The sequence below is a fragment of the Festucalex cinctus genome, chromosome 11 (genome assembly GCF_051991245.1).
Source record: "Festucalex cinctus isolate MCC-2025b chromosome 11, RoL_Fcin_1.0, whole genome shotgun sequence".
NCBI classification, from domain to species: Eukaryota; Metazoa; Chordata; class Actinopteri; order Syngnathiformes; family Syngnathidae; genus Festucalex; species Festucalex cinctus.
This window is the reverse complement of record NC_135421.1, coordinates 17,604,740-17,676,235: the sequence shown is the minus strand read 5'-3', so window position 1 is coordinate 17,676,235 and position 71,496 is coordinate 17,604,740. Positions and strand designations below refer to the sequence as shown.

Below are 71,496 nucleotides of genomic sequence, written 5' to 3'. Positions count from 1 at the left end.
AGAAAATACTAATCAGTAAATTTGTATAATTTGTATACACTGTAAGATTTGTCTGAAAATGTATTATTTGTTTATCTGAAATTTACTATTTTATTTCAACGGCACTGAAATAAAATATTAAGTCTTAAAGGGATACATGACTCATTGAGGCATTTTCAGCAGTAAAAAAATAATATTTTGTCTATAATTAATGTGGTAACTTCATTATTTGTCATGTACAACTAATACCTTTAAAAAGTAATTTTTCTACTTGCTGTCGACTGATGATGACATCACCGGTGCTGAGGAAGTAGGTAACGACCAATCATGGCTCAGTTTACTGACCAAACCCAGAAAACAGGTGAGCCACGATTGGCCATCACCTACTTGCTCAGCACAGGTGATGTTATCATTAGTGGATAACGAGTAGAAAAATGACTTTTCAAAGGTACTAATTATACATGGAAAATAATGATGATCACATTAATTATAGACAAAACATTCACTTTTTACTGCTGACAATGGCTCAATGAGTCAAGTATCCTTTTAAATAAATTGTATATTTAAAAAAAAAAAAAAAAAGCAAAAATGTTCATTATTTTTGTCTTTGCCAATTAATTTCAAGCATGAGCAATTATATCATTGAAAGCATTCTCGAAAAAGAAAAAAAAAGTAGTACAAACTAACAAAGCCATTCTAAAAACTAATCCAAACTAAATTGAAAAATTAAAACAAACCAAAAAACTAACGACAGGGGAATGAAACTCTCACACCATTGTGAACTAAGTCCGAGGGCCCGATTGTTGTTGGGTCCAAATGCGCTGATGTCGGCAAAAATTGGCGTCCATACAGTTCATATGCCAGCGATCCGTTGTGAAGTAATGAAAGAGATAAAATGGGAATCTGGCTGGGTCCGAGAGTTCACAATGGCCGTGGTTAAGCGTGCCCCGGCACAGCATGGCCCTTTTCACAACAAGCAAGAAGGCGCCATTAATAGAATCCATTAGTAACCATTAGCGTGACATCCACAACATGTCCACAAACAAGGATTGCCTTTCCAAAGCGCCAACCCTTCCAACACTTGGCTAAATGAGTTTTGGAATCGGGTTCAAAGTCAGGACAAGCGGAGCCCAGAAAGAGGGGCCTTATTGTTGGAGCGCCGGCCGCGGCGGACTATAGGAAGCCCCCCGAGTGCGGGAGAATGCTTCGCGGCTGGCGGCGAGCTCATCGGATCAGCGCGAGGATTCATCAAGCCTCAAATCGCATCAGTCGAGGCTGAGAGATTCTGTACAGTTGCCCATTAAATGCTGGATGTCCATTTTACGGCACTTCAATCTTCCTCTTGTCTGCTTTTTAGAGCTCCGCACCCGCCACCCCCCCGGCCAATATCTTTCATCTCCTCAACTTCATATTTAATGATGGGAGATGTAACTGAGTGATGAGGGATGGTTTGTTTTACTCCAAATTGTCTTATGATGGACATAAATCCAAAGAATGCGTAGATGTCTGAAACTTAACATCTAAAATGTATGACATTGAATGACTTAAGATCACTTTTTGAAATAGCAGCTGAAAGGGTAAACATAGCAATCAAATGACTAAATTGTTTAGCAACAGTGTTGTGAGTGGAAGCAGTGCACTTCAAAACAGACAAATATCGACGAATCCCAGGTCTAATTGACAACAACAACAACTCTTAAGTCATTTATGAAATCAAGATATTTATATATCAAAATATACCAGTTGAAAGATGGTGAAAGAAAAAAAACTACTAAGAAGCTCACCTCTCCAGCGGTTTGGCCCGTGCAAGGCCGCAAGCTGTTGTCTCCTCGGAGAGGGGAAAAACAGCCCGTTTGTGTTCTTGGGGTTGTCCTGCACCGTCCACGAGGCCACCAGCTGCTCTCCAGAGCTCAAAGGCTGATGAAGAGGGAATTCTTTTGCTCCTGTGACGTCATGAGGGAGCAGAGCTGCACAGTTGGAACTCTGCTGCAGCAGTCCTCTGGGGGGGAGAAGACACAAAAGTTGGCCTCCAACACATAAACAGGGAAGCTTAAGCCTAGAAAACAAGAACGCCCTGTACTTAAAAGTAAAAGTGCAAGATTTGGACAATTTGATCAAAGTTACAACGCTTTTTACGCTTTTAAAAGTTTTACTTAAGTAAAAATACATTCAACAGTTTTTACATGGTGTTGTGAAGATGGTAAAAGGAGTAACAAAAATAATTGAATGACAATTAACAAAATACAAAAATACACCTTACTTGAGTTTTTCCATGTTTCCCAGAGATCGCGGTCGACTTTACCACGTTTTGTTTACATTTTTGACGTCACGTGGCCATTATCGACGGGCGCTGTCAACACGACAATCCTATATTAACAAAGTAAAAAGTACAAAGTACAAATCATGTTTCCAAATGTAAGAAATAGGTGAAAAGTCTTCAAAGAAATAAATGCACAAGTCGATAACTGTTGAACTATTTATGTACAGAAAGTGTTTGTACCTCGTTACTTCACACTAAACAAATTTCTGTCATCAAAACAATGACTACTTCTTGTATTTCGCTTCCCGAACGCCTGACCCAAAGAAGCTGAGCACACTTTTCCACCCCAAGGATAAAGATCGACACATTACCTCAGTTTCCGGTTTCGGCGAGCATCCCTCCGCGTTACAAGACAATCCCGAATTGGCTGTGAAGTCAGTGAGTGGAGTCGATCAGCTGGCAGGTTTGCGACTTCATCTTCCACTCACTCAGCTGTCAGTCAAACACGCAGAGCGCATTTCCGCGGTGGGCGGGGCCTGGCTTTAAGGTCACTTTGATTGGCAGCTGGCACGTTACGTCGGCGGGGGGTGGACGGACAAACCATTCGGTACACGTCAAGTTGTTTATGTTGTGTATGTCTATATTCTTTATTTGTTTATTTGATTTTATTTATTTATTTTTTTGCATATTTTGTATATTGTTTGTTGTTTAAATAAAGTTAATTGTTAAAAAAAAAATTGGGTACACTTGCACAATGTAGATAAGTTCAATACAGAAAGTGTATCTCATAACTTCAATTATACACACACTGATTTCATTGACAGTGGAAAAAGTGTGGGTGAATGATCACTTTCACTAGGAAAAGTGTGGATGTTGAAACATTCATTGGCAACAGTGACTAAAACACACTGGGAGGGAAATGGTACTATATTTTCTGTTATTTTATTTAGGTCATGATTAAAATGTGGTAAAGTGACATAATTTCCCCCCTTGAAATCGTTGTTTACATTTTAATCATGAGCTTTGAGAACTTCACAGTATTAAGGGGTAAGTCAAATAATAACATTCTTTACAATACTAGTCTAAACACAGCATTCTGATTAATATTGTGTTTATGAAATATGAAATATGCAGCAAAATCCACCTGTTTTGATCCACTTCAGGGGGAAGCCATTTGCCAGTTGCTGTCGACTGAAAATGACATCACAGTGTGCCTAAGGGCTCAGGCAATGACGAATCACGGCTCACCTGTTTTCTGTATTTGGTCACGTGACATTCGCAAGATGAGCCCATAGTCACTGTGATGCACATTGTCAGACGACAGCAAATCACAAAATGGCCACCCCCTTGAGATGGATAAAACTGGGTGGATTTTGATTACATAACCGATGTTACTGTATTGGAAAGAAAATTTTTGACATGGCTTCCCCTTTAAACAAGGATAGAATATTGTCATAATATGTGTAATTGTAATGTTTGCCTTGGGCCCTTTTCTGTAAAGGCAGGGCTGGGTGCCAGTGGGTGGATGTGAGCTATTTAGTTGAGAAATAATTGTAACAGGGTGCAACTCGACAGCATTTACTGCGTCAATTTCCTAAATGTCATCTAAATCCAATTTTGTTGATCACGGACTCCTACTTTTCAAGCAATTGCTCGTTACAGCCTCTATAATGAATTCTTGTTATTTGTCCAAGAACAGCCCTTCAAAGAAATCCATCCTTCCATTTTCGAATAGTGCTTGTCCTCATTAAGGTCACGGCTGAGCTGGAGCCTATCCCTGCTGACTTTGGGTGAGAAAAGCAGGATACACGGATTGAAGGTTGGACAGATGGATGGATGGATGGATGGATGGATGGATGGATGGATGGATGGATGGATGGATGGATGGATGGGAGGTGGTTAGATGGGTGGATGGATGGGTGGATGGTTGGTGGATGGATGGATGGATGGATGGATGGATGGATGGATGGATGGATGGATGGATGGATGGATGGATGGATGGATGGATGGATGGATGGGAGGTGGTTAGATGGGTGGATGGATGGGTGGATGGATGGGTGGATGGTTGGTGGATGGATGGATGGATGGATGGATGGATGGATGGATGGATGGATGGATGGGGTTGGATGGATGGATGGATGGATGGATGGATGGGTGGATGGATGGATGGATGGATGGATGGATGGATGGATGGATGGATGGATGGATGGATGGATGGATGGATGGATGGATGGATGGGAGGTGGTTAGATGGATGGATGGATGGATGGATGATGGATGGATGGATGGATGGATGGATGGGAGGTGGTTAGATGGGTGGATGGATGGGTGGATGGATGGATGGATGGATGGATGGATGGATGGATGGATGGGAGGTGGTTAGATGGGTGGATGGATGGGTGGATGGATGGGTGGATGGTTGGTGGTTGGATGGATGGATGGATGGATGGGGTTGGATGGATGGATGGATGGATGGATGGATGGATGGATGGATGGATGGATGGATGGATGGATGAATGGATGGATGGATGGGAGGTGGTTAGATGGTGGATGGATGGGTGGATGGTTGGGTGGATGGATGGATGGATGGATGGATGGATGGATGGATGGATGGATGGGAGGTGGTTAGATGGGTGGATGGATGGGTGGATGGATGGGTGGATGGTTGGTGGATGGATGGATGGATGGATGGATGGATGGATGGATGGATGGATGGATGGATGGATGGATGATGGATGGATGGGAGGTGGTTAGATGGATGGATGGATGGATGGATGGGAGGTGGTTAGATGGATGGATGGATGGATGGATGGATGGATTGATGGATGGGAGGTGGTTAGATGGACGGATGGATGGGTGGATGGATGGATGGATGGATGGATGGATGGATGGGAGGTGGTTAGATGGGTGGATGGATGGGTGGATGGATGGGTGGATGGTTGGTGGATGGATGGATGGATGGGGTTGGATGGATGGATGGATGGATGGATGGATGGATGGATGGGTGGATGGGTGGATGGGTGGATGGATGGATGGATGGATGGATGGATGTATGGATGGATGGATGGATGGATGGATGGGAGGTGGTTAGATGGGTGGATGGATGGGTGGATGGTTTGGTGGATTGATGGGTGGATGGATGGATGGATGGATGGATGGATGGATGGATGGATGGATGGATGGATGGGCAGTTGGGCACATGTGGGTTGACAGATGACTCGGTAGGCAGGTGACGGACGGATGGGTTATGGGCGGACAGACCTACGGACGGATGGACTTTGCATCCCACTCCTAGTGTATTTTGGTGCAAAGCCAAGCGGTAATCTGATCTCTGGCCTGCCCCAAGACGTCCCGTACAGGAAAGTCTGCAAGCGCGCCCTCATTGTAATATTGCTTTGACAGCAGCCTCTCGATTTCCTGTCCCCGATGACAGGAAGATCAATGATTCCGAGCGCACGATAGCCAAACGTTTTCTCTCGGGAGGGCGGCATCATCGGTCCCAAGAGCGACTCGGCGCAATCACACTCTGGATGTGACAAACGGGATCACTGGCAAGGTGCAACTGACATTAGGTCATGTGAGAGAAGTTAGAGAAAGAAATCAAATCAAACTCATAATAACCATTCTGTTATTTCATTTCAAAGCCTCAGCCACCCGGAAACCGGAAAAATGGCTAACAGGGCTCGTGTTTGTTCATCTGGCTAATACAATTATGACCGCACGATGGAGGCTTACTTCAATGATTTAAAGGTCACGCCAAGACACAACTATATCTTAAAGTCAAACTACTTTCAGCTAGCATGCCCTTTTCTGCTTTTAAATAGATTATTAACGTAAAAGGGGAAGTCAAATCACAATTTTTCTTTACAGTATGTTCTATGCAACCCCACTAGTCTAAACTGGGCATTCTGATTAATGTTGTGTTTGAGGAATATGAAGTCAAACAGCAAAATCCAAACGTTTTTATCCATCTCAGGGGGGCAGCCATTTTGCCTTGTACTGCTACTTGCTGTCGACTGAAAATGACATCACAGTGCCAAAGTGCTCAGCTTGTGATGTCACATGACCAAACCCAGAACATAGTGTGAGCCGTGATTGGACATAATCTGTGATGTCACTGTGATGTCATTGTCAGTCAACAGTAAGCGGCAAAATGGCCGCCATGTCCTTTTTTTTCTTTCTTTCTTTCTGAACATTAGTGTAATATACATTTCAAGGTGATACATGTGTTCATAATTTGAGGCCATGTACCCCAAAGGCACAATTAATATGAGGAATGTTTTGTTTTGTTTTTTTAGCCCATCTTTGGAATCCAAATTTAGGTTGATGGCGGTAGCTCAGACGTCTTCCCACTCTGAGGATGTCAGCACTCAGCTGTCTGTTGTCAAGCCCCTCCCACAAATATAGTTAGTATGCTCCTCAGTACATTACTGTATTTTTTTTTTTTTTTTAATGGACTCTTCCTGGGGCGGCACGGTAGTCGAGTGGTTAGCACGTCCGCTTCCCAGTTCTGAGGTCTCCGGTTCGAGTCCAGGCTCGGACCTTCCTGGGTGGAGTTTGCATGTTCTCCCCGTGCCTGCGTGGGTCTTCTCCGGGTACTCCGGTCTCCTCCCACATTCCAAAGACATGCATGGCAGGTTAATTGGGCGCTCTGATTTGTCCCTAGGTGAGCGTGTGAGTGTGGATGGTTGTTCGTCTCTGTGTGCCCTACGATTGGTTGGCAACCAGTCCAGGGTGTCCCCTGCCTACTGCCCAGAGCCAGCTGAGATAGGCGCCAGCAGCCCCCGCGACCCTTGTGAGGAATAAGCGGTCAAGAAAATGGATGGATGGATGGACTCTTCCTGTATGTCAGCTCAGCTTCCTGTGAAATATGATGTGAAATGGGAACTGATTGCTGCAACTATGACAACAGTATCAACATGGGGTAGTATTATAGTGGATTAGCAGCAATTACGTAATTCGGACACAAGGTGGCGCTTCCTTGTTTTATCGGCCACCGTGTTACAAAACTCACATTCATACCTATGCACAATTTCATTTCAAATCGTTAATGAACCTAACGTGAAGGTTTTTAATGCAAACCTGCGAGGCAGGCGTGCCAACCACTAGCACGCCGTTCATCACTTTTAACGACAAATGAAATGAAGACAGCTAATTGTCTTAATGGTGACAATCGAGTGTTAGAATTCACAGCGAATCTGCTGCCGTAATCTGCTTTGGCACAAGCCAAACATTGAAAAGCAGCCGTGGCAGCGAGCTGGATGCCAGCTGTTGTGTGCGGTGCTGCCAAGTGTGTTTTTTGGGAGGGCTCCTGCAGTCAGTCAGTCAGCAGAGATGCATGGAGAGAGAACGAGCCCAGGCAGAAGTGCATGCAGGTACCGCATCCAGACTCCTGTAACATTTGCTGTAGGGCTGCACAATATATCGAAAAAAATTGCGATATTGCCATATTGGCTCATAGAATATGCAGCCCTAATTTGTTGTATTAATTACAATTGCTAAATAATTGGCTAATTATAGTTAAATCATAACATGAAAGAATGAGCATATTTTACAAAATGTAGAATATATTGGTACGATATAATATATATTGGTAGGATCTAGTTAAATAATTACTTATTAAAAATAATTGTAAATAACCTTTAAGATCAACACATTAATTTTTACTGAAATATTTTACAAATATATATACTGTATATACTGTGTGTGTGTGTGTATATATATATATATATATATATATATATATATATATATATATATATATATATATATATATATATATATATATATATATATATATATACATATATATATATATATATATATATATATATATATATATATATATATAAAAATATGTTATATTTTAAAAAAAATTTTAAATAACAAATTTTTATCTTACTATTGGTTACCGGTAATTACAATTCAATCAAAAATCCCACAAAAATGAGCACAAGTAACTTTAATTAAAATAAACTAGTTAAAAATACAATATTAGTCAAATAAACTTTATTAAATGACTGCATGGTTAATTATTATAACTGGTTGATTTCTGAATGATAAAATAAATAATAATTTTATTTTTTTAAAAGCACTTCCTGTATTTTACAAAAAAAAATAGTTGATTTTAACTTTTATTAAAATAGTTACAAATAGAGTATTAGTTAAATAAACTTTATTAAATGAATGATTTATGAATGATAAAAAAATGTATGTTAATTTTATTTTTTTAAAAGTACTTCCTGTATTTTACAAAAATTTAAATAATTGATAATACAAATAAAGAATATTTTAAAAAATGAACTATTATACAAAAATAGATTTACGAAATAATTTTGAATTCTGCACAATAATTCAAATGATGGGCATTAAGTATTTAAACAAAGAACCTAACTTTAGAATTACCTTTGCAACCTGTCAGATGCTTTCAGACATTTAAGCAGGGATTAGCAGCACGCACATGTACGTACGCACATCTGGCAAGGCTGGCATGCCGACAGGAAATGGCAGTAGCTTGCCCGCTCACCAGGAGCCCATTTGGCAATTTCCTGCTCCACTTTCCACTCATGGAGGACCCGTAAAGTGCCGCTGCAAATGAAGAATGCGGCCTTTTAGTTGCTACGACTCCACCGAGCTGAAAACAAAACATAACCAGGACATTTCAAAGGAAAGATTTGGGATAATGATGTCAATAAAAAGCACAGCACATGTTTTTTTTGTTTTTTTTTTCTAACAGGGTTTGATTTCCTTGTAGAGTTTTCTCCAGCTTTGAACAAGCGCAGTAAAAATTCAACGTGTGCAGGCTCTATTTTTTTTGCTGAAGTTAGCCTGTTTTGACGGGCATGGTCTTGTGTCATGCAAGTGACCCCATCCACTAATCGTTTGGCCGCAACGGTGACTATGAATTTGATGACCATGTTGCCCAAAGTGCAAACTGCAATCCCCCCAAAAAGATGGTGGATTGATGGATTGTATTTTCCTTCTTATAGGCAGCACTTCATGAACTCATTCATTTCCAACCATTTTCCAATGAAGCAACCCCCTTCGCTCCTGGCTGTTTTACTGGGTCTTGACTGATTTTGCAAGGCCCACAGAATATTGTGTTCTATTGCTATAAAAACACGGAACCTGCCAAAAGAAAGATTAGTGTCTCTTCTTTCATCAGGAAAAAAAAAGTATATTTCTATCTGTTTCATTTTGGCAGCAATTAGCATTAGAATATAGCTAAGTTTCATCATTATTCACAAATCTGTTTAAAACAGTGTGGAAAAGAGCCTGTTGCAACATGGACCTGGTTGATCTCTTATACTCTGCTGCCGCCTGCTGGCCGTTTTTGTAATAACTACCATTGCTTTAAGCGACCTCTTCAGTTCAGAGGCTGCATCGAAGCCTTCTGTATGCTCTAGCATATATATATATATATATATATATATATATATATATATATATATATATATATATATATATATATATATATATATATATATATATATATATATATATATATATACATAAATTCTTTGGGACATGGTATTTAAAATAGAACGTATTTATTAGTTTTGGGGAGCAAATGAGTTAAAATGCTGAAGTACACTTGTCAGTGTAGCAGATCTGTGTATGTGGTGCATGCAGCAACGCTCAACAACTACATGCAGCTCTGCTTACCTTTTTTGTTTTTTTTAGACCTTTGTAGTCCACATCTTCACAACCCTTGATGAACACTTTGAGCTTGGTAAAGAGGGGAAAAAACTGCCCTTCCATTGACTGGGGATGAGCCAAGCCCATGGGTGTCATCATCCAGTCCTTGCAGCAGACGCTAGGCCGGGATGGGCTCCAGCTCCCCCCTGCAATCCTAATGAAAAGCCCAATTCTGAAGCTGGCTGGCTGTTCAACACAATATTAAGAGAGGCACTTTTGGTGTCGCACTTGAATTGAGTTCCGACAGTGCAGAAGATGGCAGACAGCAGTCCGCAATCCTCATCACTTTGCCTCCATGAGGCCGAGGGGAGCATTCCACGCTCGCCGATTTGCTTCGAGCGACAGTAGTGCGGCGAGTTGGATCTGGCATTAACGACAAACAAAAGGAGACAAGTGGTGGTGGTGGGCTTGTGTCTTGTGTGCACGTTTTGTGTGTTAAATTTCTTGAGGCACGGCAGTGTAAAACAACGAAAAAACATACTTAAAATTTAAAAAAAACAAACAAACAATTTTGTCAAAAAAATAAAATAAGAATGAAAATGTTTTTGTTTTTTTTAATAATTAATTATTAAACTACAACTAAACTTTATATTTACAAAATTAACTATTATAGCAAAAATGTCCTTCGTTTTAGTCTGGTAATTAATTTCATGCATGAGCCTTTGGGGATGATTTTAAATATGATTTTAAGTATATTTATTTTTTATATTAACCGGAATAAGGACGTTTGAAATTGTGTCACACCGAAGCGACGTCATCTAGCAGCAGCCAATAGAAAAGCACCTTCAGATGATGTCATTTATTAACATTAAATTTGTTACTTTTTTCATTTTACCATAGTGTTTATTAAATATTGTGCACAAGTAATAGACTTATTTTAAACGAAAACTAATACTGAAACTAAAATTAAAACGAAGCATTTTTTAAATAGCTAAAACTAATAACAGAACCACCGTGGAAACTAATTAAAACTAAATTTAAAAAACTAAATTCAAAACAATTTAAAAACGCCAAAATTAAACTATAATAACCCTGAACACATGACTATGTGCCGCAACCACAAAATTGTATTTTTTAGGCTTATTTTAGATCTCAACAGTAGTGCGAGAGCAAAAAAAAAAAAAATCAGCTGATTTAGATTTTACATTTGGGCATAACCTTTTACAGAGGACATAAAAACAAAAGGGAAAAATACAAACTGAAACATGGTTGCAACTGTAAAATTGGAACTGTTCAGAATTTGTGTGTTACGTGTTAGCCTGCCGTGTTTTTGTTTTTATTTTTTCTCAATCATTAACTCATTCATTCGCAGCCATTTTCACAGAAGCAATCCCCTTCATGCACGGCTGTTTTAGTGGATTTTGACTGATTTTGCAAGGCCCACAGAATATTGTGTTCTATTGCTACAAAAACACGTCACCTACCAAAAGAAAGACTAAAGTCTCTTCTTTCATCAGGAAAAAAATGTAAATTTCTAGCTGTTTCCGTTTTGCAGCAATTAGCATTAGATTATAGCTAAGTTTCATAATTATTCACAAATCTAATTAGAATTGTAATTGAGATTATTTGCAACATGGCCCTGGTTGATCTCTTATACTCTGCTGCCAACTGCTGGCCATGTGTGTAATAACTACCATTTCTTCAACCGTTCTTTGCAGTTGAGCGGCTGCATCTTCTGTATGCTCGGGCATAAAAAAAATTAAAAATTAAAAAAAATACGTATAAATACATATTTGGGACACTTAAAACATTTAAAATAGAACATATTTATCAGTTTTTGGGAGCAAATGCGTTAACTATTGTTTGTCAAATCTCGCAGACCTTCTTACCTGAATGTCCAACATAAAAATAATAATAATAAATAAATAAAAACGGTGTGTAATTGGACCCACAGAAGAAGTTGAGTATGTCTAAAGATCCTAAACAGAAAGCTAAATTTGATGGTGTTTGATGGTCTCTCTAATAAAAAAAAATGGTGTCCCCTGGTGGTCATTACTGGGTCCCCTTATCATGTACATAAATGTTTTGTCAAAATGCAACTTGACCATACGTTTCACTTTGTGCAGACGACCTCCTTTTAAATGCCATTTAACATCTACAATCTGCCTTTGCTGTTTAGAAAAATCTTCATTTAGTCGCACCTCATACACAGGTCGAATGACACCAAAAAAAAAAAAAAAAAAAAAAACGTTTTCCAGAATTGTTACATGAATGTTTCTTTTTTTTTTTTACACTGAATGATAGAATGAATGTTCTTAGAGTAAGAAACCACAGGTAAAACTGGATCCTGTGTTCCAAATACAGTTCAACTTCACAGTCGTACGGTTGGAATAGGCCGCCACCCAGTGGTCAGTCCTTGTCACTGACAGGCAAGCATATGCCACATTCAAAAGATTTTTCTGCAATTTGTATACTATAAAATATTTTACCTTCTGTGAAACCCAGGTGCAAGGTGGCAATAAAGTGCTGGCATCACTTTTGTCTTTCTTAATGGTGGACCACAAAAAAAAGGCAAAGCCTGACTTTTTTGTTTTGTTTTGTTCGCATTTATTACTCATCAGTTTCAAGTTCTTTCAGAGACCGTGCTAGTGGGTTTTTAAAGGGTACCAACAATTTTGTCCATTCTGTTTTGTTCTGCTTTTTTACACAACGTCAAACCATGTTGTCAAAAAACACAATAGCACAAAAACATTGTGTTGCGCTACAATGCAATGGGTCCGGACTTCATGCAGTACATACATACAGCGTTGAGTACTTCCTAGTTTTCCACAACTGATTCACACTGCATGGTTCATAAACACAATTTCCACTTTTTATGTTCAAGTGGAAGAATTGGCATTTAAAAAAAAATACAAAAAAAATGAAAAGATTCAGATATCGTCTGATCCGAATCAGGCCTCTTCTGGATACGATTAATATATACTGTACAATAAAAACACGTCCACATATACACCAATACCAAAAACACAAAGTTGGCACAACATCACACTGATTATTATCATTATTACAGTTTACATTTTTTCTTCAACAAAATCCAGCAAATGAGTCCCACCTTGCTGCCTTTCCAAAGGACGACACGGGTTGTTATTTTTCCAAAGAGGCACTTGAAATTAAATTAAACGATGATTTCACACACCCGGCTCATGTAGTGTAAGGTTAGCGCGTTATGCTAAGCCCTCTTGTTACGTCCTTTTTTTTTTTTTTGATCGCTATGAAACATCTGCTTGGCTTGAAACGTGTTTCTCAACGTATACAATGTTTCATTTCACATATTTGCACGTTTAGCCATTTAAAACACGCCGAACGATTTGTGCTGTTCCTGAGAAACGAACGTAACAGGAGGGTCAAAGCCAAGCAAAGAGGCACACAAGTGTCAGATAAGCTGAACGTCAAATAAAGATACAGCAACTAGCTCCATTTTCAGCGTCAGTCTTTCGGTCGAGTTGTGCATCGGAATTAAAACTAACAATTATGGATTAGCTTCATGAATGATTAATAAAACAACAATACATTAAAACAAAACAAGTACAGTGTAGACAGACAAACGGGCAACTTGTTTTTTCCTCTTAAGTTCTCAAATTTCTTTCTCAGGAACAACGACAGCAATGTTTCTGGGTCAACTTGACTATGGGCATGACTAATTAAACAAAAGTGCCAGAAACAAAACAATCCCAAACATTTTGCTCACCTTAACCATTATTTATAGTTGTTAAATGCAGGATAAAAACTTTGTTTTTTTCAGTTACCTTTGATTAAGGTCTTTTAAACATTTTCAAATCCTTTTTATTTTCTTTTTCTTTTTTTAAATAAAATTCCTTACTCTAAATGTTTTTATAGTTTGCTTTGTAAATTTTGTAACCTACTTTTGTTTTCTCTTCCTTGCTTCTGAATGTTGCTAACTGCTAAAACGATAAAGGTTAGAGAACAAATAGACTTCTTCAGTATGAAATTGTCTGACTGGCCGAATAGTAATAATAATAATAATAATAATAGTAATAATAATAATAATAATATACAACCCCTAGCAAAAAGTATGGAATCAGCAGTCTTGGACGAGCACTCACTCAGACGTTTTATTCTGTAGATCAAACTCGGATAAAAAGCATGAAACAGTCATAAGGTCATTCCGAAGTGCAACATCTTGGCTTTCAGAAACACTAAAACAGATGAAGGAAAAAAAACATTGTGTTACTTTTATAGAGCAAGTGCAGGGAAATAAATATGGAATCACTCCATTCTGAGGAAACAAATATGGAAATCACTCAGTTTTGAGCAGAAAATAAGGACACACCCAGTCAATTTCCTTTCCTTAATTGGGCATCTTCCTCAAATGACATCTGCTCGTTAGTCAGCAGTTAAAAACAGTGCAGTTATCACACCTTGGAGGGCTGCTGGACCAAGTGGATTGGCAAGAATCATGGCTCCAACAACGGAGATGTCTCTTGAGACCAAAGACAGGATTATCAAACTTGTTGAAGAAGGTAACTCTTACAGGTATGGTTGCCAAAGATGTGGGCTGTTCACAGTCAGCTGTATCGAAGATCTGTACCAAGTACTTGTACAAAGAGCATGTGAAGGTTGTTCAAGTCAAGCGTACTGGTAGACCAAGGAAGACATCAAAGCGTCAAGACAAACAAGTAAAGGCCATATGTCTTGATAACAGAAAATGCACAAGACAAATGAAGAAGAAATGGGAGGAAGCTGAAGTCAATGTATGTGACGGAACTCTGCAAAATCGCTTCAAGGAAATGGGATTTACATACAGGAAAACTAAAAGGAAACCATCATTGATGCTTCAAAAAAAGAACAAGACTGCAATGGGCTAAGGAGAGCCAATCATGGACTGTGGATGACTGGATGAAGGTTATCTTCAGTGATGGGTCAAAAATCTGCATTGGACAAGGTGATGACACTGGAACTTTTGTTTGGTGCCGTTCCAGTGAGATTTACAAAGAGGACTGCCTAAATAAAACATCCAAATTCCCACAGACCTTGATGATATGGGGCTGCATGTCAGGCAAAGGCACTGGGGAGATGGCTGTGGTTAAGTCTTCAATAAATGCACACGTTGACATTGACATTTTGGACAGCTTTCTTGAAATCCTTTTCCAAGGTGACAATGCATCATGCCACAGAGCAAAAACTGTGAAAGCATTCCTTGGAGAAAGACGCATCCAGTGAATGTCATGGCCTGCAAATAGCCTATATCTCAACCCAACTGAAAACCTGTGGTGGAAATTGAAAAAAAATGGTCCACAGCAAGCCTCCGACCTGCAAAGATGATCTGGCAACTGCAATCAAAAAGAGTTGGCACCAGATTGATGAAGAATACTGTTTGTCACTCATCAAGTCCATGCCTCAGAGACTGCAAGCTGTCATAAAAGCCAGAGGTGGTGCAATTAAATATTAGTGATGTGTTTTGATTGTTTTTTCTTTGTCTGTTTTTTATGATTCCATATTTGTTTCCTCAGAATGGAGTGATTCCATATTTATTTCCCTGAACTTGCTCTATAAAAGTAACATTTACTGAGCAGCACAATGTTTTTTTCTTCCTTTCTTTATCTGAGTTTGATCTACAGAATAAAACGTCTGAGTGAGTGCTCGTCTAAGACTGCTGATTCCATACTTTTTGCTAGGGGTTGTAATAATAATTGTTCAATTCCAATGTTTCCAATGAAATGGCAATGGAGTGATTGGGTAATACCATGTACACAATGATGATTGGGATTTTTTCATTTCTGCCAATTATGGATAATAAAACAGCCATATATTATCGCTGCTCCTGAGAAATCAACATAAGAGGGTAAAGAAATGTTGACGATCTACATTTCGTTTGTATTTAACTCATTGACTCGCAGCCATTTTCACGGAAGCAACCCCCTTCGCTCCCAGCTGTTTGACTGGATTTTGACTAATTTTGCAAGGCCCACAGAATATTGTGTTCTATTGCTATAAAAACATGGAACCTACCAAAAGAAAGATAACTCTTCTTTCACCAGGAAAAAAGTATATTTGTATATTTTTCCATTTTGCAGCAATCAGCATTAGAATGTATCCAAGTTTCACCATTATTCACAAACCTGTTTGAAGCAGTGGGGAAAAAAGCTTGTTGCAACATGGCCCTGCTTAATCGCTTAGACTCTGCCACCTGCTGGCCATTATCTTGTAATAATTACTATTGCTTTAAGCGACCTCTTCAGGTCAGAGGCTGCATCAAAGCCTTCTTTCTGTATGCTCTGGCATAAAGAAACATAAAAAAAAACGTATACATACATTTTTGGGACCATGGCAGTAATAAAAATAGAACATTTTTATATGTTTTTGGGAGCAAATGAGTTAAACATAACCTAAAAAAAATAGTTTAAAGCACTTGCATGTCGTCATGCTAAAAAGAAGTCACTGTAATTATTTGTGATCATACGAGTAGAAATGTAGTGCTAACAGTCACTGTCAATGAAAAAAAAAAAATATTAATAGAAGGCCGGTAGTCGTTCTTGCTTGGCATGGACGACAAACTTCTGTTTGAGCAGCTATCGAGTGTCTGTAGCATGAATGAGGCTGCGAAAGTGAGCGCTAAGGTTTGACAAATGGCTGAAGATCTATCTACGCTCCATTCAGGGTCTGAAGGCATCTGGTGTCCACACAGACAGAGGTCAAGTGAATGATGTTCAACTGAAAGTGGCCATTTCTCCACAAATTAAAGCTGACATATGATGGGAAACAGTTTGTAATTGCATAGTTGGATCTCTCTTTTACCAAAAGGTTGGTTGTGTTATTCCGCTATTGACGGGTGGGGCAGGCACTCCAGTGATCCAACTATTTTCATACAAGTCACATTTTCCTTCATATGTCCTTTTTCATTCAGTATCTTATGATAAGTACCACTGGCGTTCAGAAAAGGAGGAAAATGAGAAGCAGAAGAATCCAGAGGACAAAAAAGGGAGAGACTAAGTAGGATGGAGAGGCAGATGATGACAGAGGAGCGAGACAACGAGTCATCAGTATCAGGACATGGAAAAAGATGAGGGCATGAAGGCTTCCATGTTGCAAATGTCATTTTGCTGTCATGATTACCAGTTGTGTTCTTCAAACGTGCACTACCGTACTGCGTTTTGTGTGTAAACTTTGGCTTCTCTTCAGGAATGCATGACGACGACAGGCAACAGATGAGGCTGAGCTTCAACAGTCCGTCGGTAAAGGCAGTGTAGGACTTTCGACAGTGAGCAGTATCACGACAAAAAGAAAAACAAAAAAAATCAACCCGCTAACACCCTGTCGAGAAGCGTACCTATCAGCAGCGTTAAGACGGTCGCGGCGCACTCCTCGACGGCAGACAGGCGGGCAGAGCTATAGATATACAAGCGGAAGGCAAACTTGGTTCACCAGATTGGTCCTAATTGGCAGCAAAGAATCCGCATGCTTTAAGAGTGGAGCGCTTCCTGCAGAATACAGTGGTGCCTTGACTTGTGAGCTTAATTGGCTACTTGAGAATGCTCTTAACTCGAAACACTTCTCAAATCCTTTCCACATTTAACTGAAGGAAAATGTCATTCATCTATCTGCTCCTGATCCCCATGAATCCAATGAATGAATGAATTCCACTGCTCGTCTCCTTACTGGTGCCCGGAAGAGGGAACACATAACCCCTATCCTGGCCTCTCTTCACTGGCTGCCCGTGAAATTTAGAATCCATTTTAAGATTCTTCTATTTGTTTTCAAATCTCTCAATGGTCTTACCCCACCTTATCTCGCCGAGCTCTTGCACCCCGACACACCTGCCCGGTGCCTCAGGTCAGCAGACCAGACACAATTGGAGGTACCGAGGGCTAAGCGGAGGCTTAGAGGAGATCGGGCCTTTGCTGTTGCCGGTCCCTCCCTTTGGAACGACCTACCACTAAATATTAGGCAGTCCCCCCCGTTATCCTCTTTTAAAACACGTCTTAAAACACATCTATATTATTTGGCTTTTGGCGCACCATGAGACTTGTTCTTGGTGTACGAGTATGTGTCACTTTTGCACCCGATTTACCTCCTTACGAGCGTTCCTTTCCTGCGTGTCAATCGTGCTCTCTCCCACTTCCTGTCTATTCTTCAACCGTCCTGTCCATTAAAAAGCAAAATGCCAAAAACAAACAAAAAATACATGGGAAAAAAATCTCTAATCGCAGTAAAAATATATAAATAAACAGTAATAAAAACATTTTTGGCACAAAAGAAAAAGATACAGTGGACCCCCACTCTGCGCAGGGTTTAGGAAACCAAGTGCCACCAAATGATAGGCTAAAAAAAAGCAGTTGATCTGAAAAAATCAGCACATAGAACTTCTAGATTTCAACAAATAACGGGGGGTTCCCAAAACATTGTTTTTGTTTAAATGTGTTGCCAAGAGGGTTACATCTACCGACCGATGGTAATTTCATTAGCCTATCTTTAGCATTGTGCATTTTGTGTTAGCATTAATCCAGCCCAGTTTTTAAAAAACAAGTATGTGCATTAGTCGAGGCACCACTGTATATCTAGTAGGCGGTTCACCGAGTAATGTATGTCTAAGGCTCTGCTTCAAGGCAAACAAAAAGTTAAGACAGTATTACCAAGTGTTCACAAAAAAAAAGAAAAAAAAAAAGCGCAGCAAGGCTGGTAAAAAATAAAGAAATAACGCGACCCGGTACCGTCAGAGGAGACAACATAACGCCAACGGGACGAGAGCTCCCAACAGGAAGTACATCACTCTGTACAGGTGCAGTGGGCAGAAGATCACCATAGCGATGGAGACGGGTAGCGGCAGAAATGACGTCATGTGTAGCAGTTTGCTAGCGGGAGGGAAGAAAAAAAAAGTGAAGCCAATGTTGCGATCGTGTGGCTATTTTTCCCCAGGTGGGTTTGCAACTACCTGTTGGTAAGAATCTCAGTGTTGCAGTTGATGAGCTGCAGGTACACGATGCACAGAGGTACAAAGAACGGCCAATAGGGGTCAGGATTGAGCTGGGTGGTATAGCTGCAAAAGAACAGAACAGCGAAGAGCGCTTTTAAGAAGATAATAATCAGGCATTCACTGACTCCCACTGAAAGAAAAAAAATGCTCCTAATTAGATTAATAATTAGCGACTTTTTAAAAAACATTTTAAACCTTTTTTTTAATCATGCTTTCCAAAACTAATAGACTTTTATTGCATTTTACTATATCTTATTGTATTTTACAATTTTTTTTGGCCTCACACTGCTCTTATATTTATACTGTATATGTATTTTTATACGTGTGTCAATATATAAAATATTCATATGTTTTTTTTATGCCATTTTATATTGCTTTGAATGAGGTTACCCCTTTTTGTGAAGCGCTTTGTGACTTCTGTCTGTTACTAGACCCAATTAATGGTACGAATATGCCTTGAGATAAGAGTGATACGTTTTACATGCTTTTTAAGAAATGCATATTTTTGCTTTGATTTCAGCAAGGCAGCAGTTTGACAGATAGTAAACATTTTTTCAAGAAAGGATTTAAGCTGATAATTGCCACGCCCAGTTCAAGTTTACTTATCAAACTCGGGAAAATTACATCACATAGCTTTACCTTCTGACTGCTTAGCTTAATGCTAACAAACAATGCTAACCGTGAAAGATGTGTTTGGTCAAGGTCAATTGAATTGAATCATTCCCCAGTTTTCAACCACTAAAACTCTACTCGTTGACAGTATTACTCCTTCCTGCGGCCACGTCATAATTGTCACGTCCTACCCCAGGTTGCGGCACCAGTACACGAGCGAGGGTGAGCTGAGGACCAGAGGCACGGCAAAGAGCGCCGACAGACACAGGTGGAGCTGCACGTCATCTTTAACCTCCCGTAGAGCCAAATCTGACAGCAGCGGCGAACCGTTACATTCTCTGGCCTCGATGACCGAAAGTTGTTGGTGCCTGGGCGCCTGGAAACAGTTGCCGGAACGCTGAATACTTACTTGCTCTTAATATCTTAGTTATGTCTTTCAGTTTTGCCTTACCAGATTGAGAATGTGATGCAAGGACCTTTCTGCCATTTGTAGTCTCAGTACCTGGACACACAATTGCAAATCTGCAGTCAGTCAGTTTCACAGGAATAGCGATTATGTACCAGGGACAATTTGCCACATATAAAACAAAAATATATTAAAAAAAAAAAAAAAAAAAAAAGCTAGAATAAAATAAGTATCCTAAAAAATGCATGTAGGACCTCATTCACTCACCCTGTACAGGTGAAGCACAAAGGCAACTATGATTGCCAGCGCTCCACAGGTATTCCAGCCCAAGATGGTCAGAAATATCATGACGAAGATCTGGGTGCGCAGGTGGAGCGTGCCGCAATCTCGTGAGATGGACGATCTACGACAAAAACAATCATTATCAACAAGCAAAGTTGTGTGTTGGATACAACAAAAATGTTTATGTGCATGTTAAACCACAAACATAATGGATATGAAAATCATATTTGTATCATTAATATCCCACCCTCACCCACGGAGTTACGTTCCAGATCAGGCCAGCAAAAAGTGAAGTCTGCCATACCTTATTAAATTACTCCTTAATAAGCACTTTTTCAGGTCTTGAAACACACTTTTAATACACATTTGAACACATTTATTGAAAGAGTGTAAGAGCAATGGATAACATGAAAATACTGCACTAGGTGTTTACAGTAATTAAATCCCATTCCCCCCCTCCGAATAAATCTAATTTATCTCACAATAATACATTAATAATTATGCTCAACGATGTACGACATTTTTAAATGAACCAGCAGCCGTTGCTACCTGTAGGTGTAATAAAAAGCAGGATCAAAGAGGATATGTTCATGACTTTCAACAAAAACTAGGGTGTTGTAAAATACTCTCAAATGCAACCCTTGTGAGGAGGAAGCGGTTAAGAAAATGGATGGATGGATGGATGCACAGTCTCAAACGAAATTCTGTACTGTAGTGTGCCTCCATATAGTGGTTAACAGTGTAATTAAACCCAAAATATACTCAGCAAAAATAGAAAAGCAACACTTGTTTTTGATCCAATTTTTTTAGATGAACTTCAAGATCCAAAACGTCTTCAACATACACATTATCACAATTTCTCACAAATATTGTTCACAAACCAGTCTAAATCCGTTATAGTGAGCGCTTCTCCTTTGCCGAGATAATCCATCCCACCTCACAGGTGTGCCATATTAAGATGCTAATTAGACACCATAATTATTGTACAGGTGTGCGCACAATAAAAGACCACTCTGATAAGTGCAGTTTTGTTTTTATTGGTGCATTTGGGGCTCTGGAGACCCACAAATGAGTCCCCAGACAGTACTGACTGGTTTTCTGAGTCCAAATAATAAAACAAAACTGCACCTTAGACTAAGATCTTTTGAGTTCAGCTCATAAAAATCGGAGCAAAAACTGTTTATATTTTTCTTGAATTTAAACAACAGCCTACTGTGCAACTACAAAAAGGGAACATGTGCCATGACGAGGGATGACGTACCTGTGCAGCACAGCTAAACCCAAAGAAACCATCCGCGTGCCAAGTCGGAGCATTACGTTGCCCCAGTACGCCACAGCCGCGCCGATGACGTAGAGGAGCGGGTGCAGGAGGTACGGCCATTCCGCACACGGCACCGCGCCATCGTAACGCACCTCGTCGGGGAAGATGGGAGGGGCCACGTCCATCATGGGAAGGCAAAACAGCGACCACGTGTTTTTGACCCAACTACAACTGATGAGAGAGAGAAGACCTTTGGAACAAGGTTGACGTGCAAACGTGCCACGGCATCACAGCGCTTATACCTGAAAAGGATGTGGAGGATATAAACAGACAAGTTGACTTTATGGGGTTGGAAGCCTTTGCAGAGCATGTAGCTCATCGATGCAGCTTTCCGCGACTTGCAGATCAAGGACAGTTGGAAACCGCAGGCTAGCAGAAGGGTTACAGTCGTGTAAACTGGCACCATGGGGACAAAGAAGCGCAAGATCTGTGAGAGGGAACGTTCAAAGTTAAATAAGTACATAAACAGTGCAAAGTGAAGCTCAGATTATTTATCCCACTTCAACCTTCTATGTTTGTTTCATAGGACCGCAATTTTTGCGTAATTATCCAAAATAAGAAAAAAAAAAATCCTAACAAACACTGTTCAAATGGCCATTTAGTTGCAAGCATTAACCATTTACATATTGAATAGTTTTGATACTGAACAGATATTCACGTTTCTTTTAACTTCATAATTTGACTCAGAATCTAACACTTGGTTTTGAATAGGAGCAAATGGGGGGAAAAAAATAATAAAAATTACCTGTCCCAACACCTTGGGTAGTGACGTCCTCACTGAGACCTGGGAAAAAATATTTGAGATGAAAGCTCTACTAAGTTGAAAAGTTGAAAACACTTCTCATTTACATAAACAAGGGACTAAAAGGGGACAGAAATGTGTCACTTCTGTATTGTTTTTGCTGTTACAAATATTAATTTTGTTAAAATTATATTTCCCTTGTAGGTTAAAACAAATAAAAAGAAAAAAATTCAAATAATGTTAACACCTGCTGTTTTATTGGATTTTGACTGATTTTGCAGGGCCACACAATATTGTGTTCTATTGCTATAAAAACACGGAACCTACCAAAAGAAAGATTTGAGTCTCTTCTTTGATCAGGAAAAAAAAAAGTATATTTCTATCTGTTTCCGTTTTGCAATAATTTGCATTAGAATATAGCTATGGTTCATCATTATTCATAAATCTGTTTAAAACTGTGGGGAAAACAGCTTGTTGCAACATGGTCCTTGGTTGATCTTATACTCTGCTGCCACCTGCTGGCCGCTTTTGTAATAACTACCAGTGCTTCAACCATTAAGTTCAGAGGATGCATCAAAGCCTTCTGTATGCGCTGGCATAAAAAAACAAAAAAAACGCATAAATACGTCTTTGGGACACTGGTAATGTTTAAAATAGAACATATTTATACGTTTTTGGGAGCAATGAGTTAATGGAAGTTCTTAAATACGTTCTTCATTTCACAGATCTGTGCAATAAAAAAAAAGCTTATTATTAATGTGTAACTGTTTAAAAGCATTAAATGGGGATTAAATGGCTAATGGGGTTAATAATGAGACAATGCCTGTAAACAGGGATATTTTTTGTTCCGTTTCTGACAGCATAATTATTCCAAAGAAACAGATATAATGGAGGATCAACTGAGTATGCCTGGATAGCGGCAAAGCTGGATTACACAACCTTATATTGGCAGTTGGGGGCAGTGTGGAGCTGAAGGACAACAGTTGACTCGTTGTCAGGACGATTAGTGTGGAGCATCCCTGAGATTTCCGTCACTGATGGTACACTATTGAGAACAACCGCACGTTAGCAGGTCAAAACGTGAGTGACAATTTTGGCAGCAAACATGAATCATCACTAACCTGGCTGTTGTTAAAATGTCCTCCATGAACCACGGAACCTTCATTCTGTAGACACTGGCGGATCTACCGACTGACCAAAAAAAATAAGATACAATAAAGTTTCTTTTCCCCTCCCCAACTGATTGTTAACTCATTCCCTCTCAACCATTTTCACTGAATCAAACCCCTTCGCTCCTGGCTGTTTTCCTGGATTTCGACTGATTTTCAAAGGCCCACAGAATATTCTCTTCTATTGCTATAAAAATACAGAACCTACTAAAAGAAAGATTATAGTTTCTTCTTTTATCAGAAAAAAGGTATATTTCTATCTGTTTCCGTTTTGCAGCAATTAGCATTAGAATATACTAAGTTTTTCATTATTCACATTCCTGGTGAAAAGAATGGCAACAAGAGCTTGTTGCAACATGGCCTTGGCTGATCTCTTATACTCTGCTGCAACGTGCTGGTCCTTTTAGAAACATGGAACCTACCGAAAGAAAGATTAGAGTCTTCTTCTATCAGGAAAAAAAACGTATATTTCTATCTGTTTCCGTTTTGCAGCAATTAGCATTAGAATATATCTAAGTTTCATCATTATTCACAAATCTGTTTAGAACTGTGGGCAAATTAGGTTTTTGCACTATGGCCCTGGTTTATCGCTTATACTCTGCTGCCACCTGCTGGCCGTTTTTGTAATAACTACCATTGCATCAAAGTCTTCTGTATGCTCTAGCATAAAAAAACAAAAACATAATAGGTCTTTGGAACACTTAAAACATTTAAAATATTCATACATATTCATACATTTATGGGAGCAAATTAGTTAAAACACACACAACTTACCTTTCTGTACTTTACACTGACTTGCAACATTAATTCTGAATGCCTGATAGACCTAAAAATACACAAAAGAAGTCAGCGCTGCAGTGACAAAAGCCGGGAAACGATGACAATGTCTTGCAACATTACCTCATGAAAGTCTTGCAGCTTGATGGTGTGGTAAAGTCCACTAGAGAGCACCGTAATTTCACTGGCAGTCAAACCTAAAAACAAACGGTAACGTCAGTCATCTGAAATGGAGATCAGAATTGTCAACACAACTCACCGAAGGACAGAACGTGCGGGACAGAGAGTGACAGCGCCAGAGATTGTTGTCTTTGCCACTCACACTCCACCGTGAACTGAAATTCAGAAGCCACAATGGCTTTCAATCAAGTTGAACCATGCAGTGTGACGTGACACCAGATAAAACCCTCGAAGTGGACTTCAGTAATTCTTTGTCAAGTAACAACACCTGTTTGCCATTGAGGTTGCAGGCCGACACCACCAGATGACTGAATGGAGACAGGTCACTGAGACTCAGCGACACAACCTGGAGATGGAGACAGGCAAACCATATTAAAAAACAACAACCAGGCACATTTGAGACTAGCGATGTCCTTTAATTACCTTATAAGGAGGAAGAAGCTCAGTCCCCTTGGACAAATCCACCACGTGCACACTGTGGAAAGAAACATTTCTACTGTGCTACAGGACAGTGACACAATTACACGTTGAATGTGAAAGCTGCTGGAGTGTACTCCTCCTACACTTACCATGAGGAACCGTTCTGGCGTACGCAGCCGTATAACCAACTGGTCATGTCCTGGTGAACAGATAAGAATTCGAGTAAGACACTTTCAAATGATATTTTCATTAGGTTTATTAATAATTACAGTAGACCCCTGCTATTTGCGGTTGAGAAGGACCAGCTCGTGCATACCAAAAAATCCCTGCATAATTGACACCTATTGAAATACATCCAGACTACCCCTAAATACGGACATTTTGCTCTGAAATTTTGAGACAAGCCCATTTATCAGTAATATAGTTAAGTGAATATTTACTTCACATGTCAACTTATAGTGTGCACCACTAAATTTTCCTAAAAGTTAGTCTGGAGTCCTACATGGGTAGAAATGCTGATACATATTCGATTAAGTGCTTTCTCCAAAAAAAAGCAAGGGGGAACGTGTGGGCAATTATGTTAATTTTGTCAAATAAAAACTAAACAAAAATAATTTTGTCAACACATTTTTCACCAACTAAGACTAAAACTAGACTAGACTAAAACCCTCATTAATAAACACCAACTGGGACTAAATCAGTCTGCATTTTCGTCAACTAATGAAGACAAGATGAAATTTTTTTTTTTTTTTTTATTTAACCTTTATTTAACCAGGATAGTCCCGTTGAGATTAAGAACCTCTTTTTCAAGGGAGTCCTGGCCAAGAGGCAGCAAAACAGTTTTCATTACAGTTACAAATAAAAGTTTCACTTACAATCACATAAAAATTATATAAAACAGTTACAAATCAATGAGGCCGTCTCAAGTGCTCTTAATCTGGATCTAAAATCGTTCAATGAAACAAGTTCCGTTAGTTTCCAGTCCTTTTGCAACATGTTCCATGCAGAAGGGGCAGAGAAAACAAAAGCCTTTTTCTCCAGCTCAGTGCGGGCAAATGGAACAGAGAGCAACAAAAGATCATTGGAACGCAAAGCATAAGAATCAACACTTTTCAATGTGATTAAATTACAAATATAAGAGGGCAGCAGTCCAAGCATAGCCTTGTAAATAAAAATGTACTTCACTTAATAAAAACTGGACTAAAATCTATGGACATTTTAGTTCATGAACAAAAAATGCGCCGAAAATTATTTGATTTTGTACAAACTTGTCTCTGCTAATGTCGATGAGACTGTCATGTGACACATAGTGACACGCCCCCTTTCAATTCTGCAGCTAACTAGCGCCACATGCACAAAGGACAGACAGGAAGTGGATTCAGGGTGAAGGTTAAAAATTTTTTTTTTAAATTAAATTAGAATTATGACATAATATTAATCATTCCAACACCTACAACGTTCTAACAATAATGTTAATTCGACCGCTAGCTAATGCTGGCTAACTTACTAGCTCATAGCATGGAGCCATAGTAGCCACTTTTTGATACACTGTAATTTTATGTCAAGTTGTTTTTCATAAAAAAAAAAAAAAAAAAAAAAGAGAGAGAAAATGTTATGTGAAATAGTTTTAGATCTGAAATGTTCAACATTATCTGCTGACAATATATATAAAGGGGTAAAATGATTGTCCTGACAAAAACTTGACTAAAACCTTGCCAGTTTTTGTTGACTAAACTAGACGCATAAAATAATGTTTCCTTGAACTAAAATAAAGACTAAAAATTGACTAAATAAAAATGAGATGAGGTTGACTAATTAACAAGCATGATTGAAACTGGACTAAAACAGACTAAATTTAAAGATTTTAGGGTTTAAATGATGCAAACATTTTTAGAGGCACTGTTTCTGTAAAACTCACCAGGTTGCTGCTCCGACAGTAGAAATGACTGTAGACCTTCCTGCGACTTGGAAGGGCAAACATGAAGTATTTGAGCTCTTCTACCTGGAAGCGCAGAGTGGTACAGAAAAAAATTGTGTAACTAAACAGAAAAAAAGGCAGCAATGCATTTCATGCATCGGTCCCAAGTGTGCAGTAGTACCTGTGGCGCGGTATAAGCCAGACGTAAAGTGTTTACTTCACTCCATGCCTCCGGAGCATCTTAAGTGTCCAAAAAAGGTTCAAATGAGAGATAAAGATGAATCTAAGTATGACTTCATTAGGTGATTCGAAGAAAAAACTACCTTGCATGGAGACAGCGACTTCTTGGTTGTCTCTCAACATTCGGGCAGAGTGTTGAACAAAGTGGTGGTTGAGTACAGCAGTCTTCTTATTTGGGTTGTCTGTGAACTAAAAAAATAAATAAATAAACAAAAATTACCTCCAAAATTCAAATTCAAATTAATCAGCCAATGACGAACTTGTCTCGTTTCAGGATCGAGGAGATCAAAGAAAGCCCTGACTGTAGCAAGAACGAGCTCTTTGCACCTGGGGAGAAGAAAAAAAAGAAAAAAAAAGAGAGAAAACACAGTGTGCTTGATAGCATATAATAAAAATAAAAAATAAGGTTACATTTTTTTTTTTTACCACACTATGGATAAGTGGTCAGTGGAAACCCACATCCTGGGAACTGCAGTGGCCTTGAAAAGAAGAAGAAAAAAAAAAAAAACAAGGTAAGAAGGCCAAGTGACAGAAAACAGGTACAGTGAGTTTTCATTATTTTTGCTTGAAAACAGTCACCACAATAGTCACCATAAATAGAAATATGGCTGCACCTTTTAGTCACTGATATAATCATTTCAAAAGAATTCATAAAATTTAATTAAAATTAAAAAGATGAACTGTACTGTAAAAAAAAAAAAAAAAGTGATATTGATTTGTATTGAGGTAATTTTCCTGCCACTACATTGCATAATTGCATTTGTAAGATGATGGTGACAGCTCAGTGCATTTTTCTTTTCATATTAACTCATTTGCTCCCAAAAATGGCCAAATACGTTCTATTTCAAATATTACCATGCTCCCAATGACGTATTTATACGTTTTGTTTGTTTGTTTGGTTGTTGTTTTTTTAATGCTAGAGCATACAGAAGCCTTTGATGCAGCCTCTGAACTATAGATAATGTTTGAAGCAATGGTAGTTATTACAAAAACGGCCACGAAGTGGTAGCAGATTATAAGAGATCAACCAGGGCCATGTTTTTCGTAAAATAAAACTTGACCTCAGTCTCCACAAATATATGCATTATTAATAAAATTATTACTGCTAAATTTTGATTTGGGCGTGTCTGCTGCGTTGCGACTGGAATTCCCCCAGCAATTCCAGTTAATCGCTCATTAATAAAATTAATGGCATTAAAGGAACTTTAAATTAACTCAAAATGAATTCACTAATGTTGACACCCCTAATTAATTTTTGGGGTTTTATTGGATCACTTCTAAGCTGTACTTTAGTTCGCATAAATATCTGTGATGTTCCATCAACGTTGCAACATTCAGCTCACCACCAAGGACAATTTTGTGGGGTCTCCAGGAGTATAAGGCAGTGAGACGAGACCGGAGCGCACTTGGTAATCGCGGCATCCGCCGCCAATCGACAGGACCGTGACATTGCGCAGTTCGTACGCCTGTTTCACCCACTTTTTCCTCAGCGAAGAATAGAAATCTGACGGCAAAAAACACAACAGGTCAGAAGACGGCTGTTAAAAACGGAACGACATACCCTGCACGGTTCCTCGTACCACGCAGGTACTGGTCCAGGACCAGCACTGGAGCCACGTGAGGGGACGCCTGGGTTATGACAAGACGAACCAGATTGTGGTTGAAGTTGGGCAAGGTGAACAGCGCCCGGGCTACCACACCACCCATGGAGTGGCCCACAAGTACCACGCTCTGGGGGGGTGTCTTCAGGTGCTAAATAGACAATTGCACAGAGGTTATATTTTTGTGAATGCCTCGCGATAAGATACAAATCCCAGCAGTGGCGACCATCTATTTATTTATATTTACAGCAAAACCCTGATTCAACGGACATAAAATAAGTGTCCAGTCCAGTCAGAAACACTTGCGCTGCTCTCGTTAGAGATAAACAAACTTACAGTAGATTAGAGTAGGCTAAAAAAAATAAAAAAAATAAAATAAATTAAAAAAAAAAAATAAAAAAAAAAATTAAAAAAAAATAGTGCGGCAATATGCAGGGTTTATCCTATGTAGAAAATTTGGAGGCGGCCTGAGCAACAGATGTCGCTCAACACAGCGCTCCAGCTGTGATGATTGAGCTCGGCAAGAATATTAATTGCAGTTGCAGTGTTAAGCCATTATGGAGGCGCTATATCAACAGCAGTGCACTGGAAAGACCATGTTGGCAGGGGCGACTTTCCTATCAAAAGCAATGCATGCGTGGCAGCTAGTGCTGTCACTATTGATTATTTTTAGAATCAGTTAATCTACCGATTAATCGACTAATCAGGTTCATTTTAATTTTGCATTAATGTGGATTGCAAAAACATTTTTTCCCCTGGTTATTGGTGTTTATTTCGTACTTCGTATTCGTACAGTGATTTTGAAAAAAAGGGGATTGATGCCGTACTATGTTACCGATTCGGTCATTGTTTCCCAAAGTGTTTACAAATGTCACATTTTGATTAAACACAGAAATTTATTTCATGAAGAACTACAGAAATCAGTGAACAATTACTGTTGATGTGCTGAAATTAGATCATATGGACAATTTTAGATGACAAACATGGCTCCAAACAATTACTCAATTATTAATATACTTGTCAATTAAGTTGATAATCGATTACTTGTCAATTAATGGATTAATTTTGACAGCTCTAGTGGTATCAGTGCTAAGCTAACTATGCTAACTATGCTTTCATACCTCTGGTGCGTGGTGCGGAAGCTCTTCCATGCCAAAACGGCCGCCACGTATATAAATACATTGCTTTTGTTGACATCTGGAGCTGTTTTACTGGACAAGTCTCTCAACCATCTTACTTCTTACAGTAAATATACTTTTTTTTTTAACCTATGGCATACAGGTGGATGGGTCTTGTAATATGGACCAAGTGACGAGCGTTCAACATTTGAGACCTAACCTTGTAAAGTTTCAGGATGGCCTTGATGCTCTCGTGTAGGAAGTAAGTTTGCCGGCGTAGACTGCCGCCGTACAGGGCCACCAGTTCGCCGTTGAAGTCCACGGTGAACACGTTGAAATGGAGGCCGCCTTCTGCGTTTTCTGCCTTCCTCAAGGCCACCGAGCCCAGAGAACGCACTTTGGAGGGAAAAAAAAGAACAAAGTGGGATACTCACATACCGACAACCCCTTGCAGTTAAAGTGAGATTTCCAAAATATTATCGCGTAAGTAAGATACTAAAAATCAACATTTACTGTTTGAGGCCCACTTAACCTTGGTGAGGAAAAAAATTACAACGGTTCAATGGCTGCGTTTACCTTGCTTGTAGCTCCCTGCATTTCCATGCAGGAAGATCACGGGGGCACCAAAGAGCTGAAGCTCGCGGGTCTCCTGAGCAGACCCGCCCTCCCCGTACAAGTAGAGCCCGTACGTTGGGTACAGTCTGGTCACTCGGCGAGGCAACGGTACACGCTGTCAAACAATTTTTTTAAATCAGATTAATCATGTCTTAATTAATTACAATTAATCGCTTAATTAACTCATTCAACCCTAGAAACGTATAAATACGCTTTTCAATACTTTGTCCTTCACTCCCAAAAACGTATTTATATGTTGTTTTTTTCTTTTCATTTTTTTTATGCTGTAGCATACAGAAGGGGGGCTTTTCTTTTTATTGTATTATGGATGTTTTAATTGTTTAGCACTTTGAGTTGCATTTGAATGTATGAAAGGTGCTATATAAATAAAGTTTGATTTGATTTTATGTCTGTATCCATTTTCTTTAATGCTCTCTAGGTCGCAGCCTGTCACACACAAGTAATTCTGAAACATAAATCACATTAGTTGGCTAACACTTTACAAAGGAATGCCATTTTACTTGTCATACTTGTCACATGACACCTGACAGAAAGTGCAGCAGTAGTCAGGCAAGTCACTTCCCGCCGTGAGTATGCCAAAAAACTCCCAACTGACTTGCTCAACAAGTATTTGCAGTGCTCCAGATTTGCCAGATAAAGCTGTCTGGCCTCCAGGTACAAAAAAAAAAAAAAAAAAAAAAAAAAATGGAAGCGGCGTGAGGTCAGAACTCGGAAAGATCTTATTCCATTGGCTAACAAAAATCATTTTCAATTGTGGGTCGGACTAAACAGCAAAACTCCAAACCAAGGTACAAAAACTTGTCCTTTTTATTTCATGGAATATGAAATTATTATTGTGCAAATTCTTATTTTCACATGTTTTGTTTTCAAAATGCAAGTTTTGTGCTCAAAAATGTAAGCACATGCCTTTTTATTTACATTACAAATTTGGTTAATAAATAAAGCTTTAAAAGCAAGGAACAGGTACTGTTGTGTATTCCTACTTTTGCATGTCGCCACTGCAAACGGTTCGTATAACGAAACGTCATAAAGCTTTCTGTTATAAACGTGTTTATAACAGATTTCGAGCTTCATGTTTCTCGGCGTTACATATTATGTATACCATTGAAGTTTATGTTTTTACACAAATATGTACTCTATATTTGATATGTTTTGCTTGAATTGCGGTTCTAATTCGGGTGGTGTCGTATTAACGAATCTTCGTGACAAAGCGAGGAATACCTGTACTGTACTTCCATCAATGGTTAATTGGAAAAGTCATAGAATGGCGGCCTCATTAATTCTCCACCGCGTTTACACGTTGAAGTCAAAAGTTCCCTTACATTTGTCTACACTTGATGAATTAAAGTTCACTGGTGTGTTTCGTAGTCATAAGAAGCGCTTGGTTACCTACCCGATACTCGGGGTATTGATACATGTAGGTCATACTGCATCGGTTCTCCTCAAAGCCAGTGAGACACTCTTTCAAGCCGACAGCGACGAGCCCCAGAGCGAAGCCGTAAAAGAGCAGCGTCGCAAACTTCATGGCTCTTCCACACTTCTTTGACAAGTCGCATCTTGTCGGTGGCTTCGTGATAGTTGTCATGTTACCCGCTCGACTCAACCCGACGCCGGGTTGTCACACATAACCAGCCGCTGGAGCCCGCAGAAATCTGGCACCATGACGACGGATAGGCACTGAGACGTCACTTCCGAAATGTGGCGAAAGTGAGCAAGGAAACACATAAATTAATTTTATTATGTGTATATGTATTTATATCATATTACTTAAATTGAGCGTAAAATTGGTATGTAGATTTTTTTATTGTATTGTATATAATTATCTTTTACTGTTTTTTTTTTTATTTTTAGCGGCCACAGACGAAAAGATGGCGGAAGTGACGTACTGAACCACAGTGAATTTGAACTTCACTGATTTAGTTTTTTATTTCTTGTTGTCTAATTCTAATCTGTCAGAATTTGTCACCTAGTCTAAAAACACGTACATGTGGGCCTATTGTACCCCCCAAGTTTATTCGAATCCGGGCTCATGAATGAATGGACAAAATCCTCCAGTGGTATGGGTGGCGCCATTGCACATTTTCTCATTTAAGGTCAGTTCAGCGGGTTAAAGTTGAACCCAACCCACAGCGAAAACATGGTGGAACACGCAAATATCCGCGTGGTTCACCGTGGCGGGAGTAAAATCAATTTTCGAGCGCCTGTTGTCTCGCACGATTCCAAGTAAGTGCATGTTTCTTCACAATGGATCGCGGTCCGCGCGCGGAGGCGACCGACCGTCGCGGTTGTCAAGTTGTACAGCCTTGTCGCTAACGCCGGGGCTAGCAGTTAGCTTTGTAAATCCCTGTAAAACGCTCTGCTGAGGATCGCAATATAAAGTCTTCGTAAGTTCCATGTTACTGAAGTGGAATAAATAACTTCAAATGATACGTATGCATTCTTAACCATTTAAAACGGTCCCCAGGTGTATTGACATGTCTGTTTGGCACTCCAATCAAAATAATGGTCAGCAATCACAACTCGCAGTTGAAAACAAGCAAAGCCCAAGATAATGGCATCATTTTTTGTGGTGTACTGACATTACATGACAACAAACGCTCCCCCCATCTGGTCAAAAACTCGACACACAGAGCACTGTCATTTATTAGACGCTTACTCTGAAACAACCCAAAATCAGCCACACATTGCATACCATAATACCCTTGTAAATGGATACAACAATGTAGCACATGACATGGCCAAACGCAACCACCGCTACCTGTGTATGGTGTGTGACTGCAGGTTCCTTCTGTGCGCCTCCGGAGAGTGTGTGAAGGTGTACAGCACGGCCACAGAGGAATGCATTCATGAGTTGCGGGGACACACTGATCTGGTCACAGGTGTGCTGCTCAAGCCCTCCAACCACCTGCAGGTACGTTCATCTTTGACATGTTGATTCAGGAGTCTGTTTTTGCGTATGTCATGCTTCTTTTAGCAGTCCAGCTTACTTTTGAAACACTTCTTGGATGACCCATTAACGTGTTTTAATCAATATTTAATGAATTACCTGTCACAGTTCATGGTTGAAGGACGATTTTTCATTAAAACGTGCATGTTAAACCTTTCCTAATCTATGAAAATGTGAAATAAGCCATTTTTATTTGATACTTGAATTGCACTAAAGTGGAAAAGCTACTTCAAAATGGATTAACTGACATGCAGAGAGACTTTAAGTTGTTTGCATATAATACTTATATTGTTGATTCTTCATTGTTATGTAACTGTGCTGTTGCAGGTCTATTCTTGCTCTGCAGATGGCAGTGTCAGGCTTTGGGACTTTGCAGATTGTATCCTCATTAAGGTGATTTTATTTTTGTTTACTAAAGTGTCATTTATTTTATATACACATTGGGACAAACTTCCAAAAGACCCATGATGACTGAAATGGACCCAGAAGTTGTCCATTTAGGGTAATGTTTCCTCAGAAGGTCCCCCTGGCTTTGACCTTTGGGAAAGAATTAGCCTGTGGCACCAGTTTTACCAATCAACATGAAATTGATTGACTACATAACAGGACACACAAACGAAGTCTGAAAGACCCATTGAACAGGAAGTCAGCCATTTTGGGTGAATTCCATCAAATTATCCCCAACTGGAGAATTTTCCTAAGCCCCAATTCGAAGCAGCATCCCTTCAAAATGTGATCAACAATTCAAGTATTCGCCGTTAACCAGGGTGCAAGGTCCCGTTCAACTGTTGTTGTTAATATAATGGAAAACATGTACATGAATATCCTCACCTTTTCAAAGAAGGCCACTAGCAAAAATAACAGACTGTTTTTCTGAATCTGGACTCATTTCTGATCTCTTCTAGACTTACTTTGTTGGACATCCAATTTCCGCCATCTATGCCTCTGCACACCATGATGGAGTTGTCTTTGTCGTCATCCATGACCAAAGAACCGGTAGGCGATTCTTCTGATGTACATGTCACTCTTAACTTACTATTTAAAAGAAAAACATGTATTCAGCACGAGTGTGCCTGCACGTGTCACGCACCTTTATTTATGTGCATTATTTATCCTTGTATGAATATGTTTTAAAAGGAATCCTCAACTCAGCACCACCTGGAACGTTAGAAGGAACAAAAAAAAAAAACTAGCCCTTGACACAAGTTTTGCTTATCAACATGTGTAACTTGATTTGATGCAGGCAAAAAAACTGTTCATTCAGTACATTTCAGTTCAAAGTTCTTTTTTAATAACCACTCAGCACCACTAGGGTGTGCCAGAGACAAAGCAGTAAGACTGAGTGGCCTTGTTACTGTTTGTGAAAGGGGGAATGGAGGTAAAAGGTCACAACTTGTGTGTGCATGTATGTGTATGTAGAGTTGTTCCAGCTAGTGGCGCTCCACCTACCTCAGAGTGGAGAACAGATAGTGGAAGGCCTGGAACTTTCGGCTGTGCTCCCAGATGTCAGCGCCAGTCCCGAATCCATCGCCTTTGGCAGAGGGGTGTGTACACCACTTCTGTCACACATCTTGAACAACAACATAACAGAGACACATCATGCATGCGTGACATATATCAGGAGGGTTACAATTTATTTGTGTCATATGGTTGGGTAAGCTTACCATTATAGGACCTGTTGCATTGCTATAAAGTTGTTTTTCAGGTTTGGTCTAAACCAGCTGATTTGGAAATAAAGTGGATGGCAAAAGTCAGATTGGTAGGGCGGAATGACGGGAATCCAGGCCCTGCTACATTCTGCAAAAACCCAAGAAATCTCCCGTTGCATGAGACAAATCGTGCAAGGCTAAACCGTTTGGCCACAATTCCATAAGTTGTGATTGGTGCAAAAACAACACAATTCCTCCAGTGAAATATGATGATGGCACTACTACAACATCCTGACTTTATTTGGGGTATTTGAACAGGGGTGTGTTACCTTTTTGTAGCCACTGTATGAGCCATTGTCTAAAACTTTTCATCGTCACAGGGGGAGTATGCTGCTTCAGTCAAGGGTGTGCATTTGGGGGTGTATTTTTTCAAGAAGAGCAAGGCGTTCAGGTGGGCTACAAAAGTGTGGCTTAATGTATCATGACGATCACCTCACTCTCTGACTTTCTTTCCTGTATTTTCAAAAGCTTTCCCCTGAAATTAGACAACAAAAAAGGACGCAAAAACACGTTCACGTGTGTTGCCTGTCACCCGAAAGACGACGTCATTGCCACCGGACACGAGGATGGAAAGATTCGCTTGTGGTGAGTCGCGTACCATTCATTACACCAATGAGATGTTTAGTATTGATAGGGTATTCACACTTTTTATGTATATATTTTTTCTTTTTATGGTGTTGATCCTCTAGGAGAAATTTCAACCACAAGAAGGAGTATACCTATTTGACACTACACTGGCACCACAACGCTGTCAGCTCGCTCTGCTTCACTCCGGAAGGCACGGTTACGATTTTATCAAGAGAGATTTATGGCAGGGATGGACAACTGGCAACTTGATTTATTTATTTATTTATTGGTGGGCATTATAAGCATGGTGCAGATTGACTTAATCACATTTTTTTTCAGTATTTTTAAAAAACGGTTTTGGTTTCTTTTCTTTTTTTTCCCTTTTTTTTTTTAAATATTTTTGGTGGGCAAATATAACAAATATTTTTCCTGACACATTTCAACAATATACTGCATAATTTTTGCAGTTTTGGAATGACATGCAGGACGAATTATTATATTATATAATTCTTATTTATTTTTGGTTGGTGTTCAGCAGTTTTGTGCCATCCTTGAATAGCCCTTAGCAAAAACAAAAAAAAAATCACAGTATGCTGTTATTTTCTGATTATTCAAACACTTTGTTGTTGAAGGTTGGATCTTTTAAAAAAAAAAAAAAAAAATTCTAATAAAATGGTTTTTTAATTAAAATACATTATATAAGGTACTATGCACTACATTGATTCTGTATAAAACAGACATGCATGTTTTTTTTTCTTTTCTTTTTTTTTCTTTTTAAATCCATATTTAATTAAAATGGCGTTTTTAGCATACATCTGCTTAGGAAGTATGTGTTCCAATGTGGCCGCCCACCCTCCAGTAGTGCTGATGAAAAATTGCGGCCCCTCCATCATTTAATTAATATGCCCGTCTCGAATTTGCAGTATGTTTATTTTTTTAATTCATAGTTTTGCTTTTGGGGTTTTGTTGTAACCAGGTAGCAACCTATTGAGCGGAGGTGTGGAGTCTGTGCTGGTGCAGTGGAAATACGGTCAGGAGAGTCAGCGGGATTTCCTTCCCCGTCTCGGTGCCACAATCACGCACGTCACCGTCTCACCCGATGGCGCGCTGTTCTGTACCTCGCATGCAGATAACAGTAAAACATTTTGTCTTTTGTCTTTTCAACTGCATTTATGGCCCTCTGAATAATGTGCAGGTCAAATTGACCTGTTTTGCCAAGAAATATTTTAGAAAATGTGTTTAACTCATTCACTGCCAGCACAGTTAAAAGGGATTTTTGACGTCTATAGCCGTCAATGGCACTGAATGAGTTAAAAAAAAAAATATATATATATATATATACTTTTGAATTCACCAACACCCATGCATGGTGAATGTGTCAAAAGGGAGTTTTATTTTGAGGAGGATTACTACGTCGGGGTATATAACATTATTACGATGTACTAAGTAAACAGTAGATAATGGAGTTGTGGTGTGTTTCTTTTATTTGTGTCCATGTCTCATTTCTGGATTTACAATAAAGCAACATATATAAGCCCGAAGGATTGTAAAATGTCATTTACTGCGTTTTTTTTTTTCCTCCTCCTCGCAGAAATCACAATTATCAAGAGCTGTGTTAAAGTGTCTGCCGTCATTCAGGGTCTTGTCAAAGGTGAGTAACAGTCTCGAGAATTGTTTACTTTAAGGATTAGTCTGCATGGAGTTGGTAATGCAAACTTTATCTCCAAGAAAGATCTTTTTTTTTTTTTAGTTAACTAAAACTAACGAAAAATCTAAAATTAAAAAAAAACAATTTAGTTAATCAAATAAAATAAAAACGAAAATGCTCTTTTAAAAAAACAAACTAACTGAAACTAATTTTATGTTTACAAAACTAACTATCCCAATGACATTTGACATTTCATCATTTGTCTGGATACCTGCTTCTACATGAAGATCATTATAGAGATTGTCAAAGTGCCAGCTCTGAAATTAACCCAACTAAGTACTGACTGCTTTTTACATGCCCCCGAATAAGTGGTTTTAATTGAAATTACTGGGGGAATTCCAGTCGCAACACAGCAGACGCGTCCAAATCAAAATTTAGCAGTAATAATAATGCATATATCTATGGGGACACTGAGGTCAAGTTGTATTTTCCAATTTTAAAAATGTGCAGAATTTCACAGGTTAATTCATTCATGTTAAAGGGATACTTGACTCATTGAGCCATTTTCAGCAGCAAAAAGTTTTGTCCAGAATGAATTTGGTAACTTCATTATTTTTCATGTACAATGAATACCTTAAAATACTATTCTTTCCACTTGCTGTCGACTGAAGATGATATCACCTGTGCTGAGGTTTGCTGACCAAACCCAGAAAACAGGTGATCCATGATTGGTCATTACCTATTCCCTTAGCATAGGTGACGCCATCTTCAGTTGACAGCAAGTGGAAAAATTACCGGTAGTTTTTAATTTTATTTATTGGAAAAGAAAAAAAATTAAGTTATCAAATTCGTTCTGGACAAAATGTTGTCTTTTTGCTACTGAAAATGGCTCAATGAGTCAAGTATCCCTTTAAAGATTAGGGAGCTCTGATTGTGAAAAGAAAAATGCACTGAGCTGTCAGCCTTTCAAATGCAATTATGCCATGTAGTGGCAGAAAAATTACCAACACAAATCAATCTCACACTCATTTTTTTTTTTCTCAGTACAGTTAATCTTTTTTCATTTTAACTCAATTTTATGAATTTTTATGAAATTATTGTATCAATGACTAAAAGGTGGAGCCATATTTCTATTTAACATTTTCTTCCACTTTTATGTTAAGAGTATTAAATTGTAGAAAAAAAATAGGCTGACACCTAGTGATAATAAATCTAGCCTTTCTAAAAACATCATTAAACCCTATCAGACAACTGCAATTGAAGTAGAAACTTGTCAATTTAAAAGTAGTCATAGAGCTAAACATCACTCACTGTCCATGTGCAGGAGAACGCGTCGCCACGGACTTGTTGGTGGATCCACGCAGCAAGGCGCTCGTCCTGAACGGCAAGCCGGGCCACTTGCAGTTTTACTCCATTCAGCGAGATAAGCTGCTTTTTAACGTGAGCGTTTTTCAACAGTCGCTCGGGCATTCCGTCGCAATATTGTCTTGACTTTTCACATATTTCCTTGCCCGTAGTTGGATATTGTGCAGCAGGAGCACATCCACCAGTTGGGATTGCAGCAGTTCGAAGTGGTGAGGGCCGCGTTCGACGCCGCTGGAGAGCGCCTGGCGACGGTTGAAGAGAGGAAACAGAAAGCGGCAGAGTTGGAGCTTCATTTGAAGCTCTGGATGTTTGACCCGCAAACACAAAGGTAAATGACGTGTTTGCCATGAAATGGCCACTGTTGCATTGTGGGTCAAATTGAGCCAAAAAAAAACAAAACTACATGCGTTTTAATTAGTGTTGTCAAAGTCAAAGCGCGTTAATTAATCACAAAGTAATATTGCATTAATCATGTATTAACACAGATTAATCACACTATTAATTTTGACTGCAGATGATTTAAGATGACATCGGATGGTTACGTTAAATGTAGCACAGGTTGTGTTTGAGCAATAAACGCGTTAAAGTAAAGCATTTAATAAATGTTTGCGTATGACATTCAGAATATTTGTTCATGTCAAACTATTGGGGTATTTTTTCCCCATTTTAAATTATGCAAGTAATAAACTGATTAGAAAAAGAGGAGGATGAGTGTGCAGTGGATAAAATTTTAATAATAATATTAAATGTCGAAAAATTTAACACACAGCTCTTTAAATTTGGCGGACAAAAAATTTGATTAATTGTGATTAATCGAAATTGTGATTAATCAGCTCTAGTTACTATTTACATGCTATACTAACCCTGCTGTTATTTTAATTTCTCATTAACAAGAATAATATTCTTGGGTCCGTATGATCCAGAAGTGTGTTTAATTATCCAAAACTGTCGGAAATGGAAAAATATCTCAATATACTTGATTATTAATTATTATTTAGTGTGTTATCTTTCACTGATTATATCTCAGAGGAAAATTCACTCTTGTTTTTTTTTTTTTTTTTAACTAAAAAGCTAATCATTGGGTCAGTTTGACCCCAAAATGATATAAAGTGCAAATAAATCTTCTGTGAGTAAGTGCAAAGACGATTTGGGACAACTTAGGACTCCTATTTTTCTCAGGTGTGCATTACCTGACTCATTTTGACTGAGTCGCAACGAACAATTTTCTTTGTCCATGGAGATTTAGCTTACTCATTAAGCCAATCAAAAAAGTCGTTTTGACCTGAAAAATACTCGACTAAGTAATAACGTGACTGTGGGTTTAAAAAGGCGAAATCACAAATCCTGAAATGATACCACTTCTCATCTGCAGTTTTGTGCTGGACACAAGCATCTCGGCCCCCCACGAGGCTGGGATTACGGCCATGTGCTTCTGTCCCGCCGCCGCGGACCACCAGACCGCCACGCTGGTCTCCGCCAGTAAGGACGGACATTTCAAAGTCTGGCAACAGACGGTGCCTCCCACCCACACGCAAGGTCAGATGGCCGTTCCTTTTTACAGTGATTTTTTTTTTTTTTTTTTTTTTTCACACTCCAGTTTTGGGCTGTGGGTGGGCACGTCAACTTTTACAGGCAACAGATTAATTACTGCACTTGTGTGTATGTAAAAATCTTGGCAAAAATATTAGAACATTAACAAAAATGACATTATTGTACCATTTTTTAATTTGCTTTTCTCCTCAACTTTACCCCCGTTTGGTGTTTCTTTAAAATGGATCCATTTGACCTGCAACAGGAGTGTTCAATCGATTTTTTTATTTTATTTTATTTATTTATTTTTATTTTTTTTGCTTCATTGTCCATAATAATCGATCTTCTCAATTTCTCTCTCTCTCTTTCTTCCGTTCTTGTTGACGGCGCAGACGAGGGTCCGTCGTGGTCGTGCGACTTTGTGGGCTCTTATCACGGCCTGGCGCCTCAGTGCTGCTGCTTCTCTGCCGACGGCTCCCTGCTCGCCGTCGGCTTCCAGGAGGTGGTGACCCTGTGGAGCCCGGCCACTTGGGAGCTCCAGACCACGCTGTCCCAACCGCCCGGTGATATCAGGTGAGATTGATTGATTGACTGACTCATCCCAGATCTCGAAATTTGGAAAAAGGTTTGATTCGTGAGTTTGCAAATGAATTGTGAGTTGCTTGCCCTTTGATGTTTTAACATTGGTTTCACTACGTGAGACTTGAACCCTTGATTGTTACTTTGCCAGCATTAGTGTCATGGGAACCGAAGGAGCCTCTGGGACATCGCTGTCACGTTGTTGTTGTTGTTGTTTAACACCCACAAAATGCAGTCAGAGCAAACGTTCTTCCTCATTTCTGTACCACTTTTTTCAAGTCAGCCATATTTAATCTTCCTCTTATGTGTCAAATTGACCTTTAAAACACACAGTATGAAACCTCTGCTTGGCTTAATATACAAATTACAAAATGAGAATGGTTGACATAAGAGGTTTTTATGAAAAACGAGAAACTAATCCTCAAGGTCAAGTACGTTATTGCACTCACTACGGTGCGTCTCAAAATTCATTATGCATATTATAAATGACTGAAAATTGCACCGCAAACAAAGTTTATTCATGTTTTTAGTGTCAACAAAGGAATCACTGCAGTTTAACTTTGCTCGGCTTGTCATGTCCTAATGTGTTGACGACAAGAAAGTGTCTACCTCCACATGAGCGCCTCCATCTTTGACAACGTTCAGTCACCTTTGAACGAACGCAGGCCTCACCAGCAGCGTCTCTTTCCCAAACCCGCTGCAGGCCGTGCATATTCTTTCTTCAAGCTGACTGGGCAAAGTCACACGGTTTGTTTTTTTTTTGTTTTTGTTTTTTTGTTTTTGTTTTTTTTGAGCGTCAAGCTCATTTGGGGCAACCAATCCATATTTTATTAATGTCGAGTTCCAGATCAGCCCCACTGATAGACTTTACCCGCCTTTCCACAAATGCCTACTCTAAGAGTTCAGTGTGTTTATCAGTGAAAGGTCTTTTGTTGCATGCTTGACAAGTAGTGTTCATTTTATCAGCCGTTTTAAAATTTAGTCGGTTTTAGTCCAGTTTCAATCATGCTTGTTAGTTTTTATCATAGTTAGTCAATCCTATCCGGTTTTTATTTTGTCAAATGTAGCTTTAAGGGCAGGGCTATTTTAAAAGAAGCACTGTTTTCAAATAACCTCAAATGCGAAAGTTGCGGTCATTTGTGAGCTGACGAGGATTTATTTCTTGAAGTAAAGGAGGGGAAAAAAAACTACTTTGAGCTGTTTTGCCAGCTGCCAGCAGCGGCGCCGTCTTGTATAATCGCCGGCGCCTGCTTATGGATGTGTTGAGCTTGCTGAATTGCTTGACCTCACAGCCAAACCATATCCTGACTCATTGTGAAACTCACAATATTGAATAATGCTGAGCTCAGGGTTCAGTGCTCGTGATCCAGGATGGTCCCTTAAGGGAGGTTCACATGTAGCACATTTGAATATCCTGACGGTTTGTTTGTTTTCCATGTGAGAGAGGCCCAAGCAATGACGGTTCGAACTTGAAAAATATCTAGCTCGTGTTTCACTTGAGCCTCCCTCCATCCCACTGACGCGTGCTCCTCTTGCTGTGCCCAGTTGCCCCCCGACCCACTCGTCCAATCACAATCACACTCAAGACACCTTCACTGCCTCACAGACAAGTTGGAATTTATAGCACTCGAGTAAAGCAATGTAACGCGGTTGATAGCAGAGCACAATATATATATTTTTTAATGAATTAAAATTAAATAAAAAATTAATTACTATATATATATATATATATATTTATTTTTTTAATTGTACTGTGAATAGCAGCCATGCAGCTGTTACATTTATTTTGAGCTGTCAAAATCAATTGATTAATCATCAAGTAGCTTATCAAATTAATCCACAACTATTTTAACAATTAAATATTTTGGATTTTTTTTTTTTTTTTTTTTTTTTTATTAAAAATGGTCCAAATCATCTGATTTTAGCATATCAAAAGTAATTGCTCACTGATTTCTGTAGTCCTTCATGAAAGAAGGAAACAGTGACCGAACCGGTAATACAGTACCTAATTTATTTATTTATTTTTTATTTTTATTTTTTACTGTAGTAATACGAAGTACGAAATAAACACCAATCACTGGTTAATAAACAGTGATCAGTGGGAAAAATACTTTTGTAATACACTTTAATGCACAATTCAAATTAATTCCATTAATCAATTGAATAATCTAAAAATATTGGATAGTGACGGCACTAAAACTGGCTTTTGTTTGTTTATTAGTAAGCTGGCCCAAAGTGTCAAAACAGAAAAAAAAAATCCCTTTAGATATTTTTAATATCAGTCATTATTAACCCCTTTTATTTTTTATATTAATTTCCTGTAATTAATTGATAGATTAATTGATTCTCTAATGTGATTGGATGAGTGAGTCCGGGGCGGGGCAACTGGACCCAATGACCATACATGTGACCTCTTGGCAGAGAGTGTGAGCAATGCATTTACATGGAGTCGTCATACAGTTGCACAAATGATATCAAATAAATGGTCTTATTTATTAGTCAACACGATTCAACTATTATCCTCCTTAGCATTAGCTACCAAAAAAAAACAAAAAACAAACAAGTTGTTCAACCACTAGTGTGACGTGCTCAAGATGTCCCTCTTAACACATTGTTCATATTAGGCCAGATTATCAATCAATCAATTATCTTTATTTGATATATAACCTCCAACTATTGATCTTTGTGGGTGTTCAAGCCCGGCTTGCATGTTCGAATTGGAAGTCTTCACAGAAGGGGGGGAAAAAAAGATAATCCTGTAAAATATGTGTTGAGCTCGCTCTGGAATTTTTAGTCACACAGACACAAAAGGAACTTCTTTTTTTTTCTTCTTCTTCTTCTTCTTCTTCCCCCTTCCCCAGGGATCTTTGTTTTGGCCGACTAAGCTGCTCCAAATACTTGGTGGGCACGACGGCCAAGAACCTGCTCTGCTGTTGGAATCTCCTCACCTGCTCATGTAAAGATCTTATGATGTTAAAACGCATACACGGTGTATACATACTGTATGTGTTAACGGTGTTTGTTTGCTCTTTTTCCTCGTTGTCTTTGCGCTAAGTGGAGTGGAGCACCTCCATGGATGTCAGCCTGCTGTTGTCGGACCCGCTGGCGGAGAACATGGCGGCCTTCTGCAGCCTCGGCGGATGTACTGACTGTAAGCGTTTGTGCCGTGCAGGGAACCAACCGCGTTTGAGATTTGAAAAGAACACAAATGATGAAGCTACAAGAAGTTGTATTAGCATAATTGTTTTGTTTTGTTTTGTTTTTGTTTTGTTTTTTATGTTTTTAAGAGTGCGAGACATAACGGGTCAATTTGACCCGCAGCATAAAACTGGGTTTAAATGCAGCAAAATCTATTTTGGATTGAATTTTGTTGATGTGTACCATTGTTAAAACAGTGGATTTTTACTCATTACAAACCAAATTGTGATTTTTACCAATTCAAAACTGTTTTTAAAAAAAAAACTTTATATATATATTATTACAACTAGGTAATTTGACCCGCAAAATGGCTACGACGGCGTATTAGGGCCACGTTTAAATATATATATTTTTTTTAGAAGGTGGGGGCAATATTCCGAGAAAAAAAAAAAAACTCTCAAACTTGCCACTTAGAAAGTCACAAATTAGCAAATTTCGTAAGTTTGATTTTTTTCTCGCAAATTTGCCACTTAATAAACTCGCAAATCTGCCACTTTATAAACGTGCAAATTTGCCACTTTATGAATTCGCAAATTTTAGTTTTTTTCTCACAAATCTGTCACTTTATAAACGTGAAAATTTGCCACTTGATGAATTCGCTTTTTTCTCGCAAATTCACACGTTTTTCCTTGCAAATTTGCCACTTTAGAAAGTCACAAATGTGCGAAGTTCGTAAGTTTATAAGCTTTCTTTCTCGCAAATTTGCCACTTAATAAAATCGCAAATTTACGAAGTTTCATAAGTTTGTCAATTTCTGAGTTTTTATTTCTAGCAAATCTCCATATTATAAACTCGCAAAGTTTCGCAAGTTCGTCAGTTTTGCAGTTTTTTCTTGCAAATCTGACACTTTATAAACTTGCAATTTTGCCACTTTAGAAAGTCGTAAATTTGCAGTTTCTAAAGTTAGTCAGTTTGAGTTTGTTTTTTTTTCTCACAAATCTGCCACTTTATAAACTCGCAAATCTGACACTTTAGAAAGTCGCAAATTTGCGAAGTTTCGTAACTTTGTCAGTTTGAGTTTTTTTTTTCCTCTCAAATCTGCCACTTTGTAAACTCGAAAATTTGCCACTTTAGAAAGTCGCAAACTTCTGAGTTTTTTTCCTCGCAAATTTGTGACTTTGCGAATTTCTAAAGTGGCAAATTTTAAAGTTTTTTTCTCGGCATATTGGACCCGCCCTCTAAAAAATATATATATTTATACGTGGCCCTAATACACCTTTGTACATGACAACTGGTTGAAAGTGGGAAATTACATTATTTTCGATTTTAAAAAATAATTATTTAATTAAGCCCGCAGACGTTATTCTATTCTCTTTGTTTTAAAAATGGAATGTTGTCAGCTAAGTGTCATACTTTGCTTGTGTTGCTCGTCAGTGTTTGTGTTTAAGCCCTGCGAGCCGCGGCCGCTGTTTTGCCAAAAGGCGGTTTGCCCGGGAAAGGTGACCCGGGCCGTCTTCTCCCCGAGGGAGGCCATGCAGGAAAGCTGCGATGAAAGTTGCCAATGGCTCAACCGATCCCAGCTGTACTTCCTCAGCCAGCACATGGTGGGATGAAAACACAACTGTCTTGTTGTGTGTCAAGCTGTTAATGGACTCAACTTGACACGGGCTCTTCCCATGCAGGACCTTATGACCTTTATCACCAAAGCAGAGGAAAAACAACTGATGGCTTCTAATAAACAGGTAGCGTATGCCGCGTTTTATGATCTTCACAACATTATTGTAAACATCTCTGTCCCTTTGGCCTGTTTTAGGTTTCACTGCATTTTATGACAGTACAGTAGTGCATGAACTCTCCTCATGTCTATTTGGAACAGTAATGTTTGTGGGTCATTGTGACCTGCTGCCTGTTCAGTTATATTAAATGAAATGAAGAAAATAATTTCTTCATTCGATTTTTTTATTATTATTATTATTTATTTTTTTATTATTATTATTGTTGTTTTTTTTTAATAGTTTTTTTTTTTTTAATGGTAAATTTGACCTAGGGCTGCATGATCATGAAGGCATTATTAATCACGATTAATTTGGTAATAACTGCAATCACTATTAGGACAATCATTTGTTTTTGGTTTATTTTTATATAAAACAAGAAAATGATTAAATGTAAAAAAATAAAAAAAAAATGTTAAGACAAATACATTTCTTTGAAACACTATAATTATGCAAGATCCTTTTGGACCAAACAAGATTAATTTGTTTATTGTTTATCATTTATAAATTTAAACAACTCAAAATTAGTATTAATATTTTTTAGTTAACGATATACCTATTTTGTATTTGTAGAGTGTAATAATTGAAATTGCAATTGAATATCGATTAATTACACGTCCTAATTTGACCTGTTAGTTACCATATGTTCTTATTTTTGAAAGTTTAGGTTTTTTTCAAGTTTTTTTCCCCCTTTTTGTAATTTTCCAATATTAACAAAAAAGACGTTGCACTAAGTACTATTGAGAGAGTAATTTATTTTTTTGAATATTACACATGAAGTGGACCTCTTTTTTTCCCATCTAGAATTTTTTTTTAATTGCTTTCCACTACAATGGTACTGTAGCGAGCAAGATTAATACAATGTCCCCATTGAAATGAATTGAAACGCTGTCACTCCGTAGCAGTATTTTTTTTTTTTTTTTTTTTTTTTTTTTTTTTGAAGAGCTCAGAATTGTTCATTCGGTAGTCTTACCGATTCAACGTCTTGTCATCATTGCTCTTTTTTTTTTTTTTTTTTTTTTTTTTTGTGTGTGTGTGCGTGCGTGCGTTTGCGTGTGTGCGTTTGCGTGCGTGCGTGTGCGTGCGTGCAAATACGTATAAATTTATACTCATTCATTCACCTAAAACCTTATAAATATCCCATTACCCTTCGCCTTAACCAGGTACTTCAGAATCTTGCCAGAGTCGTGAGATTTAAATGGTCAGGAGACCAGAGAAAAGGTCAGAAAAAAAAAGAAATAAAGAGAAAAGAAAGGTAAATCAAAGTGACATCCAGCACCGACCAAACACTTCCTGCCTTCCCCATGATTACAAAATCAAAGTCTTACGCCAACCCCGGAAGCCTCTAAATTCCAGCAAATTTAGCGAGATCTCAAGAGCCCAGAGGAAAAACTAAAGAGAGGAAGGAGGGAAGGATCGATAAGGCAGAGTGAGATCAATAGAAGCCAGTACATCCAATCCATCAAAGTGAAGTCCAGCACCAACAAGACCCCTCCTGCGTGGTTACAAAACCGGAGTCTTATGCCAACCCCAGAAACCTCATACTTCTAATAAATTAAGATCTCAAGTGACCAGAGGAAAAACTAAAGAGAGGAAGGAGGGAAGGATAGATAAAGCAAAGTGAGAACCACAGACACCAGCACCAACTGATTCAAGGGGCTGTGGGAGGGAGAGGGTACTTCTGTTGAGTTTCAGTAGATGCTGGTGCGACGGATCTGGCATGCATAAGGACCACCACCAAAGAAAGAAGCCGTCAACCGCGGTCCAGCAAAGCGAGCACCCCCCCCCCCCCCCCCCGGAATCCCCAGGCCGCGGCAGCACCAAGGCCACCCCCAAGCCACCCGAGCGGACACCGGTCGGCGAGCCGACCCAGACACCCGGAACACCCCCGCCCCAGCCCCGGCCCACACCCCCGAGCCCAAGGCCGCAGAACGAGGCCCAGCGGGCCCCCACAGCGCCCCACCGGTCCCCAGCCCCCATCCCCCCACGACCCCCCCGCACCCCACCCAAACCCGCCATCCACCACGACCCAGGCCCCACCACCCCCGACCCCCAAACCCCCGAACACACCCCGACCCCCAGCACCCAACCCCCCACCCACCCATACCTCCACCCCCCCCCCAAACAAGCCGCCCCCCCCCCGACGGCCGCCACCCCCCCCCCCCCGCGAACCCGGCCCCCCGCGAGAACCCCCCACCCCCCCCCGGAAACCGGCACCGGGCAGCAGCGCAGAGAGGGAAGATGTGCCCACCCCACCTCCAGCCGCGCGAGATTTGCACAGCGGCGGGAGGGGGGAAGCAGAGGAGGAAGCACCAGGGGAGAAGGCGGGACACCAGAACACCGAGCCCGGTGGGGAGAGGCCCCGGTCGTCACGCCAGAGTACAAGTGACACCTAACCCTGTTACTGAGTCCGCCAGCTCGCCGACTGGCGAGCTCTACCCTTACACCGTGAATGTGGCCCCACCCAGTGTATATACAAGTGTGTGCGTGTGGTGCATTAAAATTGGGAGCAGGTGAGTCGGAGCAGAGGGAAAAAATTTCCCCTACTCCGACACACCCGTATCCCCCCCCAAAAAATGAATATGTATATGTGTGGTGCATTAAAAAAGGGAATGGAGGGACAAAGTGGTGGGGCAGGGACACAAATGGGGGGGACCACAGCGCTGCCAGGCACTGCAGTCCATCCCCTCTGATGGCTCCGTTGCAGTATTGATGATTAACGTGCACCGGGTCATGCAGAAACAAGAAGAGCATTTCTCTCTTTCTTCTCCCACTCTGGAATGGATGTATTGATCGTGCGCTTCCTCCCCTTGACTAGCTTGCCATCGACGACACCGTTGCCATGACGCCATTCCAGCTGTTGCTGGGCCAACGGCGGCGAGGAGCAGGAGACGATCTGGACCAATCGGATCATCCCGACTCAGCAGTGAGAGCTCAGCTTCCGCAGGGCTCTGCTGCTGTTAAGGAGGTGCGGACTTTTGATTACAAATTGATGGGCATCATTAGAAAAAATATTAAATTTGTTTTCATCTTTTGTTTACAGCTTCTGCAGACGCCCGCCCACGTCCTCCCTGCCGCAACTTTCCTCTGCTCTATATTTGTGCAGTCACTGCTCATCTCAGTCACTGACTCCAGGTCAGTTCACGTACTCCCAGTCTAATCACGTTGTTAGTACAATGATATTTGGTTTAACAAATTTTTCCAACTATGAGCCGACACTTGTTTTGTTTTGTTTTTGTTTTATTTTTATTAATTAAAAGAAGTGAGAGGTATTGTTGCATTCAATGATGGTCTGAAGTCGGACTTTTCCGAGTTCAAACCAGGAAGTGTGTATGGGAAATTCCACTTGCGAAATCGGAAGAAAAAAAGGACCCCGACTTCACAGGCGGATGTGACGTCACTCTGAATGGCAAAACACAATTTACTCTGGTATAAAACTAAATAGCTTTCTTCATTCACAAATATTCAACATAACTTCACGTAACACAACGTATGTGACCGTATGCCGTGACAGTATATCTCCCTGCATGAAATTATACGGTCAACTACTGAACTGTATGAAATGCTTATGAAATAAGATTTAAAAAATAAATAAATAAATGAAGCAAAATTGCGAGCAGATAAGTTTGCTGGAGGTCAAAATGAGTTCTGAGCACCTAAAATAAAATAAAATAAAAACAAAAAAAAAACATCCACCATTTTGGTTGTTTACTTTTGCCTCGAACGCTTTCAGGTCGGAACTGGGGAAAAACCCCCAACTCAGATATATCTGACTTCCGACCATCCTCGAATGCAGCATAAATACCAGTATACATTTTGTTAACATGAGCTTGTGGATGTTTGGTGATAGCACTAGCTGGTAACGTTTTCATTTAATTAATTTAGGTTAAAAAAATAAATATATGCGCTAAAGTTGAGGCCATCCAGTATATTAAATAAATGATCGTGAGTATTTTATGTTGGCCCTAGCTATTAACTTGTCAGTGCCAACTATACTGGTAGATGTTAGCGCAATCTAGTGACAAGGTAGTGTTTTATGTTGACCCGCGCTAGAAACGTCTTGTTAGCAACAACTAGAAGTTGGTAGAGGTTAGCGCTAGCTTGTAACTTGTTTCAAGCAATTACTACTAACTAGTAGTTGTTAGCGGTGGTACTCTCTTGTTACTACTTTATTGGAATGGTGAATGTTAGCACCAGCTGCTAGTTTTCATTTAATTTAAATAATTATGAGTGTTTTATGTTGGCCCTAGCTATTAACTTGTCTGCGCTAACTATACTGGTAGATGTTGGCACAAGCTAATGACTAGTTAATGTTTTTTGTTGACCAAAGCTAGAAACTTCTTGCTAGCACCAACTAGAAGTTTGTAGATGTTAGCGCTAGCTAGAAACTTGTTTCTAGCTAGCGCTAACATCTAACTGTAAACTTGTTTCAAGCAATGATTACTAACTGGTAGTTGTTAGCTGTGGTGGTTTCTTGTTACTACTTTATTAGAACTATTGAATGTTAGCAGCAGCTGGTCACATTTTCATTTAATTTAGGCAAAAATAATGTGCTAAAGTTATCTCAGTATATTTAAAAAATATATATTTTAACCTTCGACATTCCTTAATCACATTTAAACTTATTAAAACACACTTTTTAAAATAAGGGGTGGGGGCAGCGGGACTAATTCAGCAAAAATAGTTTTCGTTTGGTGGTGGTCATGAAATTGCACAAGCAGACAAAACGACTTCTGCAATTATTCTCAAATGAGGTCACATTGCGTGAAAATAAAAATGAGTGCTTATGATGAAAAATGTCACGCTGAAGCCCTGCCATTGTTTTCATGCCCTTTAGTAAACCAAAACACGTCGAGGAGGAAATGGAGAGTGAGAAAGAGGAAGAAGACTCCTCCGACGAGGAGGAAATGGAAACTGGCGCTGTTGGAGCCGAGCGGCCCTCGATGGAAGCGAGCGAGGCGGCCGAGCCCGCCGCACCGGCGATGACGCGAGCGCAGGCAAGAGAACTGAGGCGAGTGAAAAAACTGGAGCGCGGCTGGCTCAGCAGCCTCTTAGACCCCTGAGCAAAAACTGAAATGTAAATTCAAGTTCAATAATTATCATTTTTTTTATCGGTCTGTTTCGCAATAAATGTGTGCAACACACAAAATAGTGTCCAATAATATCAATTAGCATCATTCTTTTCTTTATGTACTTTTAAGGTATCAAATGCCACTTTCTTTATACTTTCTTGCTATTGCAAAAGGTTCACGGCAGATTTTCAAATGTAGGTTTCCTCGTTGGTAAATAACTTGGGGACCTGAGAGAAACGGTCGCGGAGGAGCATGCTTGCATAAACTCGCCGTCTTTCACCCAGGTGATGGAGGCTTCCAAGAAGACAGTAAACTTGATAGTGACATCATCACAAGTCCTATTGGAACTGATACTGCAGCTGATTAAAGCACAGCACACCAATTAAAAGCCTTGTTCACTTAGGGAAAAGGGAAATGACTACACGCATGTAAAGTCCACCACGGACTGAGAGGAAAAATGTAAAAATTAAAAAAAAAAAAAAAAAGTCCTGGAGTACTAGTTCACGTAAATGGTTGTGTGCAATAAGGAAATCTAACTTGACCCACTTTGACCACATGACAGAGAAGCATTCAACCTTGACATTAAGATGCATAATCATTTGTTATGTTATAATGTGGCTCTTTTTATCTTCTTGTTTGCTACAACGACCTCCTAAGGAAGGAAGTTTAAAAAAAAAAAAAAAAAAAAAAAAAAAATGCTGATTGTAGTTGAAAGTCTTATCTGACTCTGGGACCAAAACGTGATCTTGTGAAAGTGCAGACTCGGGACTTTGGGATTTGTTACTAAAAGAGAAATACTTTGTTACCTCAATTTTCAAATGTGTTTGTAGCTGCTTAGTCATCCAGTGAGGTGGATGTGTCATTGTGCTTAACAGTTTTGGAGAGTTTTGCAGTGAAAAAAAAAAATAAAAAATAAAAATATATATATATATATATATATATTATTTTTATTTTATTTTTTCCCCCAGTCATTCAGGACGATTACGATTTTAATCTGATTAACTCAACAAAAATATTTAAAAGTTTCATTTATTAAAAAAATTCCTGTGCAAAATGTTCAGACAATAGTGTATACTGATCCTAAATCAGTATCTAGGATTTTCTAAACCACATCACCAATTTATTCACTTGCGTTTTATAGAATTCCCATTATGAGAACGTATATTTGACAAATGTTTTCAAATTCCAATACGCCAGGAATCACTCCTCTATTAAACTACGTACATCATTTGAATGATATAACCTGTGGTACATTGGTGGCAATGGAGAAACATATTTTTCAACACGGTGACATTGGTCAAAATTCAAACTTCTATGAATGTATCAAAAATGTAATGCTGGTAAGTTTGTTTGATAGTGCCCACGGAATGTAGTGTGCGTAATGAGGCGTGACGAACGGCTAAAGAATTATAAATCTTATCTTGATGCTCCACATGCTCACTTTTACGATTTAGTTCCTCGAGGAGACACTTAATTGTTACATGAAATGATAAACGAAACATTTACATTCATGTTTCTCAGGTTTACTGTCACCATTATATATCTTCATAAACACTTGAGCTTGAAGTGCGTCTCTTGTTTTGCAGTCCATGATATTAAAAAATAAAATAAAATAAAAATTGAAAACATTGATGTCATATTAAGTAGATGGTTTATTTTTGCTTTAAAAAAAAAAAAAAAAAAAAACTCAAACTAAAATGGCCAACTCCATTTGGTCCTTTTTGTGCCTTCTGTTACGATAAACATGTCTGCCAAAGTTCTCGAAATTTCTCCTACTTGAATGGCCCAATTATAGTCACTCTCATACTCTTTGAGAAACTGGCAGCGGTAGTGCAGTTGCATAATTTTTGTTTTTTGTTTTTTTGTATTTGTCAGTTATGATTGTCCACACAATTTCACACTGTGAAATTGCTATCCGGGGCTGCTTAAAAAAAAATAAAAATAAAAAAAAATAAAAATAGTAGTTCCAACTTTTCAGCTACGTGAAAGATAAGTCATGTGAACTGCCGTACTACTAGCGACATCTCCCCCGACAGAAGCTCGTTAAGCCACCCTTAAATCTTTCCACCAGGGCAACTTTGTGAACAAAAGAGATTCTGTGGCGGCAGGAATGTGCAAACCAGACTGTGAAGCCAAGAATCCCTACGACACAATAATGTACCGTATATAAAATACTCGACACACCGTCTAGGAACTGAAGGTCCTTTTATTTTAAATGCCTCTTGCATTACAAACAGTTCCTTCCATTTTTATTCTATGGAGTGATTCACAAAACAAACAAAAAAACATAACGAATGTCTCTGATTTAATGAAACGCACATTCAGTAGACCGACAGAAACAGTGTCATGTTCATGCATAAAACTCAAATCACATTTGCGCAATATAAGGAATATAAAAACATCCCAAAACCACAATAACATGTTTTTGTTTTTTTTGCAATTGGATCTATAGAGTCTGACTAACATGAAATGCTATCTACATAGAAAATGTTTATGGCCTTTTGTGATGATTCCTGAAGAGCTTACAGAAAGTTACAAAAAGTCTTGGTAAGGAAATGGAAAGACTGAGCTGCGTTCTTAAGGCAAGTTTGCTCTTTTGTTGCGCAAGATGGACACTCGTTACAAAAACGTATCTGGTGTGTCTGGCCCAAATATGTCAACCGAGCCAAGAAAAACTAGCTTATTTTTCATTTTTGCATTGCGTGGCTGTCAAGCAATACAGTAAGTCACAAAGCGGTTATTATTTACCTTGCTGAGATGCTTCCACCATTTCCCCAACTAAGCTGATAAAAAAAATAAGAATAAAAATAAAAAACTCCTGATGTGTTTACCTCAGTTGTAAAAACTGCAACTCTCGCGTCCTTAAGCCACATTTTTTTGAGGATGGCCAAGGTAAACAAACGCGGCCTACATTCAGACCTCCAACCTTCACAGGGACCGTTTGACCGAACATAGTTTTGCACTTTTTCCAGCCACACCTCAACAAACCTGTGGGCTCGAGTCTTGTGCAAAAGCCAAATGTCCGATTAGACATTTGTTCGTGTGTTATGACTGATGTCAATCATGTAAAGTGCTGCAACAATCACGAATGGCGGGGTGAGTGAGAAAAAGTCCAACAACACGTAAACTGAAATTACAATTAGCCTAAGTAAAATTATTTAAACTTTTTTTTGTTTTTTTTTTTTTGTTACCCAATGCAAAGATAGCTGTTCGGAATGTGTCAAGATATCAGCGGATTTTTCTCTCTCCTTCCTTTCGCACCACATGTATGAACCTGGACTTTGGTAACTGAGATCTATTGATACCTCTGCATAGGCTTTTTTTTTTTTTTTTTTAATTCCTCCAGCTAAGTACAACACTACTGACACATTTTCCTGAATAAATACAGTCCTTTTGCATAACCCTTTAACCACATAAAAAAGAAAAAAAAAAAACTACAGATCCCGTTGTTACTGTTGTTTGGTTACATTCACGAAAAAAAAAAAAAAAATCCCAATCTGTGTGCACCACTGACATCACTGCAGTGCCGAACGTGTTAACCCTCCTGTTAGGTCTAATTTTTTGGGTCAATGCAACTTTAATCACTAAAAAAAAAAAAGTAAGGAAGCAGAAAACATTAACGTTTTTTCTGTATATTAAAAAAAATATATATCATAATTTTAACAATGTCCAAGACCAAATTTTGAGTTTCTCTCTCCATTAAAAAAAAAAAAAAAAAAAAAAAAAAATCAATTACTCTCATGTCCTTCAAATAATTTTATCCCCTTGTTTTCCCCATGAAACAATGTACAAATCTTTTGTTTTGTTTTATGGGTCAACTTGTCCTACATTATAATAGCATGGTTAAAGGTCTTTTTCCACTGGACTGCGTTAATACCTTTTCAAAAAAATAAAAATACACCTCAATCCTAGTGTTATTTTGTGGGTCAAATATTGACCCATGAAAAAACTGAATTTTTCCACTGTAATATCCTAATCACTGTTTTTGTGCTCAAATATGTTGCAATTCACATTGACCCAATTTTTTGGTGTAGCAAAAACCATAACAGGAGGGTAAGAGAAACCAGAACTTTGCCTGAAGTTCAACTTTGAATTAGTGCTCACCTTCTGTAGTCATCGCTAAGGCTTCGATCGCAAGCTATCGCACTCGACAGGTTACATGTGAAAACGTTCGTAACAATAAAGTTGACTATATGAGAGATGGTTACGTCAAGGGAAGGTCTGCTTGGAACCTTCACCTTTCTGTTCATGTCGTTTCATGGGTCAATGCACTTTGCTTCATGTTCAATCATAAAAAAATGGAGAGAAAAAAAATGTAAGGGTCAATTTGACACGCAGTATAACAGTAGGGTAAAGCCTGCTTCTCTGCTTATTAAAGGACAATCAAGCCTTAAATTAATGTCATCCACCAAAAACTGACTCTTAGTCTGAAAAATAACCCTGCAGTTATTTTGCCGGGTCAAATTGACCTGTTTTTTTTTTTTTTTTTTGGTGGGTCAAACTGACCCGTTTTCTCCTGGTTGAACATGTAGCGAGTCACATTGGCCCTCGAACATTTCCCGTTGTACCACAGAGACGACCGTAACCTCTGCCTAATCTAATATTTAGATTAGTACTCAACCTCTCGGCTAAGGCTTTCAATCGCAAGCTTTCACATTCAACTGGCTACATGTGAAGTTGTTGGATGTTGTAGGAGATATATATTTACTGTGTGTGTGTATATATACCATGCTAGCGGGATATACCAGGAACGGCCTGTGTGTAAGGCAGTTATTTAGACGACGTTGGTAGGAGAGGGGCTCTCGTCCGTCTCTACCTTCTGCTCGGGCAAGCAGCAGAGGAACAGACGATAGCCGAGACTCTTGAAGGCAAAGTAAAAGTACATGGCGTGGCCCGCCGCCACGAACGACACGGAGATGATGACCAGCAAGCCGAAGGCCTCCTGGTTGGGCGCCAGGATCACCATGATGAAGTGCAGCAGGTCCAAGAGGTAGTTCATGGAGTTCTGGACGCCGTTGATCACGCCTCGCTCCGACTCGATCACGTTCTCCTGGATCAGCTGAGTCACAGTCAGGTCAAAGGACCACAGGCCTGGGTGGGGGAGGAAAGCGGCACGGATCAAAAGTCAGGACGGCGTCACTTTACGATCGCGTTCCATCTGGGCTAGCGGAAATGACTATTATTGGCATCAAGGGTTGAATGTTATTGCACTGGCATGCGATAGTCATCAAACTATGGCTGGATTTTTGTCACATGATTCACAAGTGACACAGTTTTATTGCTCTCAACAAAGTGGCACAAACCCTCCCAGGTTAGCTTACCGCTAGCTAGCTCGTACAACAGACACGACATGGCTGGATGACAGGGATGTATCTAAAACTTTACCAAAAGCGAAAAAATATCCTGGGTCAATGTGAAGGGATCCTGGACGTTAAAATCCGTTATTTTAAACATTAAAAAAAAAAAAAAAAAAAAAAAAAAAAAAAGGAAAACCTTTCCGTAGATTGATGCGGCTACTTTAGCACATCGGCCACACACAGTCCCCCATAGCTAGCTAGCTAGTACGGCGGACATGACACGACATGGCTGGGTAACAGGATATATTTAAAACTTTACTAAAGGTGAAAAAACATCCTTGGGTCGTTGTAAAGGGATCCTGAAAATGAAAGCAAGTTACTTTAAACTAAAAAAATAAAGTAAAACCTTTCCGTAGGTTGATGCGGCTACATGAGCACATCGGCCACATACCGTCCCAGTACACTCCGGCTCCGGTATTTTTTTTTATTATTTCATTTAATTTAAGTTTTTTTTTTTTTGGGACGTAGGTAAACCGGCATATAAGTGCCCCACGTTTACCATTATAATCAAATTGGAATTGTTTTTGGACTATGACATGTTTTTTGGCAAAAGAACATTTTGTAAGCCATTTGAATTGATGCGGGATTTGGGGGTTAAATGGTAAACGAAAATGCAAACGCAGATATGGGATGTGTACCTTGACTAAGCATTTACAGTGTTCCCTCACTTAGAGGTGGGCATAGTCATTGACTGGAATTGATGATTGGTGGAAGTGCCCACCTTTTTGGGGTGCGCTTCAGCACTTTCAGCTAATGCTTGATAATGCGAAGCCTTGAAAAAATGTGCAAATCGAACACCGAGTTAAAGCAGGATTACGTCTGTCAATCGCGGCGAGTACACAACGTCCTTCTCAATCCGTGTATTTTTGGAAGGCTTCACATTATCACGCGTTCGCTGAAAGTGCTGAAGCACACACCAAAAGGTGGGCACTTCCATCATTCATCAATTCTAATCAATGACGATGCCCAAGTTTTCGGTTGATACGTTCCACACCAACCCGCTTAAATAACGCTAAAACTATGTCACCTTAAATGAGCTTTTCTTGCTGAGTTGCGAAAATAAGCACTCTTTGAAGTTAATTGCTTTCAATTAACTTAATTGGATTGCTTTCAATTAATGGTGGAGGAATGAGACACGCGTGTACAAGTAACTGGAATCTGTTTTAAAAATAGCTCACCAGTGATGGGATAGACTTGCTGAGAAGAATTAAAGAAAAATGTAAAATGTAAATGTATATAATTTGATTTAAAAATGTAATAGATTGTGTTGAAAGAGCTGTTTGTTTACTCAAATATTACCAAAAAAAAAAGACAAAAATAGCAGCATAAATAAAGAATTTTATGGGGTACTCTATTGGAAATGGGGTGCATACAATGCGGGGATAAGTGAAGCGCAAAGCAGCGAGGGACCACTGTAATCTGTTCCGTCACGAAGCATGCAACTTCATTTACTCATCAAAATGCAACATTTGAAGCTAGCTATATTGAAACGAGGTGAAAACTGGTGTTCCTTACCGACTCGGGCAGCAATGACACCAGCAAACAGCAAACTAACAGACACGTAGGAGCTCGGTAGCTCTTCAGTCGGGGCGCCCGTCGCCGTCACGTTCCCGCCGATGAGGTCGCCGATGACTCGCTCGGCCTCCGGCACCGTCTTCTCCCCGACCAGATGATAGATGTCCCGGAAGGGCGAAACGCTGAGGTCAAAGGGGCTCCCGGGGGCGAAGACGGAGAAAACGCACAGCATGAGGCAAGACAGCTGCGCCATGCCAGAGATGAAGCCGGTGCGGATCAGGCCGCACTTCTTCCGGACCCGGGTGAAGGCGACCGTGCCGCAGATGCCCGAGACGGCCGAGGCGCCCATCAGGAGGCTGAGGATGGAGCCGTTGAGGCCCTGCGTGTAGGCATAGCCGGTGGTGATGCAGTCGAATCCCAGCACGGTCATGTAGAGGAAGGCCAGGGACATGCCGGCGAAGAAGATGCTCTGGTTGTAGTACGCCTCCCAGCCGGCCTTGAAGGTGCGAAGGGTTTCGAGCACCTGGTCGCAACAGCCATGCTCTTTGGGGGGCGCCTCCGTCTTGACCGCTGGGACAGGTGCGTTCATCAGCGGTTGGGAGGACTCCTCAGGACTTTGGCCCGTCTCCGATTCTGTTAAAAGCAAATAGGGGTTAGCATGGGTGATTGCAAATATCCATACACCTCGTTCATCGTGTAATTCAGTCATCCCTGAAGCGATGGTGTCTTTTAACTCATTTACTCCCAAAAACATGTAAATACGTTTTCTTTGTAAATGCTTTGTGTCCCAAAGACGTATTTGTACGTTGTTTTTTTAAAAATTGTTTTTATGCTAGAACATACAGAAGGCTTTGATGCAGGCTCTCAACTACAAAGAACAGTTGAAGAAATGGTAGTTATTATACAAATGACCAGCAGGTGGCAGCAGAGTACAATAGATCAACCAGGGCCATGTTGGAAACAAGCTCAATTACACACAATTCTAAATAGATTTGTGAATCATTATGAAACATAGCTATAGTCTAATGCTCACTGCTGCAAAATGGAAACAGAAATATACTTTTTTTTTTTCCCCCCTGATGATAGAAGAGACTTTAATCTTTCTTCTGGTAGGTTCCATGTTTTTATAGCAATAGAACACAATATTCTGTGGGCCTTGCAAAATCAGTCAAAACCCAGTAAAACGGATTGAAGAGCGATTGCTTCTGTGAAAATGGCTGGGAGCGAATTAGTTAAATAGAGCTAGGTTTTAAAAAATTGAATAATAGATATCGAATCGATTTTCCTTTTCAAGCCCGGTAATGATTCATAAAACCAAGAATCAATTATTTTATTTATCTTTCCTCCCATAAATTCTTAAGAAAATTACGACGGCGTATTAGGGCCACGTAAAAATATTTTTTCTTTATATAGAGCGGGGGTGGGGCCAATATGCCGGGAAAAATAGTTGCAGAATTGCCACTTTCTTAAGTTTACATTTACAATAAATAATAATAAAATTAAATAATAAAACATAAAGCTAACCACTTCGCAGATTTTATTTATTGCGGTTATTTTTTGGAACACAGCAGAAAAAGAGGGAACACTGTACTGTACTGTAAAAAAATATATTATTGATTTCTGTTGGTCATTTTTTTTTCTGCCACTCGATGGCATAATTGCATTTGTAAGACATTTGATAGCTCAGTGCATTTTTCTTTCCATATTAGGAGCTATCTAATTTTTAGCATGAAGTAAGAATTAGTGGCGTTAAAGGAACTTAAAATTAACTCAAAATTGATGCACTAATTTTGACTGCCCTAACTCAAACTGAATGTAAAAACAAAACAAAAACAATTGCAGTTGTGGATACCTTTGAGAGGCCTGAGTTCTTTGAGCTCGTGCTCGCGCCGCTCCTTCTGCCCGGCTTTGACGGCCAGCGCCGGCGTCTTCTGGTAGACCTTCCACAGCAGCATGTACTCCATAAACATGGAGAAGAGGTTCCAGCCCGAGATGAAGCCGCAGCCGATGAAGTGCGAGCCGAAGGCCATGATCTGACCCACCAGCATGGGGGCCAGGATGTTGGTCAGCTGGTCGATAATCCGCACCGTCGCGTTCATGTCTGCCGGAGGAAGGAGCAAGTTTATTAGATGTTACATGTTGATAATGAAAGACCTGAATGTAAAACTGGAGAACCAGTCCAAACCAAGGTTATTTTAGTTAACTAAAACAAACGGAAAAACAAAAAATTTTGTTAACGAAATAAAATAAGAACGAAAATGCATTTTAAAACATGAAAACTAACAAACTACATTTTATGTTTACAAAACTAAAATTAACTATAACAAAATTGTCAATTTTAGTCTTTGCTAATTAATTTAATGCACGAGCCTTTGGGGATGATTTTAAATGTAATTTGAAGTACATTCATTTTGAGATAAAAAAAAAACAAACTAATACTGAAACTAAACTAAAATGAAGCATTTATTACATAACTAAAACTAACTAACAGAACCACCCTGAAAACTAAAACTAAATATAAAAAAAACAAAATCAAAACTAAAAATTCCAAAACTATAATAACCCCAGTCCAAACATCGGGTCAAAGTCGGACACGTAATTGCGATAAAGCGAAGGGCACGTTTTATGAGAGCAAAACACTGACCTGCCAGCTTGCTGCTGTCCTGACCTGCCACGACCACCACCCAGTCCCTCTGGATGGTGATGGACATGGCCGTGCTGGCCAGGTTGGCCATGTTGGCGATGCTGATCACCAGAACGTAGCAGGCCGTCTGGAAAACAGGGAAGGAAGCTTAGCTTATCATGTCATACAAGTGGGAGAGTTTCAACTTGTACTTTGGAAGAATTTTGCCCAAATAGATCTTTTCCAACAACTAGTTGAGCTAAGTATTCGTGTAGCACAACATGTATCGTTTACGTAACTTGACTAGGCTAGAGGAACTTCGGTGGCTGATGTTCCTTTGAATGCAGACAAGTGACAGGGACTAAGAATTAGGGATAGACCGATAATCGGCCGGGGCCGATTATCGGCGCCGATATTTGGCATTTTGACAAATATCGGCATCGGCCATGTTTTGAATCTGAAGGCCGATAAAGCTCACTGAGCAGGGGATACTTGCGAACGTAGCGAATTTGGGGTTTTCATCAGGATTTGTAAGATGTTCGCAGTCAGTTTTTATTTGTCGTAAACACATTTGGAACATATTCACACAATTTTTCACCGCAAAAATCTTTTTGAAACGTTTTTACGAACCCTAACAAAAAACCCAAATGAGCTACATTCACATGAATTTGTTACTCAGTGAGAAATTATATATAGTTTGAAAGAATTCCCCCCCCTCCCCATTTTACTGCAAATGAATATCGGCTTGAAATATCGGTTATCGGCCAACTTGACTACAAATAATCTGTATCGGTATCGGCCTTGAAAAAACCATATCGGTCTATCACTACTAAGAATATGAAGATTATTATTACTTTGCAAATTTAAATAACAGCCTAGGTATGTTTCCATTGAGGATATTTGATGGCGTTTTAAAAAAACTAACGAGAGTCTAATTTGCACACAAAAAAGGGGGGGGGGAGTTATTTAATAGGACAAATTATTTAAAATACCATAATTTATTAACCTAAAAGTATGGCGATATTGGCACCAGTATTTACTTACTTGGTATCAATCGATAACAAAATCTCAAGTATCGCACAGCTCTAGATGTCACGTGCAGTGTTGTGTACGTTAAGAACGGGAAAATGCGTTTTCCGGCCACAGGGGGCAGTAACGATTCAAAATTGAATCGTCTGCATTCCATAGCTTTAAAGTCCCCGTAAAATGAAAATAAATGTCTTTGAAATGTGTCAAACGCAGAGTGTTGTTAACAACACTGCCAAAATTTGAATGATAAAGACATTGATATGTTGCGATAAGTCTTTAATTCGTTCCATGATCACACTTGGAACGGAAGTGATTATTTTAACCATTGAATTGAATGAAAATGGCGTTAATCCATTCTAGCGTCAGGTGAACACTACAACATAAATACGAGACTTCGAAAACTGACGATTTCCATTACAAAAAAGAAAAAAACATACATAAAAATCCTCCAAATTCTGTTACAAATTGAACATATTTTCACCTTTCCTTTAATTACTTTGATCCAAAAGCACACCAAAGGAAGAAAAGGAAGGCAATAAACAAGGTGTTAAGGAGCAGAATTCTGACTTCTTTTTTTTTTTTTTTAACCAATTTGACCAGTTCAACCAGTCAATTCTGACTTTTGTTTACTACTTTGTACCGCCCAGCTCAGCACAGCTGCTGCTGCTGTCGGGTCAGAATAGCAACAAGAGAAAATGCATCAACAAGCCTGGCCACATTTCACCGCGCGTCATATGACCCGCGGGGGCTTGAAGAACCCGTTGACTTGCACCACGACCCTTCAATAAGACCCTCAAGAGCAGTCCGACAAGTGTAAACATGCCTCAACTAGCGATGCTGTTTTGTTGCTTTACTTATGGCGGGCCTGTTATAAAAAAATAAATAAAATCTCATCTGTCTGTACAATTACAACAAGATGGAAGATCAGTGACCACATTTACATGTACATATCTGAAACTGTTTCATCAAATACCGACGTGAAAGTCCATATCAGTTAGCAAGCACGTAGCAACGGGTAGGTCAAAGGTCAAAGAAAAGTTTCCCGAGCGATCACGTAGGCAGAACGTGAGCGAGCGTCTCTTACCAGCAGCCATCCGTTGTAGACCTCCATGAGCTGCTCCTTGAATCGGAAAACCACCATGAGGATAATCCCGCACACCATCACGCAAGCATTCTGGGCGATCAAAGACGTCTGGGCCACTGCGGGCGTGCAAAAAAAAAAAAAACAGCCGTTTTTGGGACAGCGATATTTGGCATTTTTACAAATATCTGCATAAGCCTTTTATACAAATCTGAAGGCCGATGGCATCTCAATTTCTCTAATTTTGAACATGTTCGGACAATTTTTCACCGTCTGCAAACAACTTTTGAAATCTTTTACAAACCCTGACGAAAACACAAAACTATTTAAATTTCCATTTTATCAAAGATTGACACTGGGAACTCCCTACAATTTTAATTTTAAAAAATGAAAAACATTATCTAAAGTAGATAGCTTTAGCCTTTTACTTGCTTAGTTTTGAATTCAATTCAATTTTATTTTATTTCATTAAAAAAGATAAATGAAAAGGGACAGAAAGAAGTAAAACTTATGTTATCTGCCCCGAATCAACAACAACAACAACAAATACTGAACAATAAAATAATTCAGCACCATGTCCTTGTGCTAAATGTACTTTTCCAGTAATTGAGCTTTTGACAATTTTTTAAAATTACAGATAGACTGAGATGATTTTGTTTTACAATCCAGATGGTTCCATAAACTGACACCATAAGTTGAAATAAATCGTTCTTTTTGTTTTGGAGAAAATATCTGTTCCTCTTAATTTATACTCACTTTCCTTTTTTTTTTTTTTTTTTTTTTTATTAGATTTAATTTGTATATTAACTGGTAAAATTTCATGATAGGCTTTAAACATTATTTTGAGATGGTTAAACTCCACCAATTCATTAAATTTGAAAGTTTTAAGTTGTATAAATAATGGATTAGAGTGGTCTCTGTATACGCACGTTTCTGTAAAAGAAAGATGGATTCGGTGTAGGTTTTTTGGCTGCACAATTCATAATTCAGTTTAACATATGGTGATGACCTGGGAAGCTCGCTTCAATTTATTTTTTTTTAATCATTTTTAAATCAAAAGCAGTCTATTCTTTATATATTTAAAATTAAAGGAAAAACCTTCAGTGTTTTTTAACAAAACCGTGTTAATTTTGACAAGAAATTTTAATTTAGTTTTAGTCTTTTGACTAAAATTATTTAAAGTTTTAGTTATAATTTAGTCATCTGGTTGTATTTTAATTTTAATCCAATTTTAGTCGACGAAAATAAAGAGCAATTTTAGTCGACTAAATCGACAGTTTAGTCGATATTCAACTTTTATAAAGAAAAGTAAAAAACACCTATTTGTAACTGTCGTTTTTAACACGCAAGACACAGTTAATATAGCGTTGTCTTTTATTAATTGCACCCATAATGGACTGATTTTCTTAACATATACTGTATTACCGAACTGCAAGGAAACCCGCGGATTTTCCCCTTAACTTTTCCTCACCTTTGAGTCTGGGATTCCTGTCCACCCAGTCGCCGATGATAGCCCCGAGCAGCAGCACGGAGCCGGCCAGCACCAGCCCGTACACGGCCGTCAGCAGCAAACTGTTACTGTACAGCTCCACCAGGAACACGGCCACGGCAAAGTTCCACATTCGGTCGCCCTGAAAGCGAGTGGAAACCAAAGACATGTTGAACTGGGGCCAGTGGTGGTGAAGTGACTTGACTTTTGAATGGCTTACATACAAAAAAAAAAAAAAAAAAAAAGTTGCTGGGTCTCTGTAGTGTCTATCCACAAACTGTTGGTAGCGTACGGAAGCGTATTGCATTCACTTGGGGAAAAAAAAAACCTCCTGTTTTTCTGACTAATTTTTTGCAGGAGCTTTGTTTTTTTGTGTGTGTTTTTTAGTATTTTTTTCCCCTGTTTTTCTGAATGTTTTTTTTACCCTTTCTGTTTTACAGAATTTTTTTTTCTGTCATAAAAAAAAATATTCCGAAAAACAGCGAAAAAATATTCAGAAAAACTGAAAAAACATAACTCAACTCAGAAAAACAGAGGGGGAAATTATTCAGAAAAACAGAAGAAAAAAATGTTCCAAAAAACAGAGCACCCAACTTCTGTTTTTCAGTTGTTTTTTTTCTGTTTTTGTTTTTATTTGGTTTTTAACCTCTGCACTCCAAGTGACTTGTTGCAGACCACTGACCTGCATATATGACTGGATAGCCGATAGCCCATACACGCCAGTGCAAGCCGTTCAAGTCACAGGGTGGCCATCTTGTTACTCCCACCTTGCGAGCAGACTACTGTGTAAACTACGGCTTGCACTGGCGTGTACGGGCTATCGGCTATCCAGTCATATATACAGGTCAGTGGTCTGCAACGAGTCACTTCGAGTTCAGAGGTGTCAATAAATAAATTACTCTGAAAAACAGAAGTTGGTGCTCTGTTCTTTGGATTATTATTTTTTTTTTCTATTTTTTGGAATATTTTTTTTCTGTTTTTCTGAATATTTTTTTCCCTTTTTTTCGGAATATTTTTTATGAGAGAAAAAAAAATCAGTAAAACATAAAAAAAGAAAAAATATTCAGAAAAACGGGGAGAAAAAATACTAAAAAACAAAACAAAGCCCCACCAAAAAAAAATTAGTCAGAAAAACTGAGGGTTTTTGTCAGGTGAATGCAATATGCTTCCGTACTCTACCAACAGTTTTTTTCTGTTTTTACACACATATATATACATATATATATATTTGTTTTCTTTGTTTGTTTTTCTGAATAATTTTCCCCCTGTTTTTCTGAGTATTTTTTTCTGTTTTTCTTCATATTTATTTCCCTGTTTTCGATTTTTTTTTAAACGACCGGAAAAAATATTAAGTAAAACAGAAAAAAATATTCAGAAAAACAGAAAAAAAAAATACTCAAAAATACAAAGCTCCCCCCAAAAATTAGTCAGAAAAACAGGAGGGGTTTTTTTTTTCTCTTTTTTTTCTTCCCCAAGTGAATGCAATCCACTACCGTAGTAGTGGCCTATTTCTGAAAATGTGCCTGTGAGGGAGCTGTTAAGAATTTTCCAAGAATATTATGGTGGCATCATTTAAAATGTAAACAAAATGGCAGACCTTTATAAAAATCGTGTTTTATAATTATAAGTCCTGAACATCTCTTCACATAAATAATATTATTAGTTAATAATAGCATATTACAATAACATGCTGACCCCCTTTTGGAGAGAGACATTAGATTGTATTGGTTGCCAGGCAATCGCTGGTACAAACAATATTCTCGCATTCAAAAAAAATGACACTGTAGCATGTTTAAATGGGTTTACTTACCCAAGTTGACAGTGCATGTCCCAAATAGATTAGGAATTTTGATGAAGTGAAAAAATCTTGAACGTGTTCTGCAAAGGGGAGGGAGAAAATGTGAATGCGAAGAATTCGTTATAAAGAGAATGGAGAAAAACAATAACAAAGTCATTTACAATTACCACCTACCACAGCATGTCTTCTTGGCTCGAGGAGTTTCCATGTCGAGAAAAAAAAAAGGTTTGGAAGTAAACGCAAAACCTTTTTTTTTCTGACGTGACTGACGAGCTCGGCAACAATAAAGATAAAAAAAAGGAGAAACAAAACAAATGCAGGCGACGACTCTAATTCTCGTTTTCCTCCTCTCCAAACTTAGCTATCACTGTAGCTGAAGTCGGAGAGAAATGCTTCAATTAGAGGGCCGATCGACGAGGAAAAGCCAGCCGAAAGCTGTTTGCCCTGCCGTGTTGTTGTCTCCCAAACGTCACTGTGCTGTGAAGCGCCTGTCTTATTCTGCCGCTGCTGTGTTTACGTCCTGCTCGGATTTAAGCCTTCTCCACCCCCAACCGATCCCTCCCCCTCCGTTCCGAGTTCACGTGACACCTGCCTTCTTTCTTCTGTGTGTCACGTGACGCTACCATGACGCTGCTGCTCAAACCGTGCATGGGCTTTTTTTTTCTTCTTCTTATTTTTACCTTTTTCGATTCCTTATTTCACGGTTAATCCACGAATGTGAACGCATCACCCAATGGAGAGCTTGTTAAATTTTCTTCTGTGGGTTCTTGAAACTTTTTTTGTGCATGTTGATGACATAAACTAGACGTTGTTTGTTTTTATTATTGGGTTATCGAGACCAATTAATGAACTGTTCATTGAGGGGTAGGGGTCATGCACACACAAATACAAGTTCAAAGGATTTTTGGAACGCTGTTACCAGCTGGAGTTTATTCAGAGATAAGGCACTAATGAGTTACTTTAAAACATACATTTGACTGAGAAAAATCTAATCAATGTTTAAGCAGGAAAAGAAGAAATTGGCATTTGTGCAATTAAACTGTTTTATTTAGGGCTCAACATAAAATAAAATAAAAAATACATTATCTATTTTGTTTTTTTTAATTTTAAAAACATTTTTAAATGCTGAATTTAAAATTGTTGTTTTGAAAATAACTTTTTAAATAAAATATTTATATACATATATGTTATTACTTCTGTATTAACGTGTTTTGTTAAATGTATATTTTTAATGTAGTAGTTTTTTATTTTAATGTTTTTTTCATAAAATATTTAATTATTATGACTGTTGCATTAGTTTTTTAAATAAAGTTTTTTTTAGTTAATTTTTTTTATTTGTGTATTTTATTTATGTATGTATTTATTTATCTATTTATTTTGTGCATTTTTTTCCCTTGCACAAACCAATTTCAGGGTGAGTGGGCAACATCACAATGACTGCAACTACTATATTAGAGGCCTGTCAATAATGAAATTGCTTACGTTGCCCAGCAACTGGTCGAGGCTGAGCATGTAGAATATAATGAGAGTAAAAGGACTGGTTAAATGGGCCAAACACGTGACCAAGCAAGCTATTAGTGCATGGCCAGTGTGTCAGCGATCCACCATGACTTGCATTGTGTCGCTGTCAAAAACACACGGAAACACCCTTGAGCCCAATGTAAAGAATTCATGCTTGGGGGAGGAGGCTGTCAATTTAAATCTCTAAACACAAAAGATGATCAACCAAACCCTGCTTGACCAAAACACTGCACAGCTCAATTTTTTGTTTGTTTGTTTGTTTTACTCCTGCATGTTCAGAGCAAACTTGGCTCGTGCATGGCAGCGAATAAACATGAAAAGGTCATTGGACGTCTGCTTTTTTTTTTTTTTTTTGAAAATGTTCACTCTGGTTTCCAAGAAGCAAGATGGCAAACATTTTAACAGCTGTTTGGGATCAATACATCCGTTTACAACTCATTACGCAAAGCTCACACAGCTGCTTTTGTGGCACAAAATTTTCTCCAGACGGGATACAGTTTGGGTACAATTAACTTTTTTGGACGATAGATAGGGAATGTTATTTTTGTTCAATTTGCATGTGAGTGCTCGAAAGGATGACAGTGAATTAAAATGCTGTAGAATTTATTCAAATGTCAATTTGGTGAAGAAACGTGGTAGGATTAGGTAAAGTGTTTGCATATAATTGCTAATTTTGTTGTGGAAAATACAAAATCATTATTATGAGAAATTATTGCCAGGATGTCTTAAATGAGTTTGAAGTTGGAGTGTCATGGAATCGGTTCAGAACTGTGGAAGCATTAGATACACAATTTTGTTGTGTAAAATGTGGAATAGGGAGAAATGGGGTTATGTCAACAACAGTTTCCAAGATGTCCTGAAAAATGTGTAGAGTTTGAAGTTGGAGCAATCTGGAATTACTAGAGAAATCTGGATGGATTCGGTCAATACGCCTGCGATTGGCTGGCAACCAGTCCAGGGTGTCCCCCGCCTACTGCCCAAAGCCAGCTGTGATAGGCTCCAGCACCCCCGCGACCCCTGTGAGGAATAAGCGGTCAAGAAAATGGATGGATGGATGGATGGATTGGGTCAACACATTAGGGGATTTTCTTGTGGAAAACGTGAAATAACGAGCAATGTCTGAATCTGGGGAGTGTCAAAAAATAGTTTCAAATATGTCCTGAATGAGCGGAACACTTCGTTCGTGGAATAGTTTGAAATCGGTTAAGAAATGTAGCAGGAGGTCAGTTTGTAAAAAGCACTGACATGTATTTAAGACTGGATAGCCGATAGCCCGTACACGCCAGTGCAAGCCGTTGAAGTCACAGGGCGGCCATCTTGTTACTCCCACCTAAGGCCGATGTCGGGACAAGATGTGATCGGGCTGCCAGATCTTATCGGGGTCGCCTAACCGAACATGTCCCGCTACAGGATTGGCTGGAAATTATCCAGTTAACTCAAACAATGGATAGAAAATATTAAAGATGTAATTTAAATAACAAAATGTACAGACTAAAATGGTAAAAAACGTAAATAAACCTAAGAATATAACCGCAAGGTATATTGAATAAATAATAAAATAAGATTGACTAAATGATAAATACACAAAATAATTGTTTCAGATGTGACAAATATTGTCAGTTTAGATTAATATGTTCCTATTATCACTAAGACTGTTTTTTGTTATTGTGATTGATTTGTGACCAGCTAAAAAAGAAACCAAACTGAAGCTAACTTCGTTAGCGCTGCTCAAAGGCGCCTCAATCAATTTATTTATTTATTTTTTAACACTGTTAAAGGTGGGTTCAAGGATATTTTTGCGGCTGCGTCTTCTGGGTTAACGATTGTTTCTCGATCCTGTCAATCAATATGCGTAATGACGTCGTGCGTGCTTGTTCCTAGCTGCGCATGCGCACTTGGAGTGTTTGTAGCATGTAGCTAGCTTCATGTAGTGAGCTTCGGATTCGGCCTGACATCTGGTACTGACACTGGAGGCGGGTGGGGGACTTGTGCCGGGGTGGTCACTATTTTTTAACAAGTAAATAAATAAGTGGACGGTATATGTGCTGCTTTGAAGACACCCTTTTTCTTTTATCGCTCAGTTCCTTTGATCCCAATATTAAATTTGGCATGGGCATCTTTTGTTGAATTACAGTTATAATTCTAATAATAATAATAATAATAATAATATATATATATATATATATATATATATATATATATATATATATATATATATATATATATATATATATATATATATATATATATATATATATATATATATATATGCAGTTTCCTCCTGTACTAAACATCATTCCGCATATAATGTATACATGTATTTAAGGTAAGTTTTAAAATGTCTGAAGTCCTCTTAACAAATTTAAAACATCATAAATCATGCTGTTTCTACGTACTGTCTCAAATGTTCTCCAATTTCGATACTGTAAATGTATAGGATTTTTTTTTAAATGCTTTTTTGACCAACGTGCACTATCAACAATAGACATACAAATCAGATTAGTGCAAGTTCAAACAATATTAATTATACAACAAATAGGCAACTTAATGACAACATACTGTTCTAGAGGTACAGGGCACACATATAGAGGAAAAAAAAAATACTCCCAAGATCGTATGGCGAGAAATGTTTCTTGGGAGGAGCAATATGGCGGCCTCGTGACTTCAAAATTCTAGGCGATAGGCTATCCAGTAATATATTCAGATCAGAGGAGCCCATTGTTAATTCATTCATAAACCCGTGGTAATGTTTCGTCGCTCCTTTCTTAAATGTGGATAAAGTGCAACCTTTTGTTCAGTGTTGCATTGCGGCATTTGGGCATCTTGTAAACATTTGTCCATTTGTCGGATTCGAACGACCTTTCCTTCAAGTACTTCCGGTTCTTGTCGCTTGGATCGGCTCGGCTCAGCCAGAAAAGTTCCTCGGCAAACGCGAGGACCAATCCTCCTCATCATGCCAGCTGCTGTGATTATGGAAGAAAATTTTGACAAACTATTAGAACAGTGTGAAGCTCAAGAACTCGAGGTATGTTACGAAATTATCGGAGTCTTTTCGTTTTCGTGCGTCTTGTCCTTGCTGATGCTTTAGCATCGAACAGCAAATAGGACAGGGGCGGATACATAAAACTATAAAGCTAACAGTACCCGACTAGCTGGGGCTAATAATATCGACACACTTTAAATATTTCGTTGACAATGTGGTTTGTTTTCGCGCAGTGTTATGAAGCTTGTGTGCTAGCTGAGTAAGAGTTGACCAGCTCGTTTGCAATTGCTCTCTGCGAATGAGTGACGGCCGTCTTGTACCTATGCTTCTTGCCCAAGTTGGCTGAGATTAGGGCTGCACAGTATCGAATTTTTATTGTGATAATTTTGGCTGGTACGGTTTTGTGAACCTGATCGTCAGGGCTATTTATTTACATTTCGAATGCGTGCTCTGCTGACATATGAAGCGATTTCTCAAGCAATAGTCCGCCAACCGCCAGGGGGCGACCGCATGGATCAGGCTTACTTGGTGCTGCTGTAAAAAGAAAATACAAAAAAAAGAAAAAAGAACCAACTAAACGCTGAAACTTTTGGGGTACTTTGTACAACTTTTGAGTGCAAAAAAAATGTCCAGAAATGCCCATGCTTGAAGTTGTGAAATTAAGAATAAAAAAAGCTTTAAAGTTGAGATTATCATTTATATATTACTGTTTTGTTCCAACAGGCACCAGGAGGCATTACGACCCCTCAGGTGTATGCCCAGCTTTTGGCACTTTATTTATTACATAATGATATGTAAGTTACGTGTGTCATTAAAAAATAAAACAACAACAACAAAATAATATATTTGTTTACTGACGTGTCCTTGTGAATTTTACAGGAATAACGCTAGGTATCTCTGGAAGAGGATTCCCCAGACAATAAAAGCAGTAAGCGTTGTACTCACCAACCATTTCTTTTTTTTTTTAAAGTGTTACTATTGTCTGATCATATGATTACAAAAAAAGATTAATCAGAAGTTACCCATTATTTGAGTAGTTTTTTTTTTTTTTTTTTAACTAAATGCCAATAAGTATTTATTACCCCCCCCAATTTAAAAGAATTTGGAGGCGTAACCAACAAGGTGGTTGTTGTTGTTGTTTTTTTGTACTCAGGCAAATCCTGAATTAGCAGCAATTTGGACAGTTGGCCAGCACATATGGCAACGAGATTTCCCTGGGATCTACACATCTATTGCGGCTTATCAGTGGTCAGAAAATATTCTCCCGGTAATGGAGGCCCTTCAAGGTATGTCTTGCATTGTGGCAGTGGGACAGTGTGTCAATATCACATCCATAAAGCTCACCTGCTTCAAATTGTGTAACTTGGACATGTGTAATGATGGTATTCGCCAGCAGGGGGCAGCAATTGAACACTGCTTTAAGCCAGCCAGAAAGTCATGTTATTAGGAAATAAAAATTTATTTTCATTCATCTTTGAACACC

At 38.9% G+C, this 71,496-nt stretch overlaps 5 protein-coding genes across 9 annotated transcripts in view; 2 read left to right on the top strand and 3 right to left on the bottom strand.

The window, feature by feature from the left end:
- Positions 1-2,755, bottom strand: part of LOC144030189 (histone deacetylase 4-like) — a 112,407-nt gene extending 109,652 nt beyond the window's left edge. For all 5 annotated transcript variants that reach the window (XM_077536253.1, XM_077536255.1, XM_077536254.1 and 2 more), the window contains exons 1-3: positions 2,611-2,755; positions 2,240-2,346; positions 1,764-1,978 (exon numbers count right to left, since the gene is read on the bottom strand). In XM_077536253.1, the coding sequence (XP_077392379.1) occupies positions 1,764-1,978; positions 2,240-2,253 (229 nt within the window). In that variant the 5' untranslated portion in view covers positions 2,254-2,346; positions 2,611-2,755. The remainder of the gene's footprint in view (positions 1-1,763; positions 1,979-2,239; positions 2,347-2,610) is intronic.
- A 9,704-nt stretch (positions 2,756-12,459) lies between these two features.
- Positions 12,460-31,960, bottom strand: pgap1 (post-GPI attachment to proteins inositol deacylase 1). The gene is made up of 26 exons (XM_077536025.1): positions 31,684-31,960; positions 30,231-30,384; positions 29,875-30,050; positions 28,516-28,687; positions 28,279-28,439; positions 27,362-27,414; positions 27,196-27,262; positions 27,019-27,124; positions 26,877-26,935; positions 26,696-26,779; positions 24,927-24,976; positions 24,781-24,832; positions 24,626-24,703; positions 24,437-24,512; positions 24,301-24,374; positions 24,175-24,226; positions 23,353-23,422; positions 23,171-23,276; positions 22,235-22,273; positions 21,732-21,916; positions 21,430-21,660; positions 20,154-20,289; positions 19,932-19,982; positions 19,672-19,856; positions 18,827-18,931; positions 12,460-18,746 (listed from the first exon to the last, which is right to left on the bottom strand). The coding sequence occupies exons 1-26, from the start codon at positions 31,873-31,875 to the stop codon at positions 18,608-18,610; spliced, it is 2,853 nt and encodes a 950-aa protein (XP_077392151.1). The 5' UTR covers positions 31,876-31,960; the 3' UTR covers positions 12,460-18,607.
- Positions 31,961-32,351: 391 nt separating this feature from the next.
- wdr75 (WD repeat domain 75) lies at positions 32,352-50,709 on the top strand. The gene is made up of 21 exons (XM_077536026.1): positions 32,352-32,513; positions 33,072-33,201; positions 33,565-33,630; positions 34,143-34,233; positions 34,657-34,781; positions 35,267-35,337; positions 35,415-35,531; positions 35,636-35,724; positions 36,490-36,648; positions 37,105-37,164; positions 38,486-38,601; positions 38,679-38,854; positions 39,899-40,062; positions 40,449-40,629; positions 43,497-43,591; positions 43,691-43,786; positions 45,208-45,377; positions 45,456-45,515; positions 48,364-48,513; positions 48,589-48,680; positions 50,383-50,709. The coding sequence occupies exons 1-21, from the start codon at positions 32,428-32,430 to the stop codon at positions 50,606-50,608; spliced, it is 2,520 nt and encodes an 839-aa protein (XP_077392152.1). The 5' UTR covers positions 32,352-32,427; the 3' UTR covers positions 50,609-50,709.
- Positions 50,710-52,805: 2,096 nt separating this feature from the next.
- On the bottom strand, positions 52,806-66,049 carry slc40a1 (solute carrier family 40 member 1). The gene is made up of 8 exons (XM_077537013.1): positions 65,684-66,049; positions 65,522-65,589; positions 63,694-63,853; positions 62,226-62,341; positions 60,134-60,260; positions 59,342-59,590; positions 57,490-58,122; positions 52,806-55,708 (listed from the first exon to the last, which is right to left on the bottom strand). Exons 1-8 carry the CDS (start codon positions 65,715-65,717, stop codon positions 55,392-55,394), a joined length of 1,704 nt encoding a protein of 567 aa, XP_077393139.1. The 5' UTR covers positions 65,718-66,049; the 3' UTR covers positions 52,806-55,391.
- A 3,704-nt stretch (positions 66,050-69,753) lies between these two features.
- Positions 69,754-71,496, top strand: part of cops8 (COP9 signalosome subunit 8) — an 11,746-nt gene continuing 10,003 nt past the window's right edge. The window contains exons 1-4 of the mRNA XM_077537371.1: positions 69,754-70,055; positions 70,737-70,807; positions 70,893-70,941; positions 71,167-71,299. Coding sequence (XP_077393497.1) covers positions 69,984-70,055; positions 70,737-70,807; positions 70,893-70,941; positions 71,167-71,299 — 325 coding nt within the window. The 5' untranslated portion in view covers positions 69,754-69,983. The remainder of the gene's footprint in view (positions 70,056-70,736; positions 70,808-70,892; positions 70,942-71,166; positions 71,300-71,496) is intronic.

Bases quoted from the DNA above. Each gene is read 5' to 3' on its own strand.
- wdr75 (XM_077536026.1), top strand. From the start codon at position 32,428: ATGGTGGAACACGCAAATATCCGCGTGGTTCACCGTGGCGGGAGTAAA. The intron at 38,602-38,678 runs GTGAGCGTTTTT...CCTTGCCCGTAG, and splicing joins GAGATAAGCTGCTTTTTAAC to TTGGATATTGTGCAGCAGGA. The intron at 48,514-48,588 runs GTGCGGACTTTT...TTTTGTTTACAG, and splicing joins GCTCTGCTGCTGTTAAGGAG to CTTCTGCAGACGCCCGCCCA.
- pgap1 (XM_077536025.1), bottom strand. From the start codon at position 31,875: ATGACAACTATCACGAAGCCACCGACAAGATGCGACTTGTCAAAGAAG. The intron at 27,125-27,195 runs GTTCGTCATTGG...TTATTTTTTTAG, and splicing joins TCGATCCTGAAACGAGACAA to TTCACAGACAACCCAAATAA. The intron at 24,513-24,625 runs GTGTTGTTACTT...TCTGAATTTCAG, and splicing joins GCAACCTCAATGGCAAACAG to TTCACGGTGGAGTGTGAGTG.
- slc40a1 (XM_077537013.1), bottom strand. From the start codon at position 65,717: ATGGAAACTCCTCGAGCCAAGAAGACATGCTGTG. The intron at 62,342-63,693 runs GTGAGGAAAAGT...GCACGCCCGCAG, and splicing joins CAGGAATCCCAGACTCAAAG to TGGCCCAGACGTCTTTGATC. The intron at 60,261-62,225 runs GTAAGAGACGCT...CCTGTTTTCCAG, and splicing joins TCTACAACGGATGGCTGCTG to ACGGCCTGCTACGTTCTGGT.